Source organism: Ochotona princeps, chromosome 3 (assembly GCF_030435755.1).
Source record: "Ochotona princeps isolate mOchPri1 chromosome 3, mOchPri1.hap1, whole genome shotgun sequence".
NCBI lineage: Eukaryota > Metazoa > Chordata > Mammalia > Lagomorpha > Ochotonidae > Ochotona > Ochotona princeps.
In genome coordinates, this window is record NC_080834.1 from 22245806 (window position 1) to 22317894 (window position 72089).

General features: G+C 45.6%; 1 protein-coding gene, 1 long non-coding RNA gene and 1 pseudogene across 2 annotated transcripts in view; 2 read left to right on the plus strand and 1 right to left on the minus strand.

Moving 5' to 3' along the window:
- The window catches only part of LOC131479790 (uncharacterized), a 1443-nt gene extending 658 nt beyond the window's left edge, over positions 1–785 (plus strand). The window contains exon 3 of the long non-coding RNA XR_009245098.1: positions 701–785. This is a non-coding gene — a long non-coding RNA (uncharacterized LOC131479790). The remainder of the gene's footprint in view (positions 1–700) is intronic.
- A 9970-nt stretch (positions 786–10755) lies between these two features.
- On the minus strand, positions 10756–29654 carry LOC131479789 (glycogenin-1-like). The gene is given in 7 exon segments (XM_058661179.1): positions 10756–10927; positions 23949–24117; positions 24369–24543; positions 26251–26357; positions 26359–26387; positions 28680–28867; positions 29530–29654. Coding segments are annotated over 7 exon segments (924 nt in total). The 3' UTR covers positions 10756–10796.
- Positions 29653–44566, plus strand: LOC131479791 (vomeronasal type-2 receptor 1-like; annotated as a pseudogene).
- Positions 44567–72089: the final 27523 nt, after the last annotated feature.

Below are 72089 nucleotides of genomic sequence, written 5' to 3' on the forward strand. Positions count from 1 at the left end.
TCGCCGGTTCTAATCCCAGCGGCCCTGCTTCCCATCCAGCTCCCTACTTGTGGCCTGGGAACGCAATCAAGGACAGCCTAAATCTTTGGGACCCTGCACCCGCACATGTGTGGGAGACCCGGAAGAGCTCCTGGCTCCTGGCTTTGGATTGGCTCAGCTCCAGCCATTGCGCTCACTTGGGGAGTGAACCATCGGAAGGAAGATCTTCCTGTCTGTTTCTCCTCTCTCTATGTATATCCTCCTTTCCAATAAAAATAAATAAATCTTTTAAAAAATATGCTTTTATTTTCTTTCCAATTCAGATCACATTGTATTGTTAATTAGTTGGGAAATTATGTTAAATTTGAATTGGAACTTGTCATCATCTGACAGTTTTGAAAATTTAGCAAACTTATCATTAGGTATCTAACATTTATTCCCTTGGAAAAAACCTGCCTATGCCTGAGAGTTGAAGCACCTTGCCTGTGACTGGTCGTACTCTGGCTTCTCGGCATCTTGCTGTTAATGGTCACGTCTCTTAGCTAGACAGTGGTGCTCAGTGTCAGAGGAGACATCTGTGATCAACTATTGCTTTTGAAATAACATAAGGTCTTAAGGCAGTACGAAGGTGTTGTTACATTTTCTGTCTTCAGATGGTACCTGTTTATAGGCATATGGAAGGATTAATTTGAAAGTATTTTAACTATGTTTTTTTTCCCAGCAGGGACTTCTAAGGTCAAAGAAGATGCAGCATTCGCATGTGCACTTGGTGTATCTACTCCTGCACCGAAGAGGAAAATGTTGAAGAAAGGTTAGCAACTCTACTGGTTTTCTTCTTTTCTTCCTCAAGATTTACTTATTTACTTAGAAAGTCATTGTTCCAAAGAGGTGGGAGACAGAGGCAGGCAGACCTTGCATCTGTTAGATCTGTCCCCAAATGGCTACAACACCATGCTGGACTAGGCCACAGCCAGGAGCTTCATCGGGACCTCCCCACGCGGGAGAGGCACCTTGTGCTGCTTTTCCGGTCATTAGCAGGGAGCTTAATAAAAGATGGTGGTGGGTCCAGCACAGTAGCCTAGCAGCTAAAGTCCTCCCTTTTCACGCACTGGGATCCCGTATAGGTGCAAGTTCTTTATTTTTTTATTTTTTAAGATTTATTTTATTTTCATTACAAAGTCAGATACACAGAGAGGAGGAGAGACAGAGAGGAAGATCTTCTATCCGATGTTTCACTCCCCAAGTGAGCCGCAACGGCCGGTGCTGCGCCGATCCGATGCCGGGAACCAGGAACCTCTTCCAGGTCTCCCATGTGGGTGCAGGGTCCCAAAGCTTTGGGCCGTCCTTGACTGCCTTCCCAGGCCACAAGCAGGGAGCTGGGAGCTGGATGGGAAGTGGAGCTGCTGGGATTAGAACCGGCGCCCATATGGGATCCCGGCACGTTCAAGGCAAGGACTTTAGCTGCTAGGCCATGCCACCGGGCCCACGCCATAGAGTCTTATGGAAAAACTGCATGGAGTTCAAATTTTTTAAAATCAGAATATGCTTAATTTTTAATTCCATTTTTCTGTGAGCATTTTGAAGTTCCTTGTGGATAGCCTAGAATAGTATCTAGAAATTTAGTCACTAGGTAGTTTTCTTCTTTCTTCAGAAAAGTTGATTTTCCTCGCAGTGTAACCCTTAATCCTTCCGCAGATCCACAAATATGCTTTTTCTTTCAAGACTGCTCACCTATTTAGATTTGTCATTGAATCTCTTTCAGATTTATTTAAAAGGCACACTTAGAAAGAAAGAAGAAAAGACAGTTCCTTCGGCTAGTTCAGTCCCCAAACAGCTGTGACAGTCAAACCTGGGCCGGCCGAGGAGCTCTGTGTGGGCCTCCAGGTGGGGGGCTCGACCCGGAGGCCTGGGCTGTCTTAGGGTGCTCTTGCAGGTGACTGACGGGAAGCTGGATCAGAGCAGAGCAGCCGGGGCGTGAGCCGTCCTCTGAGATGTGACGCTGCAGGTGGCACATGAGCCAGCTGTGCCGCAGACGCCTGCTCCGAATCCTTTGTCCTGGATTCTGTCATCTTTTGTGCAAAATAACTTTCCCCACTGCATTTAGAAAATCTTCCCCTCTCGGTAGCTTTGCTGGTACTATTTCATGTTGAATTCTCTCTGCAGTTCACAGAAATCCGGATGTTTTTCTTTCACTCATTTCAGAAATCTCTGTGGGACCTCCAGTGATTTTATTATTGCTGAGGGTAATTTATTCTTCTGTTTTCCCTTATTTGTAAGCCACTCCAAACCTTTTTGTTGTTGTTGTTAAGAAGAATCAGCATAGATGATAAATTAAAACCAGACTTTTTCTTCATGAAAATGTGATATTCTTTGCTTTCCTACCAGCGTGGACCACTGTTTCTCTGCCTTTGTTCTGGCTCATTTTAACTATACCTTTTCCTTTTGTTTTTCCTAAAATTATGACGTTAAAAAATTACACAGGTTGGAGTTTTGGGGGAATCCCAGCCTATATGAAATTGTACCACATAATTCAAAATTCAGCATAAAAATATATTAAAACAATTACACAAATACTGGTAAGATGTTCATTTCCTCCTGTAGATTCAAGATTTACTAACATCATTCAAATTTACTTTGTCACTAAAATATTGTAAATTATATGCCAGACATAATTTTTCCTAATTAAAGTTCCTTAAATGTTGGTTTTCTAAAGCAGACTCTCTTACCGCTTTCTTTCTCATTCTAACAAGCGCATGCGCTTCGTTAGGAGGGTACGCTCATTCCTTGACTTCACCTGAGCTGTCTGCTCAGTCTTTACACTTCTCACTGTACCTACAAGTTAGTATTTACATTTTCTTCATACACTCTCCAGTCAGAGGTATTCTGTAATGACTAAAAAATGATAAGTGTCTGAAATACTCATTATCTCTTCCTCATCTTTGCTTTCTTCTCCCTTTTTAAACTTTCTATTTTTTTTTTAAGATTCATTTATTTTCTATGCAAAGTCAGATATATAGAGAGGAAGAGAGACAGAGAGGAAGATCTTCCATCCAATGGTTCACTCCCCAAGTGAACACAACTGCTGGAGCTGATCCGAAGCCAGGAGCCTGGAGCCTCTTCCAGGTCTCCCACACGTGTGCGGGTCCTAAGGCTTTGGGCCGTTCTCATCTGCTTTCCCAGGCCACAAGCAGGGAGCTGGATGGGAAGTGGGGCCTCTGGGAGTAGAAACTGCGCCAGTAGGGGATCCCGGTGCATTCAAGGCGAGGACTTTAGCCGCTAGGCCACCGTGCCGGGCCCTAAATTTTCTGTTTAACACAGAGTACTAGGCAATCATTTGAAGTATGAGTACATCCTTGTCTTCTGCTATTTCTTTATATTTCATATTTAATTAGCGTTAGCTTCGCTGACCACCAGGGAAGGAATACATCAGCGAATATAGAAAAGAATTTAGATGGCCTTTGTTGCAGGGGACCTTGGCCACGGGCTTCCTTTCCCTCTGCAGCAGACAGACGGGGAGGAGAGGGCTGCAGAGGAGGAAGAGCCCGGAAGAGACAGGGCAGGGAGCTTTAAACCCCCCTGACCTGCAAGTTGAAGCAGGGGTCACTTCAGCCCTTCTTTGGTGGGGAATACTGGCTGGTGGCCATCATTGGTGCAGCACTGACCCCGCTGCCGGGGGGGTGCCAGAATTCCACTGTCCCTTCAAGGGGATCGCAGTGGGCTCCGCTCTCCTCTGGTAACCCTGGTAATCATCAGTTAGTGTCCTATCAGTCTGTCTTAATGGCTCTTTTTCATACTTACTGTTTCTGTATTTTTTCAACTTGTGCCATTCAGCTTGAGAATGTATTTCCTTGGTATCCTTGTTCTCCAAGCAGTTCAGGCATGATCTGTTTTTACTCAGAGTCGTACAGAATTCGAGCTTTATGCTCAAAAAACTGATCATGTCCTCAGGTCTGATGCCTGGCACCTACAGTAATGAATGAAGCAGTGCTGCACTTCAGTCTGGCCCTACCTCCTTAGAAGTACTGGTCGCTGTCCTTTTCTCTTTTACTCTTTTAGATATATATTAAAATTTAACTATTTGAAAGGAAGAGAGAGAACTCCAGTCCACTGCTTCGTTCGCCAGGTGCAGTGCTCACGGTGGCCAGTGCTGGGGCCCGAGCCAGTCCAGGTCTCCTGCCTGGTGGCCGGGACACAGCTGCCCGACCGTGCTCGAGTGGAGCTGGGCTGAAAGTGAACGGGCCACGTGCCCAGGCTTGATTGTGAGATTATGAAATCTGTTAATTGGGAGTATTGTATTATAGAGCCCTTTGTTACAATACTAAGTTTTTAAAAATAATAATATTTTAGAAAAACTTGGGTTTTCTTTTTGTTTTTGATTTCTTTTCTTCCTAAAGAAATGAAGTAACTGGTTAGGCTAAACACAATTTATATGACTTAAGATTTTGTGTCTGTAATGTTTTTCCTGACAATATAATAATAATGTCATTATTACTTTGATTTAGTTCTCAGAAGCTTGATTTCATATAGTTGTAGTATTTGATGTGTGATACTATTACTAGGACAGTTACTTTGAAAGACACATAAAACTTGGTGTTAATCTGCTTATTTCTAAAAGTGTCTAATTTTCTTTTAGGACCAGTTTGGACAACATATAAAATCAGATGCGCACTCGAATTTCTACGTTTATTATGGCCCTGATCGTATCAGAGATCCAGCCTTGCTTTCAAAACAGGATATTGTTTTGACTACATACAATATCTTAACTCATGACTATGGAGTATGTTGAAACTTAACAAAGGTTGAGGTTAACTATGCTTGGCGTTCCTAATGTGTTCGAAATTTTTCATGTATACTTTTTTTATTTCCAGATACTAAAAATATGTAGAAAATAAATAAAATTTTTAAAAGTAATTTATTTGAAAGGATTACGGAGACAGAGTCCTAGATATTCCTTTCACTGGTTTACTCCCCAAATTGCCGCAATGGTCAGGCTGGGCCGGGAACCTGGAACTCCATCCACAGTCTGCTGTCTGCCCCTGCCTTCACAGGTGTATTTGCATGGAGCTGAACAACCAGCGCGCAGACTGTGGCAATCTGGGGTTGCAGGCAGTAGCTTAACCCACTGAACCACAATTCTCCCAAAAAAGGAAATATTCCTGAAAATGTCTCACTGAAATTTTAGTTTTCTATAAATGTTAGATCTCATGTAAAAGAAAGCAATGTTGTCATGTTTAAGTGACGTTTTGTTTCGCCACTACGTTTTAACCCGTGGCAGAGTACTTCATGGTATCGATCGGTTATTCATCAGTGTTGGAGCAGGATGTGAATGCTGGCGCCGTTTCGTGGATGTGGCATTGTGGAGCAGTGTACCTGAAACCTTGAGCTGCAATTCTCTCACATGTTCATGACCAGTGATGCTCGTAAAGTTTTATTCTGTAACTTAATGTATGCAGAACTTGGAGCAGTGTTTGGCACATACTGTTGATATTAAAGAATAGTAACACCTATTATGTAGCAAGCTATACCCAGTACTGTTTTGTTTTCCAGTGTTTTTTAATTCTTATAAAACATTTATTTCAGACTAAAGGTGATAGTCCATTGCATAGTATAAGGTGGCTGAGAGTGATCTTGGACGAAGGACATGCCATTCGAAATCCAAATGCCCAGCAAACAAAAGCTGTACTTGATTTAGAAGCAGAAAGAAAATGGGTGTTGACAGGTAATCATAGTACTCAACTTTATTTTGTAAATTTTTTTTTAGAGATTGGTTTATTTTTATTGGAAAGGCAAATTTAGATAGAGAGAGAGAAAGATCTTCCTTCCACTGGTTCACTCCCCAGGTGGTCACAACTGCCAGAGCTGAGCTGATCTGAAGCCAGGAGCTCTTCGGGGTCTCCCACATGGGTGCAGGGTCCCAAGGCTTTGGACCGTGCTACGCTTGTTTCCCAAGCCACAAGCAGGGAGCTGGGCGGGAAGTGAGGCATCTGGGAAAGGTACCACATGGGATCCCAGCCTGTGCAAAGTGAGGATTCAGCTATTGAGCCATCAAGCCAGCCCAATATCAAACATTTTAAAAGTTAATTCTTCAGGGCCACGCAAAGCCTGGCAGCTAAAGTCCTCACCTTGAATGCGCTGGGATTCCATATGGGCACTGGTTCTAATCCTGGCAGCTCCACTTCCCATCCAGCTCCCTGCTTGTGGCCTGGGAAAGCAGTCAAGGACGGCCCAAGGATTTGGGACCCTGCACCTGCGTGGGAGACCCGGAAGAGGTTCCTGGTTCCCAGCATTGGATCGGCGCGCATCGGCCTGTTGCGGCTCACTTGGGGAGTGAATCATCGGACGGAAGATCTTCCTCTCTGTCTCTCCTCCTCTCTTTATATCTGACTTTGTAATAAAAATAAATCTTAAAAAAAAAAAAGAATTTCAACACTTGGGGTTTAAAATTGTTAAACAGTAAAAAAAAAATTGGAGATAGCAGAAATAAAACATGCCTAGGAGACAAATTCATGGGGTACTTCAAAAGGCTCACGGGAGAATGTAAATTTCTTTTTTAAGAGAAATATACTTTGTTGCAAAATTTTTTTCAGATCCTTGTATAGTTTTTTCCTTCGTAAGAGGCATGAGCGTTAAGCCCCTCACATATGCTATGCGGCCACGGTTTGAGAGCAGTAAGGAAGGTGTCCACGCTTTTCCCCTCTGTAGGCACGGGACTTCTCGGCTGGACGTCTGCCCATGGGCTCTCCCTCCTTGTGCTCCGCATCGTCTAGCTGGAGTGGCCCCTAAAGGCTGGGGCGGATTTGAGATGGAAGTTTTTCCTTTGTGCTGAAGACAGCTGAATAATAAGATCTGCTAAAGAAATCCTTAGAGGGGCAGATGGCCACACTGCCGGGGTGGACAGGCATCACTCCTGCCCCAGAGAGGAGTGAGGTATCTGCAGACACGCACTTGGTCCTTCTTGAGGATTTGACCCCTAGTGGACCATGACATGGTACAAAAACTCTGCACGCCTAAGCAGCTGCTGGATGGCTCAGACCATCGGGCTCCTGATTCATCCACAGGCCCTTGGTGTACCAGCTGTGTAGCGCACAGCGCACGCCTCCACACTGCCAACCACATGCCAGGGCGAGCAGGTCAACAAATGGCTGGGAGAGGAACGCTGATTCCAGTGCAACAGCCTCAGGGATTCAGATGAAGATGCCGAATGGGGCACAATGAAAACAGAAACAGCACAGCTTTAGTCAGCTGTCTCGAGGAGAGCTGGGGCCCAAGCAGCCTGGAATACTCCAAACCAGGAATCCAGAGAACAAGAGAAATGTAGACACTAAAGAGTCTATTTCTTTTGGGGGAAATACTGATTTCAAATGTTTGATAGTGACTTAGTGAGTTGCATTCGTGAAGTTCATATGCCTGTTCTCAGAGAAGTGTAATACAGTGAAATAAATAGGACTTCTCATGTCATATCTAAACTCAGATAAAAAGGAGAAGTAAAACATTAATATGAAGATTATCTGGCAAATTATCAAGCTTGTAGTCAGTCAGCTGAACAGCTGATTTGTATGGCAACTGAAAGCAATACCAGAGAATTCTGTATCTTTGGTTTGGGTGGGTTTTATGTAACATGGTATGATATAACGAACTTTTAGTTAGTGGGTCCAACAGAAAACTAAAATGGAACTAAGTGACTGACACAAAGAATAATAAATTTTTCTTCTACCCAATACATAAACCAAATTCTATGTGCTTGATAGATGAAATGGGTCCAACAGCTGGAAAAAAAAAAAGCAAACAAAAACCCCAAAAAAGTCTAATGGTCACTAAAGGCCTATTACATCCTAACTTATGCCATGCACTTTCAAAAATACTATGTCATTAAAATGTACTAATAATTTGATTATTGATGCATATATTCCGAGTTAACCTCAAAATCACTAACCCAAACACTTAGGTTCTTAAATTGTGCTGTGTTAAGAGAGAATCTTCTTTTATAATAAAATAGTTTGGAAGCCACAGTTGACATTCAAAGTGGTAAAACCATTGAAGCGTTCCACCTTTTTCTTGTTCTGTCCAAATGATACACAGAAAAGACTCACTGTGCTATCGCAGGGCTCAGTTCACACCAAGTGTGGTTCCTATTGCTGGAGCATCACAGAACAGCCACCATCACATTGTTCAAAGACAGAACCCCTGAGCTTAGTGCCTCGGCTAAGTACTGCCTTGGTGACCTCAGGGCACACGGTCATTTCCAGCTGAGAGGCATTCTTGTTTCCTTCTTCTATAAACCCCAAGTTGCTCTAAGCCACTCCACACTATCCTACCCACCTGCCACCCACCTGCCACCCAGGGAAGGCCAGCATGCTACAGAGTTACTCGGTCCTAGAGGCTACCATGGATGATCCAAACACACAGCTGAGGCTTCAGATCTGTGGGGATGCCCTGAGGAGGAGCTGTGGTGGCCCAGTGTTCACAACCGGCTACTTCGGCTAGAAAAGGACCTGCGACATCTCCCATTACTCCAAACAAAAATGAAATGCAACTCCCTGCAACTTTTCATCCCTTCCCACACATAAGGAAAGGTAAGGAAATACATTTTTGAAAATGGGTTTCTGCAAGACAATTAAAAAGATGAGTTCTTTGATCAGGTTCCAACATTTCCAAATTGGCAACAGTTGATTGAGACAGGGCACAGCTTTGAGAGTCTTATCACAGAGCTGATACCCTCAAGGGCAAGCTGCTAAGCAACAGCAGTAACTCCTGCCATCCCGCGGGCAGGCCGACATCTGGCTAATGGACGGAGTCACTCCCAAATTCCCTGATGCATTGCACACTGTGCGTAAAGGGCAGTAAACCAAGGCGATATCCAAAATTAGCACTTCTTCACTGAGCCCAGAAGAGAAAACTATCTTGACCATTGTAATTTAGATCTCAACTCTTCCTCACCCCTGGGAAATTCATCTAATGGGTCTAAACGCAACTGAGTTTTTAAGGGTAGGTCCAAAGGTTTAGCAAAGAACTATACCCTGGCCCTCCAGCTTTTTGTTCTGCGGTACAATAAACGCAGGCAGTATATGTGTAAACCAGGCTTTCCCTGAGAGACGGTGTGTTCCACAACGGACAGTAAAGGGGAGAATGGGTGAAGGTCAAACCGAACCACTAGATACTGAAAGCTACTTCACACTGTCTGTTAATGGCGAGCAAGTTGGGAACATCAGATTCCAACCTCTGCAAGGTGCTCACCCGACACACTGGTTTACTAGGCAGAAATTTTATCCGAGTGGTCACAGTACTAAAAATTCTTCCTCCTTCATACATTTACCTTCTTGCCCCTAGGCTAAATTTACTCAAATTAAAAGCAACTGCCCTATTGTACACAAATTCAGTTTTAGGGGATTAAGCCACCATGACCAGCAGGACACCATTCAAAATGGAAGGGTGTCCATAGCTCTGCATGAGACAAGAGTCGTGCCCAACAAGGCCAAGAACAGAGAGTTGAGAACAGTGTGTCTCCGGCTCCGCCCTCAGCAATGGATCCGGTTCTGTGTGCTTGGCTCAAAGCATGGGCAGTGAGCTTCAGCTTGCCTGTTTCGCCAGAGTAGGGCAAGACAACAGTGAGGCTGTCAGACACACTTGCCAGGACGACAGCTGGGGAGGAAAGGGACAGGGGGGTTTGTCTTCCTTATCTGGGGATGCTGAGGGAACTGCTGGAAAAGACCAGAGAAGGAAACATTTCTGCTACAGAGAACCCGACACGCCCACCACGGCCAGTGAGAATGTGCAGGAACTCCAGATAATGAAACGCGAAAGTGAAGGGCTCTGTTTCACTTTCCCAGGAATGCCAGGACAGGGCAGAAGGGGCCAGGACAAGAGCTGCCCAGCTCACCACTGTGCCCAAGGCTCAGGCAGCCAGCTAGGCCCTGGGGCCAGAATGCCCAAGTCAGTTTAACATAGAGTCTCAGGAGTTGAAGACTAGGACCCCAGGCTGGGGCTGCAGCAGAGTACACGCCCAACAGACTACCCAAAAATCAGAGCAACCTCCACAGCTGAGGCACGGGATCTTAACTCATGTTACAGAAAAATGACGCAGTGAGAGGGTACTCCGGTCTTAACACAGCACTTCTCTCCAACAGAGCTGACTCATCCCCTATCCTTCTCTGAGCATGAAGTGTAGGCCAGGCTACAGTGCATGCTCCCCTCAAGACAGGCTCACAAGAACCCTACAGAGACACTGAGGCAGAGAAGAGGTCAGGACCTAAGCCAAGGTCCCCTCCAGGTAAGGGGCTATGCTGGGCTGTGAGCTGAGCCAGACTCCTAGCCAGGAAGTCACATAACAATCAGGGCGGAAATGGGATGGGTCACACCTCCCTCTGTACAGGGGGAGAGGGAAGCACAGTGCCAGCAGGGGACAGAGGCTAGGCTTGTGTGCAGTAGTGGACCTCACAGTGTGAGTACGTCCCAATGTTTATTTACTTATTCCTTTGCAAGACAGACAGAAGGAGCTTTTATCCGCTGGCTCACCCCTCCAGACTGATGCAACAGCTGTGCTCTTGGGCCAAAGCAGGGAGCTGGGAACACAACTCAGGCCCCCCAGGTGGGTGGCAGTGCCCCTCCGACCTGTGCCAAGCTCATGCCTTCCGGAGTCTGCATGTCAGCAAGTTGGAGTGAGCAGCAGAGCCAAGGATTAAACCTCTCCCAACTCAGCCAGTCCCTCAATGTCCCACCCTTATTGCCTGAAAATGACAATGAAGCACCCCCCCCCCAGAAGACCTTAACCCTTTCCCTCCGTTTCCCTCACAGTCCCCAATAAGTTAAATCATTGGCACTTACGCTTTGAATGCTGGGAGATAGGAGTATATAGAAATGCTGCTTAGGTTATAAATAAATGGCAGGTGTTTTCTGATATCTGTTGTTGCCCAGCTGCTAAAAAATGTGTTCAGTAATCCCTTGTCCCCACCTGGAAGGAAAAAAATGAATTAGAGTTAACAAACTGCTAGGACTGTTGAATGTTTCCACAGGAATATCTATCTACAATTTAAAAATAGGTACACAATCCACTTAAAAATAATATGTTCCTTTAAAACACTGTGGTGGGTAGTAATTGCTCTAATTTAATTAATTAACTTAACAAATATTTACTAAGAAGGTATTATGTGGTAGACACCATACCAGGCACCCTAGAGTCAACAATGAACAAGACACAGGGTTGTCTTCATCAGCAGGGCCTGGGGTTGGGCGGGAGAGGCTGATACTGCAGACAAGACACAGGGTTGTCTTCATCAGCAGGGCCTGGGGTTGGGGTGGGAGAGGCTGATACTGCAGACTGAGAGCAAACGTACATCCCAAGCAGCGATGAGGGCAGTGAAGAGGCATGGGGCTACAAACGCCTGCAGAAGGGGCTCAGAAAATCTTCCAAGAGGAAGCTGTGTCTAAGCCAACACCTGAGGGATGCCTGGGAGTCTGTGGCAAATGCAGGCGGCGGAAAGGAGGGCAGAACAAGGCCAACACACACCCCAGTCCTGGGCTGGGAAGGGACACGAAGCTTTTAAGCAAGGTGACCGAGACATGCACCACAGGGTAGGGGGAACACTGGGTGAGTTTCAGAGCAGTCAGGAGGACCAGAACACACTAGCACTGGAATTTACAGACAGACTATTCCCTCAAAGAGCCATAAAACAGAAAAAAAGGTAAAAAGCAAAGGAAAACGAACTGGAACCGTGGAACTGTTTTCTAGGACCTCCTCCTGCTGGCTTATGGACAGAGGCCCCGAAGGCCACATTGCCTTTAGTTTGCTCTCCTGTCACCAGCCAAGCCTCTGGGCAGATGTCAGGCCACCATTACCGGAGCCCTGGTCAGTCACAAATACACACTAACGTGCTTGCTCAACACCTGGGGTTCCTGGACTACATGCCTCTTCAGATAATCATGGCTATTCATTCAGAAGAAATGAAAACAACAAATATCTACATTTGATCTTGCCCAAAAGGCCGAGAAGAAATGAAAAATAAACCTCTAAACAGCCAAGTGTCTGATCTGAGTCATGTACATAACCAGGCCACCTCATATCCGTTCCACAGGAGTCCCTGTGCATTCAACTGTGGCACTCTTGGAACCACAGCCCCTCGTGCACAAGGGATGGCAGGCAGGAGAATCCTGCTGGCTCTTCAAGGGGCCACACAGTGCCTGCCCACTTCGGTCAGCCTTGTCCTATGATCCAGATTCCTTTCTCAATGTATAGCGTGTTCAGCTGGCTGTCACTGACACTTTTCTTTTTTGGTTTTGATGTAGGTTTTCTTGTATCTGGAAGTTCATTTAACACAAGAAGTACTGGGCTTAGTGGTTTATGTTCAAGGCCCAAATGCACCTTGCCCATTTTCTGGTACCCCATTAATTTCTTATACCAGTTTCCCAATTCTTAAGGATCGACCGTTCACTGGGCAATGAATTGGGGCAATATCTTCTTTCTGACAGATTCCCAATCACTCAGAAGAAAACCAATTTTCACCCTCTTATAAAGAACAATGAGCATGACAACAGGATGTTTCACTCTTACGAGGAAGTCAGTGACTGAGCAGCTTACATTCCCTCAAATCTACACACTGAAATCCTAATCCCCCAGCAGGATTAAGTGTGGCTGCTAAACTGCTGCCCAGATTCCTAGTGCATACCCCATGTCCAAGTGACTGACCCAAGGCCTGGCTCCCCTGTTTCTGATCCAGCTATCTGCTCATGCAACTCTAAAAGGCAGCAGATAATGAAGTGCCTGTGTCCCTGCTACCCGTGTGCAAGACCTGGACTGAGTTCTGGGTCCCTGGCTTTGGCTTGGTCCAACCCTGGCAGCTATTTGCATTTGAAGACTAAGTCATCGACAGCAGTTGAAACAGCCCTCTCTCCTCTCCCTCCCTTTCAAAGAAAACAAAAATTTGGAAATACAATGATAAATCCTAACCATTAAGGTAATGGTAGCATGAGATAGTGCTTTTGGGGAGTGGTTGACCCATGAGGGTAGAGCGCTCATGGGCAGCATTAGTGTTGTCATCCAAGGGGACCAAGAGAGGCGTCCTGCCGCTCCCATCACGTGAGGTTATAACAAGGACAGGCGGGCGTCTATGAAGGAGCACACAAGTCTTCTCCAGGCACCGTGTATGCTGGGGCCTTTCTCCTGAACTTCCCAGACAGAGATACATCTGTTTAAATGCCACCCAGTTTATGCTATGGTGGCAGAATAGCCCAAAAGGATGATGGGAAAAAACGATGACTTTAGCAACACTAAATCATAAAGTCCAAACACCGTGCCACTCCCAAGTCTTACTTGGGATTGTACAAAGCTATACTAATGTGGGATAGAAGGTACCAAGGTGAGAAGTCTTAATTTCCTTTTATACTGTTAGAGTCTGGGCCAGAGCTTCCCCCAGACGTTAGGGTGCGAGCTAGTCAACCCCCAGAAAATGACAAAGAGCCTCGCTGGTAATGCAAAAAGCAAACAGAGTTTATTGTGCCAGCATGCTGGGGTCAGATCATACTTGGGGCACACAGGCCAGCCAAGAGGATCGGACCCCGACCTAGCATAAGGCTGGAGATTATATACCCCTTTTTGGCTGTAACATATATCAAAATCAACTCAAAAGTAACAAATTTAGACTTATGTGGCTCCTGGGTGCAAGCAGTCTATTCTGTTCTCATACTCATTATTTACATTCCCACACTTATTATTTATGGCTCATCCCATCCTGGCACCCTTATCTTTATGGCTCCTCCAGTCCCTGGGACTGGGACCGGGGAACTGTGCCCCTGCTTTCCTGCACCTGGGTTAGTTGATGGATAAGGTTGCAAAGAAACAAGGGAGACAGATTTATCACTAAAGTGGAGCTTTCCCACAGTTCAGGTACCTCCTGACCTAGCGAAGTAGTGGCTTCTCACCCTAATGTGCCTAATATCGCCTAACGCTAATATTCTTAACATTCTAACATACTAACATTATACCAACACTCCAACAATACGTAATCAGAGTAAGGGCTGAAGACATGGGGCAAACCTGGAGGCAGGTATGTGACCATGGCACATTCACAGAACTGTGTGACAGAAAGGACAAACTATGCAGCCACACAGCTACTGGGATCAAGTTAACGGAACTATGCTTAGTGAGAAACTCTAATCCCATAAGGTCACACAGCGTGTGATTTCATTGACTGTAGATCCTTCAAGGGATTAAAGTGGAGGCAGAATTGACGCGTGGCTGCCAGGGACTGGGCAGGAGGAAGAGAGGTAGCTGTGTGGTTGAAGGATCCCCCCAGGAGGCACTGTGGGGGTCCCTATCACCTACAGGTCATAGAAGCGCAGTTAGACACGATGGTGACACCCGAGTAAGCTGGGTGGTGTCCATCAGGGTCTACGTCCTAGCAGATACTCCTGCTAAGCCACATGTCACCATGGGGGATGCTGAGGGAAGGGCACGTGGGTCTCTTCTGCTTATTAGACTAGCAGGTGAATTTACAGTTCTTTCAAAAAAAAAGTTTTTAAGTCGTAGGATTAAGGTGGTTACAGTGCAAAATACACAGAAGGAAGTACTATTGAAGATTCTAGATTGCACAAGAGCTGGGATTATAGCTCTTCTGCTTACCAGACAATTTTTAGCATGCAGAACCCCTTACACAGGGGTAACTTACGTGTGGAATGTATGCAAGAACCTTGTATTGTGCGACAGCAGGAAAGGTTGACACAACCTGAATGTCCCACCAGAGAGGAAGGGCTGGTTCCCTGGCGTGCCAACCACTCAAAGGCAGTGTCGCCGGGCCACCAACACTAACATTTATGAAGACAACCGGCCATGGGGTAACAGGACAGGGGACAGCTGCCCATGCTATGACAATGAAGAAGACAAACGGGAAGGAACATGTACTTCAGAAGAAAACACATGACAGTAACTGTGTTGGCTCAGATGTTCCTTTCCTACTTTTCCTTAGTATTAGTATAATGTAGCAATATAATACAGTCAGGGCAAAAATCAGCATCGTGCTGTTAGCTTTCTCAACATCACTATTTTTATTCTTCTCCATCAAAAGAAAAGTATGTGTAAACTTTGAAGCATCTTAGTAATAACACTCATCTACCCAGCATCTGAATTGAGCCCGAATAGGACCAGCACTCGTTCTCCCTGAGGGTCAACCGTCCCTTCCCGCCACAGTGGACTATCTACGGACTTAACTGCCTTGCTTTGCTTTACTTGTCCACACGAAATTCCCATCTCCAAACAGATGATTCCTCTTGCATCACACTGTTTTTCTTGTTTTCCTATAGCACATTTTAAGACATTTTAAATAAAGCAACTCTACTTAGAACAAGGGTTGGTTCATGCAATGCTGTGAAGAAATCAAATTGCATGGCATCCAAATACTAGTCACAAAGCAGGGCATCCGAATCCACCCCACGTAAGCCTAGGAAATGGGCAGCAGAGCTGCTGAGCCCAGAGAGCCCCTGGCTGGCTGCCTCTGGCCACACAAGGCTGTTTCCGTTCACCCTCAGGGACCCTGCAAGCCTTGCTGCCCATCAGCTGAGTGCCACGGGAGAGCAGGGAAGCACTAATAAAGCAAGAAACCAGCAAGATGTGACATCAAGGCACACTTGGTGACCCAACAGCGCCTACTAAGCTGGCAAACACCCACCTTGAACCTTGCCTCCAGATGGGACAACCCAAATCCCGATTCCTCAGTGACCACTGACTTCATTATGAGGCTCCGAAAGATCACCTCTGAGCTCAAAAGTGTGGGTTAAAGGCTGAATTAAATACCACTTAGGAGCCTATAGTTTAATTAATTTGAAGATGAAACAGTCTCAAGATCCTAGTCATCTTTTCTGAAAGGCAAAATGTTAAGGTCAGGTCAATGTTTTAACTTCTACGGAAAAATCAGTGGGTGCTGTTCTGGGTGTCCCTTGCCGAGAGGTCTCTGAGAGTCGGAGCCAAGGCAGCATGCAAGCGAAGCACACTGGAGTTAGGAGACACAGAACGACACCCTCGGGAATGCCGAGTTCCCACCACAAAAACCCTAGGCCTTTCCTGAAGCATTTTCCTGGTCTGACTTCCAGGGGCAGCTTTATTTAATCTGACAGGTTGAGACACTTTTAATCTCAATCATCTCAGAACCAACAAACAGGATTATCAGGCATCACTGCGATGTGGCAGGCCAGGGAGCGGCAGCAGAGGTGACACACAGAGGTAGGAAATGGCACTGGGGCACAGGACACCTGCTTTGCAGACAAAAGCCAAGACCTGATGGTGTATCCTCCCTCCACCAGGCTGCTCAGGTGCTAGGAAGAGCCTGCAGCTGTTTGGTGTGTCCCAGTTCTTTGGAGCAGTGTCAGAAGCCTGTCACCCATGACATACCACAGCACTCATCACAACTGGGACCGCCAGCTTTAGAACTAATTAGTTTTATAGAAATGGATTCTCGAGTGCTGTGTTTTAAATCTGTGTGTGTTTGCTCAATGCCCGTGTGGTTTATGGACTCTCCTGCTTTGTGGGCAGCAGGCTGGTCTCAGGCAGAGGGCAGGGTGGGTCAGTCAGTTTCAGATTTAAACATGCACCCCATTATCTATCTCAGTCACAGCCGTGCTCCCCTAGCGCTGTGCGGCTCCAAGTGTGGCCCAGGTCCTGGCAGCCCAGAACCACCCGGGCGCTAGATGGAAACAGACTGTGGAGACCCACCCTAGACCTAATCCAACCCAAACTGCAATTCCTGGATGATTCGTTTACTCTGACCTTGAGCCTGGGAGAGAAAAAAAAAAATTTTTTTTATTACATCAGAGGATGTAAGTCTTAAAAATGCTGTTTCTATTGGAAATGCTGAAAACTATAAGCTTGGTACAGAAATAACAACTATGAAAGTAAATAAGATAAGGTCCAGCTCTCAAATGGCTCTCCACACACAATGGGCCAAAATACCAAAAGACATCGAGCAAGAAACTCAGCGTAAAATAGGTATATCATTGAGCTATAAACAGTGCTGAAATAAATGCACACTCACTCCTTAAGGTGGGCTTTCCATAATTAAACCCCCTCAGATACTCTCAGTACTGCCTAAAATGAGAATGCCAAGGATTATTAAATCATGTTTTGGAATGGCCCTCAGGCAGATCTTTCTATGGGGTTTACTGAGGCTCAGTGGATTAACTCCAGGTGGCTTAAAGAAATCCAGGCACTTGGTCCCGGCATCCTGTAGCTCTCTGGCCTCAACCCATTTAAAGCGAGAACAGTTGACATTTTTTACCACTTCATGTTACAGCTTTTTTTTCCACTGATTTTTTCTTTTTAAGATCCTCCATTTTCATTGTAAAGTCAGATCTACAGAGAGGAGGACAGACAGAGACAAAGATCCTCCATCCTCTGGTTCACTCCCCAAGTGGTAACGATGGCTGGCCAGATCCAAAACCAGGAACCAGGAACCTCCCCCAGGTCTCCCACACAGGTGCAGGGTCCCAAGGCTTTGGGCCATCCTCTACTGCTTTCCCAGGCCACAAACAGGGAGCTGGAAGGGAAGTTGAACAGCTGGGACATGAACCAGTGCCTATATGGGATCCTGGCACAAGGAAGGCAAGGACTTTAGCCACCCCCCAATACCCAATGATTCTGTCAAAAAGAGGTTCTTAATCAAACTATGAAACTGTTATACAAATGCAAACTACACCTGTTTCTACCGTAAATTCCACTCTCAAGGTAGCCCTTACATTTCCTTAGTACTTTGAGCTGCTCAGATTCACAATTACATGCTTAGATGATTGGTTATTAAATGCTTATAAGGTCTCATAGAATATAAGATTTATAAAAGCAGAGATAAAATTTATTCTTTAACAGCCCAGTTTTAAACATGCATGATGGCTCAACTGACTAATCCTCTGTCTTCAGGTATCGGCAACCCAATATGGGCTCTGGTTTGTGTTCCAGCTGCTCTAATTCCCATCCAGCTCCCTATCTATGGCCTGTGAAAGCAGTGGAGGACGGCCCAAAGCCTTGGGACCCTGTACCTGCATGGGAGACCTGTGTGGGTGACCTGGACGGGGCTCCCGGGTCCTGGCCTTGAATGGGTGTACCTGTGGCTGTTGCAGCCATTTGGGGAGTGAACCAGAAGATGGAAGACCTTTCTGTTTCTCCTTTCTATAAATCTTTTTGATTAAAAAAAAAAAAAAAAACTTATTTACCAGCTTATTCTTGATCCTCTTAAAGTTATCATGTTGCCCAAACTGGAAGCTAAAATCATTTCTGAAATACCAAATGAATGGACCCACCACAGAGACACAGGTGAATTAAGACTCCCAGTAATTCCAGACCCTAAATAACATGAAACTGTCACCATGCTTGGTTTAAAATGACAACGACTAAGCAGCATCTGTAGATTCGAGGGGCCGGGGGAGCTGCAGAGACAAAGATGGCAGCCCCGTGTCATCCTGTGTAAAATGAGCGCTACACCAGTGGCTGAGCGCATGGAGAGCCAAGGAGTTTCAGGAATTCATTGGCGAGAAAGCAAGGGTGATAGGGCTCCCCCATCACTCTCTTGACACATCCTACACAATGCTGCAGTGTGGGAGGATTGCCAGAGAGAAAAACACACACTGGTAGCCCACCCACGGTGTTGAGAAAAACTCTAGTCCAGACCTGGCTTTCATACGGCTCATAACCCACCCACAATACTGAAAAAGCTCTAGTTCAGACCTGGCTTAGCTACCAGCAATACCAGGGCCATCGCTGTCATGAGATGGCACAGTGGCAGGTTCGCGCACATGCCACACAGCAGGCCCTCAATGCATCTGTTAGATGAATGCACCTCACAGGAATGCCCAGACATAGACGAAATGCTGGGCAACAGGAGAAGGCGCACAACCCTCAGCCCCTTGCTCCCTGCTTCTCACAGGGTCCGGGCATCTGCTGGTTCTACAGCTGGAGACAAACAGATGGCTACATTTAAAAAAATAACTCCTGGTTAAAATGAGATAAAATTAGCTCAAGGGCCCAAACCTTCCCATGGGCTCATTATTTCACCCCTGCATTTGCACGGCATTTGCTTTTCTTCTGTGCTATTTAAAATGGGAAGCTATGAATTAAATCGCATACAGGAAGGGAACCATTCTTTTCAAAACACCTGCTCCGATCCCGTCAGGGCAACAAGCAGCCAGTGGCTGGGCAGCCAGGGAAAGGCCACCATGGAAGACAGCTTTGAAGGCAGACTTGCTCTTCGAGGGAGCCAAGGAGGCATACCCGAACTGCAGCTCATCCAGTTCGGACAAGTACTATCTTGAAACACCTCAGTCCTTTAGTCCCCTTTCTTTGGGCAGCTCCAGCATGAAGACTAATTATAACGCTGAGAGAAGACAGCTCCAGGGTCAACCTTACGATCCGACATAACTCAGCACGAAGTCACTTCCGGGGAACATCTAAAAACCCTCCTACACTTTACTTATGGGTCTCAATAAGCACAGAGAACCTGAAACCGGCGCAAATGTTGGATTCTGCTAAAGGTAAAACCACATCTGATCATCAATTTACCCTCAAGTTGTTCCTTCTGAAAGATTCAGCTACAGTCCAAAATTCCAGTACACCCAAGACAACATTTAGGTATTTAAGTAGCAATGGAAACAAACAGTAAAAAAAAAAGTTTGTTTCTTAAAAACCGGCCACTCCAAACTGGAAAATACAAATTGCTCTCACTCGGGGTTTTGAGACACATACAGATGACACTTTAAAAGACAGTCATTTTTCAGCACTAAACCTTGCCTTCAACTGTCCAAGCACCGTTAGTTTAGGACAGTGGAGAGTGACAGGGGAAAGCTCAGTGTGCACCAAGACTGACTTGTGCAAATGAAGAGCCAGATGCCATCAGTTCATTTCACACGAGCGTGCGAGCAGAACTGCTCATTAGTACTTAAAATAACACGGCCTCTCTTTTCCCTTCTTACTGATAACAAGTCCCAAAGTTAGCCTCATCTTGTCACATTTATGACACACAGCAGCTATTGTTCAACTTTTCAGGAACCGTCACTTCTGTGATGAAGTGACCATTTGAAAATGCAAACAAAAATTTAAGAACTCAAACGCTTGACGATGAGAGTTAGACAGCAGTTGCGAACAGGTGGTGTGTCTCATTCTCCAGGTATTTGGAAGGGAAAGAGATGGCAGGGTGTCTAAAATGGTTTGCCATATTAGGGGTACTTTCTTGGCCAGAGGCCCCGGGGCATGGTTTGGGGAGGCGATTAGAGGGCTGTGAGAGCAGCTGCGAGAGCTCAGCCATCAGTGGCCTGTGCTACTTGTCAGCGAACACCAGGCCCCACTGGTGTCTACAGACAGGCCGCAGATTAAGCAGGGCTTTCAAGATATTCAGATGGAGCTACAGGCACCTGCAAAAGTGCTCTTGTGTAAAACAAACCTAGTAATGCAGGCACGTAGGCCACTGCTCCCGGGCTCTCAGAACGTGTCTGTGTTGGTCAACGAAAGGCCAGAAAACGGGCATCCCAGTGCCTGCGAGTGGCACCCAAGCACAAGTTTTATAGAATTCTGAATACAGTTATCACTTTAAAAAACTGTATGGCTTTGACAGAATGAAAACACACTGCAAATGAGGCAAAGCAATTGCCCTGGGGCAGGATAACATTGGTACCCAATCCGTGATATGAAGCGCAAAACCACATCTTCACGTCACACGGGCACCAATTCACGCAAGGGTGCACACCCCACCTTCCAGAGCTTTCCCCACTGAGCAAAACTTAGCAATACCCACTTCGAGGCAAAAGAACCTCTCAGACGTACCAGCACATTCTACTGAATTTGGGCATAGCTGACTCTTGAGCTCTTTCCATCAGTTCTACCGACAGAAAATTCAACCCCTCGCCACCAGCTGACCAAGCAGCCAGGCAGCGGAGCCGGCCGCACTGGAAAGCCTGCTGCTGAATAATGTAAAGGGCTGGCAGGCCCAGGGACAATCTCACCAGGGTTCACGTTCAGACTGAAGAGAGAGTCTGCCACACTCAGGCTTCCTGGCCACAGTGGCACCCACTCCCCTCTGTCTCCACATGCTGAAGCCCAGGAGACGTCCCGGGCGGTGTAAGCTTCATACTCTAGAACTGTAACTTGGATTATTTACCATGCCACAACACTGTTCACTATCCACACTCTCACAACAGGCTAACACTGATCGCAGTCAGGAACTGGATTCTTGTGGCGTGACCAAAATCCCACAGATTTCAGGCACTTGGCAGGCCCTGGGAGCTGACCGAAGCTGAGAGCAGTTACCCGGAACAGCTGACAGGATGACCTTCACTTCCCTCAAGCTAGAGAAGAGGCAGTAAAATGGTGACCTCACTGCAATGGAAAGACAAAGACAAACTGGAATTCTGCCAAATGCCCTCCTCTTCCTCTCACAGAAGGCAACAGTGTTAGTGAATAAAGCCCTAGAACTTAAATGCCATTATTGCTTTTACCCCTTACATGAAACACTAGGATGTAATCACATGCCCATGCAGCCTTGGCCATGGCGAGCATCAGCACTCAAAGTTGCCTGAGACGATGAGACCGCCACTCAAGGCAGTCCGCCGTCCTGCTGTCTGCCGTGTGTGCCATCCTACCATGAGGCAGCACCTTGCCCTCGCTGACTGACAGCTGGGGCTGGATCAGCCTTGGTCATGGGCATCTGTCCTGTGTGCCACAGGGCTCAGCAGCCGCCCAAGCTGCTCCCCTGGTGCCCGGAGTGCAGCGGCCCCCTCACCTACGGCAAATACCTCCAGAACATGCTAAAAGTCCTTTGCAGCAACAAACATCTCCCCTGGCGACTTCAGCTTATTCAAGTGCAAACTAGCTAAACAGCAAAAGCAGACAGATTTATGTACCCTTATTATTTCCATGGACATTTTTCCTCAAAGGAATAAACTGAATTTCTATGTATAGCGATAGCAAAAGCCCAATTTGTTTTATATATCAAGTGAACTGTTAAGTTTCGATATATAATGTAGAATCAAATTTTTAATTTGAGAAGTTTAATATTCTGATTTTTTTTTTTTTTTTGAAATTTGTATCTGAAAGCCAGAGTGACAGAATGATGGAGAGATAAGATCTCCCATCTTCTCCACCCCCTGCATGGCCCTGATGGCCGGAGCTGGGCCATGCTAGATTCTTCCGCATCTTCCACGTGGGTAGTGTCCTAAGGACTTGGGCCCTCCTCTGCTGCTTTCCGCATTAGCAGGGAGTGGATCACAGTGGAGCGGCTGGGACTAACTGGTGTCCATGCGGGATGCTGGAGCCAGGGCGGCAGCTTCACCTGCTACACCACAGTGCGTGTCCCTAATGTCATGATTTTTAACTTCATAATTAGGTGAGAAAAATAAACCCTGTCTGTATTCAGGGCTGAATCTGAGAAAGGCATTTCTGTTCACTTCAAAAGATCTACCCCCTGCAGATGTCAGATGTGGTGAGGAAGAGGAAGATGAAAAAGCCCAGGTGTGGGTGTCTGCTGCCTCGGGCCGGCTGGACTCCATGAGGATCAAGAACCTGACACTGAGTCACCCCGGAGGCCCTTCTGGCCTCATCATCTTCCTGTCTGCTAGGGTCTTAGTCAACAGACCCAGCAACAATTTTCACACAGAACTGTCCCTGGGCCTAGCAGAATTGCTTAATGGCTAAATTCTCATCTTGCAACCCCTAGGATCCCATATGGGTGCTGGTTCTAATCCCAGCAGCCCCACTTCCCATCCAGCTCCCTGCCTGTGCCTGGGAAAGCAATAGAGGACTGCCCAAAGCCTTGGGATGCTGCACCCGGGTGGAAGACCTGGCAGAAGCTTTGCATCAACTCAGCTCTGGCCATTGTGGCCATCTGGGGAACGAACCAGCGGATGGAAGATCTCTCTCTGTAGATCTGCCTTTCCAATAGAAATGAATACTCATTTTGTTTGCTTTTAAAAGAACTCCTTTTGTTTCCACTGTTTTTTTCCTTGTGGTTGTCATGCTATTTTTTTAAAATGATTGCTTATTTCGGAGATGGGCCTGAAAGAGAAACATAGCTATGATTTAATTTTAACAAATTCGCCAAAGAGTATTCCGCATTTGGCACAGCAATTAAGATGCTCAAATCTCATGGCACCTGAGTTCCAGTAGTATCCCGCTCCCTGCTAACGTGCACCCTGGGAGGCAGCAGGTGATGGCTCAAGAACTTGTGTTCTTGCCACCCATGGGGGAGATGGACTGAGCTCCTGGCTCCTGGCTCCACTCTGGCCTGGCCCTATGTCAGATGTGTGGAAACTAGACTACTGAATGACACTGTTTCTTTGTGTCCCTCTTCCTTTCCAGTAAAAGAAAGTAAAAACTTTTCCAAGTTTTCCAAAGGCTGTAAAGGGCATCTATCAATCTTTAAACACATAAAGCTACAAATATACTCACACTTGACAGAAAACGGATAATGACTGCTATTGTTATATTTGGACTTGTAGATAATAGATACACAGCCTTAGAGAAATTGAGAGTTTGGAAACAGGGATTACTTACATAAACTTTCCATATTCTTTTCTTAATTTCTCCTTAAGAACAAATGGAAGCCAAATCATTGGGTTCATTCTTCAAGTTCCCATGGAGACAAACTTTCAGTCCCCCTGTGGGCAACGACTGTCAAGCTTTCTGGAGTTCAAGTCCACTAAGGCTTATAGGCAGATTTTAACATTTTCTACATGTTAAACTGTCTTTTCTCACTTCTTGAATAACTGTCAATGCATTTACCGTACTCTACATAAAGCAAGCCCAATTATAAGCAAGCTGATCAAACTGCTTCTCCTCCTGCTTCTACGGGGCAAAAGGTATGTGTACGTGGACAGACACGTACATGCCAATAGCAGCAAGACTTTCAGCAGCAGCTGTGTCTCATGGATCATCTAGGCGCAAGACAGTGCAATGGTCTGCGGAGAGAGGCGCCCCTGCCAGTGAGGACAACCCAGCAGACAGGAAGACTGCAGACACATTCCGTCAAAACTGCCCTGCTCGGCAGCGCAGCGTAACAGCTGATTGTAGGTTTCCACTGAAGGCTGATACACAAAGACCCCCGAGTTGAAGCAGTCAGGCCACCCTGGGTCTGAGGCCGCCGACAGTTCTTCTCTTTCAAAAAGATCATCAATATTTTTGAGGACCTGATTCAAAGGGGGAGGAAAAACATTACAGAAAGGTTTCGGGGGTGGCCTTCCCTTCTGAAGTGCTCCCCGTGTAATCTGACAGTGACAGCTAAGGCAGCCCAGGCCTCCCCGTCTGCCATCAGCGGTCACCTTTCAGAGCGGAGGTTTTATCTGACCCCTCCTCTCCAGCCGTGACGGCATTGCTGAGATGCCAGGAGGTCTCTGCAGCTGTATGCAGGGATCCGTACACCTCCTTGAGCCCCACTCACCAGCGTATCTGCATCCATGAACACGCATTTTGAATACTGGGTGAGGGACCAGCAGTGCAGTTTGGTCAGTGTGATGCCCAACTCAGGCCTCTTCTTCAAGGTGAGATGAGCAGAGTCACCACTGTCCAAGATGTCTACGGTGATGACTTCATCAAAGACTACCTCCAAAGCCTTCCTGTCGAGACAAAACCCAGACGACAGCACTGAGCGGGCACCTTCTCGGAACCCGGGAGCCTCATCTGTCACTCCGAACAAGCTGCAACCCCTGAAATCCAACTGCATTCACTTGAGGGCAGGCTCTGTTCATCTGCATGTGCAGTTACAGTTCCCTGTTTAATGCCTGATCATGGCAAGGCTGAAATGCTTTGATTTCAAAACCATTATGTGGATATTTTCTGAACTTTTCCAAAAAATCCTAGCACTGAACACTAGGTTGATTGCGGAAATAACTTAAAACTGTGACCAACATTTGGTCAGAGCTTATCTTTGCAGCAGCCTCTATATTTCATGATGACACAGTATTGATTGTTGTAGCTGGCTGCATATCTTTATAAAAGATGCTGAGTGGTATGCGCGGGCTATGTGCCATGAGGCTAATAACTGCTGCTCAAGCAACTGACGGGGAATCACCCCGCCCTCCGTGCCAGCCTGCAAAAAAGGCATGGGGCTCGGTTACTAGGTCATCAGCTTTTGGACTCCAACCTAGCCAGCGTTTATGATGTGCCTAGCATTCTACTGGCACACAGGAGTCTCGTTTGGTTTGTGAGGTGCAATTCTTCATGTCCCTAGTTTGAGCAGCTTTACTTTGGAAAGCTCTTCAGGTGGTTAGCGGGACAGGCAGAGGTTAAGAAACTAAACTGAGCACAAGAAAAACATAAGGTAAAATCACCATCCTCACTGGGGTTTATAATTCTGTCAGACATGCAGAACAAACTCCATAGCTATTCCAGAGCACTCTCTAGTTCACACTGGAAACTCAGTCTGAAAAGAAATGTTCTGGGGCAAATCATAAATGGACGGTGGAGGAGGGGAATCCAACCAGATCCATGTCTGCCCACATCCTCACTACGAGCCTACACATCAGGACACACACATTTAGCATCTTCCTAAATTGCCACCTTAGGGACAAGGTTGTTACTGAGAGATCTATATACCTATGTGTGTGTATATATGCACACACATAGATAGATACATAATGCCAACTTTTCAGAAATCCTTGGCTTGTGCTTAAATAAAAAGTCAAAGAGGGCATTTTCAATTTCTAAGAGGGCTAGGAACCCGTGTAAACAAACACCACAAAGCTGCCAGTGTGGCTGGGTGGTTTTTGTTTTTTTTTTTTTTTTTTTTTTTTTTTTAGTATTAGGAAGTAGATATGGCTCATTCTGATATTTCAAAATCAAATTCCAACCAATGAAAGTGAACTACACAATCAACAAGTTGCTTGTGTCCCTCAGGGTGCCTTCCTTAGCAAAACCCCTTATTCAGAAAGCCTCGGAAAGATTTTACTGTGTTAGGTTGAACTACAGATCCTTAGGTTACAATGTCAACTGGCAACAAAGGGCAACTTTTCCAAAACTGCCAGAGGGTTTCCGAAGATTCCAGCAGGCCCAGGCACCCCTGCTGCATTTTGGGAGATAACTACAGGCAGACTAACTGCATAAGAAGACCCTGACAGACAGTCACTCCTGTCACCCACACAGCACTGGGCGAAGGGCGGGGCCAGAAAGGAGCTTGGTTGGCATACCTCCTGAAAGCTGGGTTGCAGACCCAGGAATCCTTCACTCTGCAACTCATTCTGAGTCCTGCAGATGGTGTGACTCCATGCCCACCCAGGCCAGGGACAGGGGAGAAGGACAGACACACAGGCCTAAGGTGTGCTCACCTCATGCTGTCTGAGACCTGTGGGGTGGTGAGCACGGCCAGCCTTCGGGAGGTCCTGTGTTGTTTCAGAGATGAGCCCAGAACCAGGGCACCCTTGGCGTAGGCATTGGTTTGTTGTCAGTGTCACAAAGGCCTGATCTTAATACAAAGAAAAAGATAAACCACACTCATTACAGTTATCTTACCTTCCCCTGAGCTTTGTTCAAACAATAACTCTGAGATCACTCGCTCTACTGATTAAGCAACTCCCCTTTGTGTGTGTGAGGAAACCCCAGGAGCCATTGCCAAGAAGGGCTGAAGACCCTGGTCTCCCAGGAAGGTCCAGCAACCTCCAAGGAGCTCACAGGGTCAAGGACACTGCCAGCCTCTCAGACTAAACCGCAACACCCAGAGAGCATACCTCAGCAATCACTAATGGTGAGCAAGAGAACAAGACAGAAGTTCTCTTTTCTTTGAGGGTCTATAGACGGTCATGTCAGGCAAGCACCGTCCCAACTGGCCACCTCAGCTGGCAGTCAGAGGAAAAGCCACACGCTTCACAGAGGCCACACCACAGGCTTTCTTCCACTTCTTTTAAAAATTCCTTTAATTATCTGATAGGGTGGCACAGATTGGGGGAAAACAGACCTTCCATCCACAACCTCCCCAGATGGCCACAACAGCCACGGCTGGACCACGCACAAGCCATGATGCTGGATCTCCACCCTGGTCTCCCCTGCTCACGGGGCCCAAGCATTCATATGCATCACCGGCCAGGCGCCTCAGCAGGGACTCAAACTAGCACTCCCATATAAGATGCTGTCCCAGGCAGGCAGCTTAACATGCTGGGCCTCCATACCCACCCCATGGCTTTTCACATCGATTTCTTCTTCAACCTGGAGCAAAAGCACCCTGGCCCATGACCTCCAAGGGGTCACTTTGAATTTGTGCCCCATTAGACAGCTGGAAGCAGCTATGTCATTTATGACCAATCACTGCCATGTGGCTTTCCATGCCACGTCACATGTACTAACACAACTGCCTCCACTCTAGAGAGGGGGTACCTGCTCCCATCTTCAATAGCCACTCTGTTGCCAGAACCCTGGATTATGCCTGCCACCAAACACCCCCCACCATCATCCAGTCTAATGCTTCTCAGGTCTTGCCCTGAGGTCCACGCTGGACACTCTCCAATCTGAGATCTTTAACAACCTGCTGGTGGCCATCCAGACAAACAGGATCACTTGGGACCAGGCTCTGGCAGGGATCACTGTTGCCCAACCTGGGAGCTGGGACACGCTGCCACAACGGCTTCCTGTCTGCCTTGCCCATTTACCAACGCAGAGGCTGCAGGTAGAGCCAATTTCAGCGGGAAGTAAGAGGGCGTAGTGTGCTACTGAGCTGGGTCAGCGTATCCCACACACGTGGAACCTCACAGCCATCTTCACACACTCGGGGTGCAGCACAGAGCTCGTCCCACTCCCTGCAGCGCCCCAGGCTTCCCAAGGCAACACTTTCAGGGAGCCTCAGATACCGGTCCCTCCTCACCCCCAGCAATCTTTGCCTATGCTTGCTGAACACTCCCACCCATCCTAAGGCAGTGGCTTGGTCAGCATGCACCCAAAATACTTAATCTGGACGTAACGCATTTTCTGCTGTTAACTTAAGGGTGGTCCAGTGTCCCAGAGATCCTGGAGGAAAAAAGTCTAATCGGAGGATTCACGGACTTGAGGAAGCAAGAATATGGATAAATTCCAGGATTCAATAAGGGGCGGGACAAACGCTCAAACGTTGAGGAACCTAGGCAACAACACCCAGCCCTCCCCCCCTCCCCGCAAACACTGCGGAGAAACGAAAAGCCAGACCCGCAACAGCTAGGTAGGAGTTCAACGTCCCCAAAGACAGCTGAACTCGGTTACACCTGCCATCTTCTGGCAGCACAACTGTTGTAACAGGCCGGCAATTAACCGCAACCACACGGAAGGGCCAGTTTCTTCGGAGTTCCCCGATCCTCAGGGGGTGGTGGCAGATTTGCCAACGACCCGGACGCTCCGCAACAAGTGGGGCCGAGGCCGGCGCCCTTCCACCCGCGGGGCCCGCCCCCGGGGACGCTCGCCCGGCTGCTGGCTCCCCGCAGCCCGGCCCCAAAGGCCTAAAAATAGGCTCGGCGTGGCGGCCAGGGCCGGGGCGAGAAGCCGAACAGCCCAGCCGAGAGGCCGCTGGGGGCCCCCGGCGTCGGCGCCCCCTTCCCCCAGGGCGAGGGAGCGCGCGGACCCCGCGCCCGTTCTGCGCCCCTTGGCGCCAGCCTGGCGCGCCCCCGGGGGAGCCCGGCTCCCCACCCCCACTCAGCCCCGCCGCAGCCGCTCGGCCGGCCGCCCTTCACGGCAAGAGCAGGAGGAAGGGCGAGCAGGAGACGGAAGCAGGAGCAGGGCCCCGGCTCCGGTGCGCCACCCTCGGTCCCGCGCGCGCTGGGGCGCTGGGCGCTGCGGCTAGCGGCAACTTTACAGCGCTCGGGAACTCGCCCGGGGCGGCGGCGGCGGCGGTGTCGAGCCCGCAGCGAGAGGGCAGGGCGGCGCGGCGCGTACCTGTCATGGTGCTGCCGGGGCGCGGGCGGCCGCTGCAGCCGCAGCTTGGTGGCTCTGAGAAGCCGGGTGCCAGAAGGGGAGCGCGGCCCGGGAGGAGGCGCGACGGGAGCCCAGCGTCCGCCCCGAGCGCTCTTATAGCGGCCGTCACGTGGCTGCGCACGCTCCCGGCTGCTGCGGGCATCCTCAGGGCTGCGCGGCCCGTGGGGGCGGGGGCCCACGGCTGTGCGGGGCCGCTGCCCTCGCGCCTCGGGTCGCACGTCGCTCCCTCAGGGCCAGGCTGCGGGTCGAGTGTACCCCTGCTTGTGGTGCTGCCAGCTCAAGGCACCTGCCTGGGATTGAGGGTCTCCCAGTTGCCACTGAGCCGGAGACCTGAGGGAGGCAAGGGGCGGAGTACAGCCTGGGACTCCTGAAGGAGCTTAAGGTAAGGGAACCCTGAGGAACAGTTCTCACAGTTTGTCCCAATCGCTCGATTCATTAAACGTGAGTTCTGATTCCGTTGTTTTTACCTCAAATTGCAAATCATTCCTGAAAACACAACAGTTTTGTGGCCATGAGGGAAAGATAGGAAGAATATTTGGTGGGCGTTATTGGTGGGGGGTGGGTAGATTTCGGAACTGTGTCATGAAGATGCCAAGTGCTTCGTTTATCCTTGTAACAACTGGGTAAGTATTCTGTATTCCTTCACAGAGGAAAGCATGGAGGCACCGAAAAGTTACCTTGCTTTTCTAAGGCTAAATGTCAGTGGAGAAAGTGGGACTTGAATCTTGGCGGTCGGGCTGCAGCCTTCCCGCTGGAAAAGCTGTTCTTGGTGCAAGGGTGCGCCCGAGAGGTTGTAAGTCATGGTAACTGTGGTTAGGTAACGCAGTTCTTTTGGTTCAACTGTTTCACAAACCTTGAAATGGCCCATTTGTCATTCATCTAGGAAGCTGAGAAACCGTTCTCCTAAGGTGATCACACCCTGCCCTGTTCCCCGGCCCAAACACAGCAGAAACATTGCTGAGTGTACAGATACCCAGTAAACGCGGGATGTATTTCACTGTTTCCTCTGGGGGCCTGGGATTCCTACATGACAGTCATTTTGGTGGGACAGCGATTAAAATGCTCATTTCCAGGCCTAAGTCCAGACCTCCTGAATTAGAACCTTAGGGTAGAACCAATAATTGGCATTGTAGGTGTCATCCTTTGGAAGCCTCCCTGGAATCCTCCCCTGACCCCTGCAATCCCAGTACGGCCTAGAGACCACTGCCCTCCCGGTTCCTAATAGGTAGACCTGGAAAAGTGAGGTTTCTAGCTTTCACCCACAAACCTTCCTGCCAATTTATCTCAGCAGTGTGGCAGGCTGGATTCCCCCCAGGAACAAAAGAAGAAAATGAGGAAGAAGAACCAGGGAAAGCTGGAAATTAAAAAAAAAAAAAAATCCTTCCTTTCAGAACATTTCTCTACCACCCCTAATGTTTAAAGGGGTTGCTGCTGCCTTCTTTGTTGGGCTGCATAGGGAATTTAATAGGAGCAGGTTTGTGCTGCAATAGTTAGCACATTACTTGTGACACATACAGCACATACCAGAATGCCCGGGTTGAGGTCCTGCTTCCGGGTGCAGTTCCAGCTTTCTGGCAGATGGGTCCCAACACGCCCTTACAGAATTCCCAAACTGAGCCCCTGACTCTCAGTCTAGCCCTGGCTGCTCCACACATTTAGGGGAGTGAACCAATGAATGGAAAATGTATTTCTCTCTATACTTCAAGAAATTAAATTAAAAAATTTTACAAATAGGTTGACAGCTTTTATCCCGCTGAAGCAAATAAGAACATGTTGAGGCTGCTACCAGCTACTCTTTCATGTTCTTCATCAAGGTTACTCACAAGCACCCACTGGCTGATTCTCCTGGGCCTGCTCTGCATGGAGCCTCAGTTAGACGTAAGAACAACGTCTGTCAAAGTTTAATGTGCACACAGCTTGCCAGGTGATATTATTAAAATACAGATTCTGGGCCCGGCGGCGTGGCCTAGCGGCTAAAGTCCTCGCCTTGAACGCCCCGGGATCCCATGTGGGCGCCGGTTCTAATCCCAGCAGCTCCACTTCCCATCCAGCTCCCTGCTTGTGGCCTGGGAAAGCAGTTGAGGACAGCCCAATGCATTGGGACCCTGCACCCGCGTGGGAGACCCGGAAGAGGTTCCTGGTTCCCGGCTTTGGATCGGCGCGCACCGGCCCGTTGTAGCTCACTTGGGGAGTGAAACATCGGATGGAAGATCTTCCTCTCTGTCTCTCCTCCTCTGTGTATATCTGGCTGTAATAAAATGAATAAATCTTTAAAAAAAAATACAGATTCTAACTCAGTTGTTTGGGGTTGGATCTCCCAGGTAAGAACCAGACTGAATGGTGAGTTGTTTGAGCTTTTTCGATTATAAGACATTTAAGGCAACAGACTTTGGCTTGCTAACTATTTTCTTGTGAAACTTGAGCTTGAAGAATTACTTAATTCTAAAGGGAAAAAAATTGAAGATAGCGAAGTTGTGCCCCACTTAAGCAGCATGTGCCGTAGTATGTGTGATGGTCGACTTTTAAAAGGTATGCTGCATATGTATAACTCGGTTTGGTTGCTGCAAAATTCGTTTTGAATTGCCTTTGGAATGCATTATATAATCTTTTGGCTGGATGCTTACCTTCCTAATTGTGTTTTTGTTTAAGATAATGTTGAGATCGGTTTACCTCCCCTTGAGCACACACACTAATTGATGGTGGGACAAGTGACCTGGAAGTATATTTCAGAACAGAGGGCACCCTGCTGACCTCAGATCCCAGTAGTTGCCACCGAGCGGCCAACAGATAGATGTACTACCTCTGGCTGGACACGGCGCAGGACTGCTTCCCCAAGTGCTTGCGATTTTTGTCCTTGCTGAATGGCGTGTAAAATCTGTATTTGGAATCACCGATAGTGGTCACAACTGGGCTCAGTTCCAATCAAAACTGAATTTCCATAAATAATGTCCTGGGAGACCCAGAGTGTCCTTTTGTCGCTCAAGAACTGGAACCCATATTTCACAAATTGCAACAGTCTGGTGGCTAGTTATATTGCCTTAAACAAACTTTGTTGAAATAATCCACGTAATGTAAAATTCAGCCATTTACGTTACATTAAAGTATGCAGCCAAATGGTTTTTAGCATATTCACAAAGTTGTACAACACTCACCACCAGTCTCATTTGATAGCATTTTCATCAAGGTACTCACAGGCCTCAACAGTCAGTTCTCCATCTCAGGCCCAAGCAACTGTTGCTTTAATGTGTTTGTCTCCACGTCTTTGCTGAAATTTGCCTAAATACGGTCTGTCACGACTGGCTTCTTTTACTTAGCACAGTGTTTTCAAGGTTATGCATGTTTTGGTACTGTATTGTCAGAGAATACTTCATTATGGACATACCTGTATTGTTTATCCATTCATCACAGATAAGCACATGGGTGGACATTTGGGTAGTTGTTGATTTTTGGCTGTTGTAAGTGATGCTGCTGTGAACACTGTGTCCATGTGCTTATGTGCACATATGCTTTTATTTCTCCTACACATAAACTAAGAGTAGAATTGCTGTGTTGTATGGTGACTGCAACATTTCAGTAAGTGCCAGGCTGCTTTCCATGTGTCTGCATCATCTTTCACTCCCACTAGCGATGTATGAGGATTCCAATTTCTTCCCATTTCATAGCCAGTCCTTTTTATGATATGTTAGACCGTGACAATCCTAATAAGTTTGAAGAGACACTGCAATTTTGATTTGCATTTCCTCAATAATATTATCTTTGAACATGTTTTCATAAATATGTATCTTCTTTGGAGAGAGGTCTATTCCAACCCTGCTCATTTTCTAAAAATTGAGTTGCCTTTTTCATTACAGAGTTGGAAGAGTACTTTATATAATCTAGATGCCAGTGCTTTACTAGATATATGATTTCTGAAATATTTTCCCATTCTGTGTGTTGACTTTTTTAAAAAAAGATTTATTTATTTTATTACAGTCAGATATACACAGAGGAGGAGAGACAGAGAGGAAGATCTTCCATCCGATGATTCACTCCCCAAGTGAGCTACAACGGGCCGGTGCGCGCCGATCCAAAGCCGGGAACCAGGAACCTCTTCCGGGTCTCCCACGCGGGTGCAGGGTCCCAATGCCTTGGGCCGTCCTCAACTGCTTTCCCAGGCCACAAGCAGGGAGCTGGATGGGAAGTGGAGCTGCTGGGATTAGAACTGGCGCCCATATGGGATCCCGGGGCGTTCAAGGCGAGGACTTTAGCCGCTAGGCCACGCCGCCGGGTCCTGTGTGTTGACTTTTAACCTTCATGTTCATATAGCTTGTAGCACACAAATTTTAAACTTTGATATAGTCCAGCTCATTTGTAAGAATATTCCAAAAGCTTATCAAAAACTGGAATTAAAAATAAGTTGATTTTGATACAAAGGATCTTGAAATCTCAACATTGTTTTTCCCTTATTTTTTATTATAGTTTCGTCATAACATACATTTCCCTCAAATTTCAGAATAACTGTATTTTTCATTTGCTATTTCTGTATTTGAGGCTATATCTAAGAAACCATTGCCTAGCTGAAAGTCATAGTTTTACTCTTTTGTTTTCTTAGGAGAGATATAACCCTCCAGTTTATCACTGATTTTAAGTTTGGTTCAGTTTTTATGGTATGAAAGTGGCCAACTTGCTTCTTTTGCATATGAGTGTCGATTGAGTTGTTGCAGCACCATTTGTGAAAATGACTACTCCTTCCCCACTGCAATACTTTGGCGTCCTTGTGAAAACCTCAGTTTCCCATAAATGTGACTCAATTTTTAATAGCTGGTTCTACCCTGATTTCTGTACTCCAAGTTGAGTATCTCTGATCTGCAATGCTTGAGACCAGAAGTATTTTAGATATGGGATTTTGGATTTTTTTTCCCCCAGTACATGAGATATCTTGGGGATGAAATCCAAATGCAAACCTCAAATTTATTTCTTTCATATGCAGCTTAAATAGATAGCCTGGAGGGTCTATATACTGGTTTTGTCAACTTTGTACATCAAGAAACATTGAATCATTTGAAAGTAAAGGCAGGGCCCTTTCAGTCACCCATGTGGACCGTCCGTGGTTGTCTGGTGTCAGGGCCCTCCCTGACACTGACTTTATATGCCAATCATTGTCTTATACTCCTTCATACAAAATTACTTCATGGGAAAACTATGTCATATCACTCATATGATGAAAAAAATCATGTGTCAAGATAACTCAGCAGCTGAATGGCGTCACTGAGTCCCGGGGCCAGCTGTAGAACAGGAACAAATAGCAACAGATTTTCACCATTCACCTATAATGGTGGTGGTTTTTTTAATTATTAGTTAATTTTATTTGAAATGCAGAGAGAATAAGAAATGGACTTCCAACCCACTATTTCACTCCCCAAATGGCCACAACAGCGAGGATAGTACCACATTGAGCCAGGAGCTGAGAATTCATTCCAGCTCTCCTATCTAAGCAACAGGGACCCAACCACTTGGGTCATCAACTAGCCTGTTGCATATTATAGTTCCTACAATTTTCAGCTGACAGTGATAGATCTTCACCTTATTTCCTGTCAGGATAGCAAAGTTGTGCTGTGTTCATTGCAAAGCTGACAGATCACCTTGGTTTTTTTTTTTTACATTTTATTATAATTATTATCATTTTATGATACAGTTCCATAGGCTCCTGGTATTTCCCTTATCCAGCCCCAGTTCCCCACCCCTCCCACCTAGTTCCTGTATATTATTACTGAAGTATAGTTCTTCATACACAGTCATATGTCCATCATTGCGGGCATGGACAATGGCAGAGAGTCCAGCATCATATTGTCAAGATACAATAAATAGTTTCATTGTAAGTATTTGGAAGTAGAAATGCATACTGACATATAAAGGAATGCCAATTAAGCTCACAGGAGATCTCTCACACGAAACTCTACAGGCAAGAAGAGAATGGAGTGACATATTCCAGATTCTAAAAAAAAAAATTTGTCAGCTCAGGATAACATATCCAGCAAAGCTTTCTTTTGTCTTTGAAAATGAAATAAAATCCTTCCACAGTCAAGAAAGTTTAAAAGAATTTGCCTCTTCCAAACCTGCCCTACAAATGATACTTCAAAATGTTCTCTTGACAGAGAAGAGGAATAGCACCCACCAAAACCAAAGGCAAATGGGAAGAACATCCCAGTAAAATGGCAACAGAAAACTAAACCAATGAACAACCCATTCCTAAAATGACAGGCCCAAAGTACCACCCATACATAGTAACCCTGAATGTAAATGGCTTAAGCTCAATCAAACGTCATAGATTAGTAGACTGGATCAAAAAACAAACCTCATCTATTTGTTGTCTAGAAGAGACACACTTCACCAACAAAAATCAGCGGATTTGATGTTTTCGGTTAGTTTCATCCCTTCAAAACACTTTCTTCTGATTAAATCATTCAATGACTCAAAGATCATAAAGTAGCATCATTTTCTTCAAGAAGGTTCTTGATTTTTCGTTTCTCCAGCTACACGTTAGTCATTCAGTAGCATGTCATTTAACTTCATGGTGTTGTTAATTTCTTTTTTCTTCCTGATGCAGATCAGCTTGTTGAACACACAACTGAGACCTTTGCTTTTGAGACTACCCATTGTTTTTTTGTTGTTTTTGTTTGTTTTTGCTTTTCATTAGTTCCTGTGTAATGCTTTCAGCCAAGAACTACAACAGTTCATCTTTCAGGGTCTGAAAATCATAGGTGGTGGTCATTCCAAAATTATACTCTTCTATAGAAAGCAGAACCATACCACTTTTGAGTTTTGTCTAACAGAAACGCTAGCTGTACATCACCATAGATGCTTTCTCCTTTTTTAAAAAGTTTATTGTTTATTTAAGAGGCAGAGACAGAGGGAAAGTCCATCTGTTGTCTTATTCTCCTAAAGCTTCACATGGCTGGACTGGGCCGGGCCGAAGCCAGGACCCAGGAACTCAGTTCAGATCTCCCCCAAGGGTGGAAGTAACCCAAGTCCTTGACCATCTGCTGCCTCCCACAGTCTGATGAAATGAGAAGGTACAGTCAGCCAGAGTCAGTGTCACTCTAAGAGGGGACTTGGGGGCATCTTACCACTTAGCTAAAAACTGCTTCCTCCCATTCTCTTAACTCTGTTACCACAGGCTACCTGCAGACATTTTTGGGGAACATTTTCAGTAATATGTTTGGGAGCAGGCATGTAGGCTAGCCGTGAAAATGCCCACATCCCAGAGTAGAATACTTGGGCTTATGGATAGGCTTGTGTGAGGGAAATCTGGGCATATTCAGAAAAGATAGAAAGAGTGAGGGGGCTGGAAACATCTTTTTTTCTATTTAAAGATGCTGGCTATAGAGGCCGACACTATGGCTTGCAGGTTAAACCACAGCCTGCAACATGGACAAGCCATATAAGTGATGTTTTGAGTCTCAGCTGCTCCATTTTTGATCCATCTCCCTGTTGTGTGCCTAGGAAAGCAGCAGAGGATGACGCCAGTCCCCGGGCCCCTGCACCTGCGTGGGAGACCTGAAGGAAGCCCCTGGCTCCTGGCTTCAGCCTGGCCCAGCCATGGTCATTGCACCCAATCGAGGAATGAACCCGTGAATGGAAAATCTGTCTCTCCTCTCTCTTTCTCTGTATCTTTGCTTTTCAAATAAATAATTCTTTTAAAAATAAGAAATGCAGACTGTGTTGTGCTTGTTGCCTCCCCCAGGTGTGTTTTCCACTTGTGGTGTCAGGTTGAGTGAGTTAGGGATGCTCAGCCTGTGCTAAATTTGAAACTTGGCAGGTGGATTCTTTCAGTTGTATGTCCTTTTACAACATTATTTTGGCTATTCTGGGCCCCTTTCATTTCCACCTGAATTTATGGTTAGTTTAGTTTCTACCATAAAGCCAGCTTGGCTCCTGACAAAAATTGTATTGAAATTGTACATTGGTTTGGGGAGTAGTGCCAATATAGCAACTTCTGAAGTGTGAGCAAGGGATATCTTTTCATTTACTGGGGTATTCTTTAATTTCAAATGCTTTGTTTTGCATCGCCTTTTTTTTTTTTAAGATTTATTATTATTGGAAAGCCGGATATACAGAGAGGAGGAGAGACAGAGAGGAAGATCTTCGGTCCGATGATTCACTCCCCAAGTGAGCCACAACGGGCCGGTGCGCGCCGATCCGATGCCGGGAACCAGGATCCTCCTCCGGGTCTCCCACGCGGGTGCAGGGTCCCAAAGCTTTGGGCCGTCCTCGACTGCTTTCCCAGGCCACAAGCAGGGAGCTGGATGGGAAGTGGAGCTGCTGGGATTAGAACCGGCGCCCATATGGGATCCCGGGGCGTTCAAGGCGAGGACTTAAGCCGCTAGGCCACGCCGCTGGGCCCCCCCATAAGCTCTTAACCGGAAATGTCCTATGATCCCAAATTTAAAAAGGTTATTGCGTCACAACTGAAAATGGATTACACAATTGCAATTTATTGCTCTGAAAATTAAAGCAAAAGTTGAGTTCCTTTAAAATAACATTTATAGCCACATTCTAATGTTGTTTCTTGCAGGAGCATAACATTCGGTTATGAATCAGTAATTAGGTTTTGTTTAAGGAAAATCCCCGCAACGGGTATAACCATGCTCATATAACAATGCCAAAAGCTTTCTAATTGTGCTGCTTCCATTCAGGCTAGCTGTGGAACAGACCCTGGGCCAGCTCTGCTGCTGTGAAGCTGACACCTCCAGTGAACATTGCACGGTTCAAGATGAGGTGTTCTCTAATACCATAGGTTTAAAATGGCTCATTATAGATTAACTGAACATTCTTAGTTAATGTCATCATCAGCAACAGCAATAATTTTACTTTTAAAAATTTCGTGTAATTATTCATTTGTTTTAATTTAGAATCAATGTGCCTTTTAAAGGAACATATATAAGAATAGTACACAAGAGCTATGTGTGTTTCTTAATAGAAAATTCAGTAGAATGTTTCAAATACCAAATTTGATTTTAAGAAGGCATAATATGAAGTTTTACTCTAATTATTGGATCTAAAGACAATACCTGTACTATTATATACTTAAAAAAAGATTTATTTATTTTTATTGGAAAGTCAGATTTACAGAGAGAAACAGATACAGAGAGAAAGATCTTGTATCCACTGGCTCACTCCCCAAGTGGCCACAACGGCCGGAGCTGATCTGAAGCCAGGAGCTTCCTCCGGGTCTCCCACGTGGGTGCAGGGTCCCAAGGCTCTCTTCGACTGCTTTCCCAGGCCACAAGCAGGCAGCTGGAAGGAAAGTACAGCATCCGGGATAGAAACGGTGCCCATATGGAATCCTGGGCATGCATGAAGAGGACTTCAGCCACTAGGCTGCCATGCCGGGCTGAGCTGTACTGTTGTGTAGTTATATCAGGCCTACCACTGAAGACTTCTGAGGTGTGGAACTTAGAGGACAAATGTCGCAAGAGATGGTTTAACTAGGAGTATTCCATATGTCAGCATAGTAGAAACCAAGTATTTGACAAAAGTTACTTATTTTATTTGGAAGACAGAGAAAGAGACATCGAGACAGACAGAGAAATCTTACATCTGATAATTTACTCCGCAAATGTCCACACCAGCTAGGTCTGCACAAGCCAAAGGCAGTAGCTTGGCATTCAATCTGGGTCTCTCGTGTGGTGGCAGGGATTTGAGTAATGGAGTCATCACTTGTTGCCTGCCTGCAAGCTGAATTTGAAGTGCAGTAGTAAGAACTCAAACTAAACACTCCAAATTGGGACTTGGTATCCTAAGCAGTGACTAAACTACTGAACCTAACTTCCATCCCACAGCAATCTATCTGTCTTATCTTATGAGTTAAAATTGTGGCTGTATTTGTATAATGATTTCTCCAAAGGCAGTTTGCTACAAACTTACAAAACATTGACTATGAATTCAACTCGGTTAATGTCTTGACAAAAGGAAGTGCTTACAATTTGATGATTGAATCGCAGAGGAACTATTCACTAGCACAGCATTATCTATGCATGCAACCTGGGGATGTGCATCAGTGCACCAGTAACAAACTCTTGCATAGCAGAGCTAAAATTTCAGAGGGATATATCGGGAAGCAAGCAAGACAAATGCACAAATTGCATAGTGTACTGAAAGTGATATAATTGTTAGGAGGAAAAACAAGCTGGACACAGAGAGGGAGTGCTGGGGGAGTGTAGTGGTGGAATTCCACAAAGTGTGGCCAGAGAAGGCCTCACTACAGTGCCAGGTGAACAAAAATTTCAAAGGAAGCGTATGTAAGAATCATGTAGAAGAGAATTCTAGGTAGAAGGAACAGCAGCTTTCAACCCTGATGCGCAAATGTGCTTGGCATTTTTGGGAGGGGGAACAAAGAGATCAGTGTAGTTGGAAAAAGGGAAGATGGAATGTAGGAAGAGAGGCGAGAGAAGGCCACGCAGGCCACTGCTGTCCACTGAGTGACCTTGCCCTTCACCCTGAGTGTAAAAGTAAGGCATGAAGCAGACTTGACAGGAGGCCGTCATGATGCGACCTGAGGTTTGGAATATCATGGTGTCTGACATATAAATAGACTGAGGATGTGGGGGCAGAGGGCAAGAGTAGAATCAGAGAAACTCTTACAAGACCATAAAACTCATTCAGAATAACCAAGGTTGCTGGGATCAGGAGAGATGGGATAGAGTTGGTGAGAAGAATTTTGATTCTGGATGTCTTATAGGTACATGGCAATGGATTTGCTGATGGCTTGGACCTGATTGTGTCTTGATCCCTTAGAAGAGTGTGTAAGGTGTGGTTTAAGTCACAAGTCTGGTGGTAGGTTAGAAGAAGATCCCGGGTGAAGGAGAGAGTACCTCTAGGCAGGCTACAACAGATCAGATTGGTGATAAAAATGTAAGCTATGGAAGGAGGAATAGTGTTCAGGGGATAGTTGAATTTGAGAGGTTGAAGGAATCTCAAAGAAAGAACATGTTAGGGGACCAAAAAAAAAAAAAGGAATTTTGAGTATAGAATGAGAAAAAGGTCCAGTGGGAAAGGTTAGCATTGAAGATTAAGATTTGGCAATTATTTTTTAGAGATGCAAGGTGAAGGTTTACAGAATGAAAGCCTGCCTTTACCTCAAGAGGTGGAAGCAGGGGGTCAAGGACCAAGTGCAAGAAAATGCCCACCATGAGGAGGCAGAGAGAAGAAGTAGCATTAACAAAGTAAACAAAAGGGGGTCTGTGGAACCCAAGAAGTTTGCATTGCAGAGAGGAGTTGATCAAAGGTGTTCTCTCTTCTCCTCCTCTCTCCTTCCCTGCCTTCTCCTCCCCTACCATCCCCTCCTCTCCTCTACCCTTCCCTCTCCTCCCCTTTCCTTTCCATTCCATTTTCCTAAGGAAAAAAAAAAATGTTTAAGGTTATCAAGAGGATTCTTAGGGTCATAGGTTATCCACAAGCGGGAACAGACTTGTCAGTTGTCCATGCTATGGGGCCTGGGCTGGATCTCCAACGTTTGAAAAAGATAGTTTTGGGGCTTGTGTTGTGGGACAGTAGGTTAAGCTTCTACCTGCAACACCAACATCCCATATTTGACTGTTGGTTCAAGTCTTGACTGCTCTCCTTCTGATTCAACACCCTACTAACTCACCTGCGAAATAATCAAGTATTTGTGTTCTTGTCACCTAGGTTGAAGACCTGTATTTCTGTTAGTTGGCTTCAGCCTGGTCTAGCCCCAGCAGTTGCAGCCATCTGGGGAGTGGACCAGCACGTAGAAGATCTCTTTCTCTTTAACTGCATTCCAAATCAATGAATAAATGAATGAATATTTAAAAGCAACAGAAGAGCTAGTTTTACTTTTCTGGAACCAACCACAACATTGTCCTTTGGAAAAAGTTCTCTTTGTGTTGTCATTTCTTTGAGTTTTATTTTTACCCAGATATCCTATGCTCTCAGCCACCCACCAAGTTTCCATGGAGATCTGTAGGGGAACTTTTTCAGTCCTGGGAGTAGCAGACACACAGTGCTTTCTTGTACTCATTGAATTTGTCTTTGCTAGATTCCCCACTCCGTGTGTACTGAACTCTGTCCTCCTGGCACCCGGAAGGGGATTCATCAAGGAGAACCCATCTGCTGCTTTGACTGCATGCCTTGTGCTGAAGGGCATGTGTCACGGACAGCAGGTAGAGACGGTTCATCTTCCCTGGATATAAAACTACCATTTGATTAAGCATGTGTTGGCAAAGAGCAGCCTTCTTTATAAATAGATCTCAACAACTTGTAACAAAAATCTCTATACTCCATCAAACCATTAGATTTTGTTTTGTATATATAGAACAATAGAGTATTGAATTTCAACTTTAAAGCTGCCACAGTTGAGAACAAGTATGAATATACTGTGAAATTATTTGTTTCTGAAATTAAGCATCAAGCATCTTCATAATTGAAAAAAAGGTGACTTAAAATTCAAGATTTTCCTGAATTTTTTCCAATTTCAAATTGTAAGATCTGGAATTTCATTGCTAGGCCAACTGTCTTAACAGTTGAAAGTGCCAGATTTGAAATTTCATGAGTAGTTCAACAGCCTAATATGTATTTCCAAGTTGCCATATTGGCATACTAACCGCTCAGTTGAAGGTTTCATTGGTGTGCTACACCTTAGGACAATGGGACAGGCTGGGTTGAGGCTGTAAATAGGACAGATGAGTTCTGCAAACAGTGCTTACACATTGTCCATGGTTGTGGCTGAACAACTGCTCTTCATGGCCAGCATTGCACAGGGTAGGCCGAGGAAAACACTGCCATTTTAACAAACCTGGTCCCGTCTTAATCCTCTTGACTGCTTCATGGCAATAGCTTTCATTTTATTGTATTTTTTCCCCCTCACATATGGGTTTATTTTTTGTGTGTTTATGGTGGCACATGTTTCCCTTTCCAAAAAGGTAGTTGGGGGCCAGACACGGTAGCCTATCTGCTGAAGTCCTCACCTTGAACATCACAAGATCTCATATGGGCACCGGTTCTATCCTGGCAGCCCCGCTTCCCATCCGGCTCCCTGCTTGTGGCCTGGGAGCGCAGTGGAGGACAGCCCAAAGCCTTGGGACCCTGTACCTGTGTGGGAGACCCTGATGAAGCTCCTGGCTCCTTGCTATGGATCTGCTCAGCTCCAGCAGTTGTACCCACTTGGGGAGTGAATCAATGCATGGAAGATCTTCCTCTGTCTCTTCTCTTCTCGGCATATCTGCCTTTCCAATACAAAGAAATAAATGTTAAAAAAAATCGGAGCAGAAAGATTTGTTGCTGGAAAAGGTGCTGGTGGAAGCAGTGAAATTGACAAGAAAGACTAAGTTTCTGCAGGGCAACCTGATTCTCCCACTGGAGCAATCCCTGTACTTTCAGGCCGTTTTTACTCTCTTGAGACCTTGTATGTATTCTGTGTGAAAGGATTTTCAATGCGTCCTTGTTCTGTAGGTCCTTCCTTGACTGCTCTGGGCTATTCACAATGGAGAGGAACAACTGAGTTACTTACATCACTTCTCTGTTTTGTTTAATAGGCCAAAGGGAATGTGAACGGTGTGGTGAAGACTATTGGTCCAATGCACAGAAGAGTGAGTGTGTTCTCAAAGAGGTGGAGTTCCTTGCTTATGATGAGGCCCTGGGATTCACGCTGGTCATTCTCTCCATCTTTGGGGCACTTGTGGCCTTAGCAGCCATGGTTGTTTATGTGATGTACAGGCACACTCCACTGGTGAAGGCCAACGGCCGGGACCTGAGCTTTCTCATTCAGGCTTCTCTTATCATTATAGTGTTGTCATGCATACTTTTTGTTGGAAAGCCATCCAACTGGTCCTGCATGGCTCGGCAGGTCACTCTGGCACTGGACTCTTCTCTCTGCCTAGCTTGTATTCTTGGGAAGACCATTTCATTATTTTTAGCCTATAGAATTTCCAAGTCCAAAACTCGGCTTATATCCATACGCCCCCTTTTTCTAAAAATCATTGTGCTGATCTCTGTCTTAGCTGAGATTAGCATCTGCACAGCTTACTTGGTGTTGGAACCCCCAAGGGTATACAAGAACATGGAATCTCAAAATATAAAGATCATTCTGGAGTGCAATGAGGGCTCTATAGAATTTTTGTGCTCGATGTTTGGGATTGATGTCTTCCTGGCCTTGCTTTGCTTTCTGACGACCTTTGTGGCTCGCCAGCTGCCAGATAATTACTATGAAGGAAAATGCATCACGTTTGGGATGCTTGTGTTTTTATTGTCTGGATATCTTTTGTCCCTGCTTCTTTGAGCACCAAGGCAGATTCAAAGTGGCTGTGGAAATATTTGCAATCTTGGCATCCAGCTATGTTTTGTTGGGTTGTATATTTGCTCCCAAGCGCTTCATTATTCTGCTGAGGCCAAAGAGGAACACGGACGACACTGTTGGTGGAAAGGTCCCCATCATAGACAGGAGTATACAACTGATGTCAGCCAGGAGGAAGCTTTTATCCCAGCCATGAAGACACCCGGATCCTCACCAAGGACTATCAGTATGAGCACCGAGGACTACATCCCTACTGCTAAGGAGACCACGGGGGAAATGGAGTGCCTTCGGAGACCAAGAACTCTGAGGTCACCCACCCCCATTTGGACCTACCACGTGGGATGGAAGAAGCCCAAATCCTGCCTTGCAGGATCCAAGGTCATCAGAACAACAACCAGGATCCCTGAGCGGTCCGCAGAAACAGAAGAACAGTAAACTTCCTTCGGGACTAAGGAGAGGAGCTTTCTCTGGTCCTTGCCTGCTTCCAATTTTGGGTCCCCACCCCCTCTCGTAATAACCATCAGGAGCGCTCCAGAAACCCCTCAAAACTAACAAACAAACAAACAAAACCAGAATAGATAGAGAACAACAAGGAAAACTTAGAAACAGACAGGAAACGATCAGCGGGGATGCACTTATAACTCACTGGGTGGGACACAAAGATTAGTTACTCCTCACTGGGGTATGGAAGATTTCCCTGCACACCCCTCCTAAACATGCTCACCTGTACTGTTGACATATATCCTGTTAGAATTATAGAGTTAGACCACCTGAAAAACAGCCAGGTTCAGCGAACACATGCTTCAATGCTATAAACTGCTAAATACTAAAATTAAAATAGGCATGAGACAGCTGAATAGCCATCTAAGCCATTTTAAGGTGTATAGAACACAGCTGAATGTAAACCAAAATTGAAATGTCTATGAAGAAGTCACAGGTTGTGGTTGAGAACCTGAATTTTCCTATTAACATATTGGTTAATCAATACCATGTCAAGTAATGCCATAAGGTTGTAAATGGTTGAAAATATTATGTTGGGGCTTTTAATTGATTGGAATGATACTCTGCCGGCTCTACCTTCAGACCAGAGATGGTCTCCCCAAGAAACCATTGAACTTACCAGGACAATAAGATACTGGACTTTATGCTTGGTAAATACCTCCAATGAAAGAATCTCAACTGAATTTGAACTATGGAAATGCAAAAAGGTGGAGCAATCCGCCGTGGGGGGGGAGAGGGCGTGGGGAGGGGCGGGGGAAATCCCAGTGCATAAAAAAAATGTATCACATAATGCAATGTAATTAATTTTAAAAAAATGAAATGCAATAAAAAAAAAGTAAAAAAAAAAAAACCAACAACTGACGTCAGCGTCTGTGAGCAGTGAGCTTAACACCACCACCGAGTCAACTGTTATGGATGACTGAGTTTGTAAGTCACGTGTGTCCTTTCAGGCTGCAATGGTGACATTTCCAACATATTTTTTCAAGTTGTCCCTCCAGCAGCTGCCTGCCACTCTGGGGTCATCTTGATGATAGTATTCTGGTGGTGTAGTCTTAGCATGTTTATGAATACTCATATTATAGGATGCACATGAGTTACAAGATTGTTTACCCTTGAAATTTTAAACTATTTAAACATTTTAAAATACTTTCAAAAGTAGAGGATGTGATAGGCATGAGCTAGAAAATTTTGGACATAAGTTAGAGGAAAATTTTGACTCTAGAATAGGTTTTTGTCTTATAAGCATATGTTCTAGAAATTTATACCCTGGTGGGGACAAGAAAATTTCATCATTCACCCTGCTGATGCTTTCTCTAAAATAGCTCTTCTTAGATTGAGGCAAGAATTGCAGTGAATACACTTGCCTTCGGAACAGCGTGTTTGGGGTAGAGTTTATGTATCACGGGACTCTGGACATAGAGAGACTTCTGAAGGGATTGATAGATTTACTCCACATTCTCCCGGAAGAAAGTAAATAATAAGGTATCTGAGTTTGCAGACACTCCTTTGCTTGAAAAGAAAAACAAATGGGATTTAGATGCCAGCAAAGCAGTTATTAAGTGGATTCATACAGCGAAGACATTGATAGCGAAAAGATAAATGTCTACCTAGAGCAGCAATTAGAGTGTAAGAGTTTTTAGGATCCATCAAATGATGGATATTTGCCTTCTGATTATGTAGAGTTAATTGGCAATTAATCTCCAGGTGGAAAGATTACAAAATATTTTCAATCTTTTTCTAGATATGATACTTGAAAAAGTGAATTTATGTGTATATTTGTATGTGTACATATATATACACATATGCTTCTATGTGTGAAAGAATAATTTATGGAAACGCTGAAAAACTGAAGGGGGTAGAAAGCACTCATTCTTCAAGTCAATTTGATAATGGTTATGAGTCTCAATTAATCAAACCAGCAGCAATTCATGCAGGGGTGAGGAAACAGAAACTGTGATGACTAATGTGGAATGACGGGTATGTCAGGCACTTATTGATTGACTATTGAAGAATGATCTTTCGAGGCCAAAGAGGATGAGCTTTCTGTTGTGGAAATGGGAAGTTCGCATCAAGATTGAGCAAAGCTCCAAGTGAATACATTTTCTGGAGGGTCAGTGGTATCTCAATGCTTGCTGGGCGAGCATCTATTCATCTTTCCACCTCCCTGTGATTCCTCAGAGCTTGCACCATAGCATCCTTTAGAATCATTAGAGAGCCTGCACTGCAATATGAAGAGGAGGAGAAGTGCTATTCTTGGTCCTTCGTTTGACTCTGAGATGCACTTTGGGCAGTTTGTTGAAGTTAGGAAAATAAGAATCTGTGAGTGGGTTTCTTAGTTCAGTTATATATACATCTTGAGTATTTTTAGTGAGTTAGCATGATATATATATGTTTATATATATATTTGGAATATGGCCCATTTTCATTCATTTGCTTTACTTTTTACAATATTATATTTTAATGTAATTCATTTTTGAGATGTTGATTATTGGAATATGGTATCTAAAAAGATAGTTCTGGAATTTCATGTGGACACTAGCAAAGTCTTATTAACTCTTTTCATATTGCATGGCTCAGTAATGCTTTCTAATCAGACTGCGTTATTTGCCATTATTTTTTCTGATTGGTAATGGTTTTGGGAAAGAAGAGAAAATAAATGTTTTAGAAAACAAAAAATCATTTAAACTTGTATCTTTCGTATTGATGCTTACTTCATACTTACAAGTTACAGGTTTTATCGATTCTGAAGCAGTCTCTTGTTTATTTGGTGCACATTCATGGTTACTGAAAACGGCTTAGATATGAAGTTGAAATGATAGATACCTGATTGTTAAAAGATGGTGGGCTCATTTGTAGTACGGCTGTACTCCTTGTAATTAATTACTTCAAATATTAAACTATTTCTCATAACATTGAAAGGCGTCTTCCTCGGGATGAATGTGTCCATTGAAAATGATTTAGCGATGTGAGTGACTGGACTCTCCATCAGGAGGATCTCGTTTACAAGCCACGAGTGACACTCTCTGCCGTGGCTGAGGGCTTGTTGCCAACTATCCTGCTGGACCCTGGGGAGAAGCTCAGAATTAATTTCAGGGTGTTGCATCAAAATTGTGTGGTTGTTGGCTTGAGGAGTGGCATAAAGAATAATTGCTTAATGTAAAAAAATTACAAAACAACACTTTACTCAGTGTTTATTTTTACACATGAAGGATTGAGGTTTTTGGTAAATAGAATGTTTATCCCAACTGCTCAAACCTACATTATATTTCCTTATTTAAAGGCAAATAAAATTCCTAATGTAAAGTGAATATATTATCAGAGAGTGTAAGCTGTCCCAACTTCCATGTTAATATTTTCAAAACAGACTTTATTTATTTGAAAGCCAGAGTTCTGTAAAGAGAAGGAGAGATGAGAGAGTAAGTGATCTTCCATCCATGGTTCACCCCCAAAATGGCTGCAATATCCAGGCTAGAATTCCATCTGGGCGTCTCACATGAATTATAGAGGACCAAACAATGTGCCTTCCTTGGCACATTGGCATGGAGCTGACTCAGAAGCACAGCAGTGGGGGCGTGAACCAACATATGGGATTATGAACCAACAGAATCTACCTCCGTGGTAGATTAACCCAGTGTCCCACAATAACAACCCCAATAGATTAATCTTAAAACACAACTCTGATTTAATCTCTTTCCAGCTCATCAGCTCCAAGTGGCTTTCCACTCTACACATCAAAGGTCTAACTGACTTATTTTGGCATTCAAGTTTCTCCAAATTGTTCAATCTTTTATTTTCAACAAATGCTGCTTGCTACCTTCTTTTCACATCTTTTTGATGAAACCAAATGCATTTCTACAGCTTCTGAAACATACCTCCTGTGTTCCTGATTCCATGTTACCCACACTGCTTTATTTTCCATCGAGTGCTCTAATAGCACTCTTTCCCCACCATTCCTGCATCCACCCATCCACCCACCCGCCCATCCATCTATCTCTGAGGACTTGGAATGCATCAAAATCAGAGTTGGGCAAAAAAGATGTACAAAGACAAGGCATTATCCTCCACTTTTATGCCTTTGTCATCTTCGAGGACAAAGGCATGATTGTGGCAGTGTAGAAGAGAGGCAGAGTAAATTGGGGTTAAGAAAGTCTTCTGAGGAAGTGACATTTGAACAAATTCTCGGAGGGCAGGAATCTTGCCATCCATGTCGATAGTTTTGTCATTGGCCTTCCTTCTTTCCATGTGCTAGTCATTTCTTGCTGGCACTTTGACTCATCCGAGGTTCCATGTTCCTTTTATTTTATGATGCTTCCATCTTCAAGGCAAACCATGCAAGATTCCTGGCAAAGAGGAAGAGGGCTCACGGGGCCAGGAACGTGCATCCAACCTTCAAGGCTCATAACACGGCGCAGAATTATTTTGCTTGCATTTTGCATATTTGCTGTTGTGCTTCACACATTTGACAGTTGAATAACTGAGATTTACATTCAAAAGAAAACTGCCCTTACAAAAGTTACAATTTAAGCCTGACTTAGGAACACACCCACAACAGCCAGCCAGTTATTCACGAATTCCCGTGAGGTCCAACTTTAACACTGCTTCCAGACTGGTCCTTTTCTCTTTAATTTTCCCATCCACCAGCAGCCCTGGGCTCTAACACCTGCTGTCTCCCTTTCTCTGCTTTTTCTCTGTGATACTTGACTTTACCAGACACATGATCGTCTTCAAAACGTTCATGGACAACATGTGTTATGGAAGAACTATGCATTGATTTTAGCATTTTTACACAAGAAAAAACAAAATGCAAATTAATATTTCAATGTCACTTTGCCATGAACATTCTGAAGTATCCTTGTGTGACATTTATGTTTACTGTTTCCCAACTGTATTGATACCTACAATGGTGAGTGATAAATATTATACGCACTCAAATAACAGTTGTGGGATTCATGAATGGTATAGAATGAATCAAATGGTGAGGGAATTAATGCCCAGGCTGCTAGGCTGGTGTCACACAGGTTTGTATTACATAGCTTCTCCCGTGTACAGCCTACCTGTCTGGTTTTCTACCTTTTGTGCTTACACTGCATAGGGTTATCTCTCAAAGATGTGTTTGAGGATACTTTAAGAGTGCACGAAGAAGTAGGAAGGAAAGATAAGCTTATTTTGATTCAAAAAAGTTTAAAATCCATGCATGATTTTTCTATACTATACCTAACCATGACCTTTTGGAGACCCTTCTTATTGAACGCTGCTACTTCCTTGCTAAATTCTGGGGCTTAAGGACCCCTGACAACCCTGTTCTTGGTGCCTATCTGTATCACCTGATGTCCTGTCCAGCAGGACAGTCAACGGGGTCGCAGTCACCTAGGAGAGAATGAAGGGACAAGAGACACGAAGAATGGACAGCAAGACAGTAGGTCTGATCAAGCTGTCAGTTTATTGATTTCAACTGAGGGTTTTTATATTCTTCAGTAACTAAGGCTCAGGGAAAGAGAAACTGGGATGCAAGCCATGGTCTCAAGACCGATTGTTCTTGAGCAGCTACCATATCAACAATAGTAACCAACATATCGACAATAGCGTAGGTAATCAGTAACAAGATGTTGGTAAGTACAGCATCAATCACATTCTGAAACAGTTGCTAGGAACAATTGAAGCTAAGCGTGTGATTAGTTTCATAACTTCTTTCCCAAGCATCTAGCCAACCGGGGGTTTTCCACTGTCCCATAGGTCTATATTCAAAATGGCTTCAGTGTGGCTATAGTGCATGGCTCCTGACAACCTGACACTCCTTTGCGATGCTTTTTGGCTTCCTGTCTCTCCAGCTAGCTTCTTTACAGTTCCCTGAACTCATTGCCTGTGTGAAGGCAGCTCCTCTTCTTGCTGGCATCTTCCTCCCTGCTCTGCCGTCTGTTCTCAGGGATCTCCCTCTAACCCTTGAAAACCAGGCACTGGCTTATTACTTCCCTGTGGAAGTTTCTGACCAGCTGCTCTGACACAACATTCATCCTCTTGGTTCATCATGAACTTGGGAAGAAGGCACCTTGAACTTGAAGTGCTGTCTTGGTCATCTCTCTATTTCTCATTCTTTGGTGAGGGGCTGATATTTGCTAGGTGTCCACCAAGTAATTTCTGTATATCTCTAGGCAGAATTAAGTGACGACTCAAGTGGGAGACTGGTGTTTGGGTTAGCATAGGAAATTACACATACTCAGTTTTGGCTCACTTTAAATGGGTCTAATCAATTTGGATACCAGATTATGTTTTAGTTCATGATTGAGGCTATAATTCATCTTTGCTAATAAATACCACACAAAAAATTTAAATGCCAGTGCAGAATCGGAGATGAATTACTTCTAAAGAAGCACCATTTGATCTGTGGCAAAACCACCATAAGCCACAGTCATCCATCAAGATTTACAGAATGTTGCTGGCCAGGTAAACCTGACTTAAAATAAATCTCTAAAAAGCATCAGCATTAAAATCTCTGCCCTACTTACCATGGTTAAAGGTCATGACCACATTTCCTGACCCAGAGAGCACTTCTTGGCATGAATATTTTACCTTCTCCAAGGTCCATATCGTGTGGTTTTTGATGTTGGAATGTTTAGTTCTTGGCCCACAGGATGTTGTGGTCATCCAAACTATCTCAAACAAGTCTCACTGTTCTGTTCTTTCTGGATGTGAGACAAAACAGGGTAGAAATCACAGCGGTCATGACACTGAGTTGAGGCTGTCCCTTTTGATGAGAGTCAGTGGGTTTCTGAAATCTGGCCAAAGAAATAAGAAGATCACAGGCAATGTGGGACTGGGGCGGGCCTCTTTGTAATGAGGGACTGCCCAGGTAAGACTTCGGATCATAGGAAAGGGAAAACTCTTCCTCTTTGGATAATTCTTTCCCAAGGAAAATTGGGATCACTTGTCTGCACTCAGCTGTGTCACTGTATTTCCCCTTCCCCTCAGAGGGAGTGAAGCAGTAGAAAAACCAAAAGTTGCACACTAATTGTCCTTAGTATAAGAATGACCAGGAGGGGCTGGCACCGTGGTGTATTAGGCTTAAGTTACAGCCTGAGGTGCCAGCATCCCGTATGTGTGCCAGTTTGTGTCCTGGCTCTCCAATTCCCGTCTAATGTGCCTGGGAAAGCGGCAGAGGATGGCTCAAGTCCTTGATCTTCTGCACTCAGGTGGGAGACCCAAAGAAAACTTTTGGCTTCGGATTGCCTCAGTTTTGGCTGTTGCGGCCTTTTGGGGGTGTGGGGGTGATTCCGTGGATAGAAGATATCTCTCTCTTCATCCCTCTTTCTCTCTGTGTAACTTTGTCTTTCAAATAAAAAGTAAAGAAGTCTTTACAAAAAAAAAAAAGAAAAGAAATGATCGGGAATAGGGGAGAAAGTGTATTACCCAGCACTAAGAATATACTAGGGACTCACAGAGCTTTTGCTGCTTCATAGATAAACTACACTTACTGGTTCACCTCGGTGTGTTGTTCCTCCTGAGTTCCTGTGGTTGCCTAGTGTCTTGGAATACATGTGGATACTTATGTGGTCATTTTATCAGACCAAAGAGGCCAGCAGATGAATCATTTGTGGGTGACTTACGATGAACTCTGCCAACAGCCACATGAACTCTCCGAAGTGCTTTTTGCAGGTTTTATTGTACTACCCGTCAAAACACAACCTGAAATGGTTTCCAGACTTCAATACATGGGAAATTAGGAAAACAGTGATCTTCTTCTTAATTTCTTTTTAAAAATTATTTTTTACTTCAAAGAAAGTAAATTAGCCATGCGAGCAAGTTGACTTAAATTTACTTTTAAATTGTAACTTCCTTTCATACCTAAGACTAGTAATGAATCTGTAGCTTCTGTCTGAGCACATTAATGTTACATTTTTAAGGCTGAATATGGGCTCATGTATGTTTATCAGGTTTGGAACCTTGATCACTTAATAATGCCATGGTCCCTATCACTTGGCAGTATTAAATGGCCTGCTGAACTGGAGGCCAGTGTCTGGGGTCAGGGTAACCAAGATACTGAGGGACCTGGTGAGGCTGGCTGACATTTCAGAATGTCTTAAGATCTATGATGTGGCGGTGTGCCAGCCAACAGGCTTATTTACCTACAGGCAGGGGCAGTTAAAAGAAGGAAAGGCTGTGTGTCTCACTTTGCCTGTTTATGGTACAACAGCTCTCTCTGCAGAATATTGGGATATAAATCTGGAGTCAGATCTAGTGACTCAAAGGTCCTCGAATTCTACTGCTCAGTTTGAAAAATCACAAAGTATTTGCTGTTTTCTTGCCTTGCTGCTGGAAGTTCCTCGGGCCTTGCCAGCAGGGGAGCAGTTCTTTTCAAACCTTTGTGTCATCCGTACCCACTGCTGAGGACTCCGGCACTTTTGCCCCCAACCAGCTGGCACGGCAGCAGAGGTGGCTCTGCGCTGGCGGCCTGGGTGTCAATGGCACACAGTGCAACCCTCAGGCTGTCTGGTGGCACACTCTGAGAACTTGGGGTTGAGGATTTGCAGGGACATTGGGGATCACACAGGTGAGGAAGAGCAATGAACGACCTGTTGGTTCATGCCCAAGTGAGGAATTACTGCTGAGGGAAATCCCTGGAAAAAACCACCACAAATGTAGGTGAGGAATGACTCCAAAAGGACTCCAAACAATAAGTCCTCAGTACTTGCAGGTAAGTGAGGGGACTGAGACCTGGCCATTTGAAGGGGAGAGACCAGAAGACATTTATGAATCAGACCTATGTTTCAGGCCACATGGGAGTTTGGAGCTGGGTTTGGTAGCATGGATCATTGTTGATCACCACATGCCAGCCCGCATGAAAGCTAAGGCTAGGGCCTGTCTGGCAGAGTTAAATCCCAGTACCTGACAGTGAGTGTCATAACAGTAGATGGGTCACATTATGCTGGGTTATGACATCAATCAGCATGCAAGAGAACCAGGTCTAGGGGTAAATTCTTTAGGGGATATGTGGGCCTAACTCTGTGGAATTACAAGTCTCACTGGTTAGCTTAAGAGTTGGGGTGGTGAGGGATTGATCTAGGTGAGACCATGGAATCTGCCAACATTCACGGGTGCTGGGGCTGGGAACAGGCTGGGCAGGTCCAGGCTATTGCACCCGCATACATGTCCTAAAACAGAGAGTTGAGCGGGCTGGGTCACATCATCCACTAGGTCATAAAAAGGCTGGGATGGAGGGGGCAGGCTGTGTTGGGTGGGGTCTGGCACCTGCTGGCATGTCTGAGATCTGGGTCTTGGAGTGAGCCAAGTGGGGGAACCAGGGCATTTTTCTTGGGGACTTACCTGTAAGAGGAAGAAGGGAGAAAGCTACTCCTGAGACCCTTTCTGGATCTATTAGTTTATGATTTTAGAGCTAGAGAGGGGAAATTTTCATGGTCTAGAGCTGTCTGGCTAAGTAGGGAAGGGCTGTCACAAAGAGAGCTGTTATGAGTAAGGAGCCTTTGAAGCAGCAAAGGCTCAGAGATCGCCATAACGGAATGGCTCACACGGCTGTGCCTGGACCCCCATCCATCCACAGGCCTGTGGTGCAGGCTCCCTATGGTTGGCTTTGTGGTTCCGAAAGGTCAGTCTCTCTGGTGATTCTGAGGCCTCACCAGACTTTGTAGAAGTAAGAAGAGTGTTTAAATCTGATGCAGGTTGTTTGCTGATTGGCTTTGTGGCATTTGTCCTGGGAACAACAGAACAGGAGCCAGTTGTCCTAGGAGGAGAGGTACTATTTGTTGAAGTAGTTACATTTAATAATACACGAACTCCCAGGTCACAGCCTGATCCAAAATGTTCTTTATCCTCCCTATACAATCCAGAGTGTTACATTCTTCCAGGTCGAAGCTGTGCTTTCCTTTTCTGCTTGATTTTAATGCAGATAATTTCTATTTTAGTAACCCCCAAGAATCTAATCTATTAAAGAGCAAGAGAGAAAGAAAAAGAACAGAGGACTATACTCAAAACTCTGTGAGGCACATATTTTCAAATGATGTTTTTTTATGGAAGTGTGGATGCAGTCAAAGTGTCTAGAAAGCGGTGGCATGCATTGTGGACCTGCCAGAGGGCAGGGAAGTGATTGGTATTGAGGAGCCCTCGGCCTCAGGGGGCCCTCGGAGGCTGCCCTATCCCTAGTATGCTGAGAAACTGGCAAGCAAGGATTTAGATTTGCAGCATCTGCTGATTGCTGGGTGTAAGCACTCTTCTATGGCTAATTTCAGGATGTCACTGTAACTACTGGTTGTGGAGGTGGGATAGTTACAGAGTGGGCCCTGGGGTTCGGTAGGAACTGATTAAGTAGTGGTGCCACACATTCTTGGTTAACAGATATCAGCCGTTGAGGAAAATGGGAAATGATGACCCCTGAAGGAGTGTTTGGGCGGCTTCTAGGGAGAGCACTGCAGGAGAATAATGGGATCTGAACACAAAAGCTGCAAAGCTGAGTAAGTGTGGATGTCAAACCATCTTAGGCCTAGGGATGAATGGTAATTAACTGTCAAGAAACAGATGTGGAGCCCCCTCCTGCCTTTGCCAAGGGCCCCTGGGGTCAGGGCTCCAGCCCTGTTTATGTAACAGCTGGGTACAAAATGGCATGTAAGTGGCTCACCATGGGATGATCACCATGGATGAGGAGAGCCAAGGGCTGGTCCCTCACTTCGGGGGGTCAGGGCAAAGGCTTTCCACAGCCTGGTTTGGGACAACTTGAGCAGGCCTGTTGGCTCACTTCCTGCCAAAGGCTGACCTTTTGAGACTTCCCTCCAGTCTGGAAAATGTCATAGACAAATAGAAAACCCATCCTCCAATTCATATGAAATCCCAAGGGACCCCAAATAGCCAAAGTCATCTTGAAAGTGAAAAGTAAAGTTGAAGGAGTCACATTTCCTGATTTCAAAACTTGCTGCCAGGCCACAGTTCTGGCTTCAAGGCATCAATGGACTAATGCAGAAAAGAGAGCCCAGAGCCCTAACATACATGGAAAACTGGACATCTGCGAAAGAAAAGTTGGGCCCTTATCAAACACCTATATGCAAATGAACTTGAAATGGAACAAAGACCTACACGTCAGACCCATAACTATCAAACTCCGAGAGGAAAACACAGGTCAAAGCTTCACGACGCTGGACTTGGCTGTAACTTCTCAGATGAACCTCAGGATGTCGTGCTCACGGAAAGGGTCGGTGCTACTTGCTGCCGTTCATTCGAAGTGTCTGCCTAGTCTTGGAACAGGGCAGCAGGCAGAGAGCTGAGAAGAAAGACAGACGGAGGGGCTGTTTCTAGGGACTGACAAGAGAAACAAGGAAGCATTCTGGGTTTCTGCTAATGTTTGATTTTTATTATTATTATTACTTTATTTGAGAGACAGGGAAGAGATAGTTCCTGTCTGTTGTATCTACCTCTTCCTTCCCAAATGCACATAATTGCTGGGTGGGGCCAGGACTCTGCCAGAGCCAGGGTCAGGAGCTAGGGACTCAGTTGACGGTTTCTGATGGAGGTGCTGAGGACAAAACCACTTGAGCCATTAGCTGCTGCCTCCCAGGGCCTGTATTAGTGGGGATTGAGCCCAGGCACATGGATATGGGAAATGGGTGTCTGAACTGGCCAAATGCCCATGTTAGTCATGTTCCATATCTTGATTGTAATTTAAACCACATGGGTAGATGCATCTGTTAAAACTCAAAGATAGTTGGGGCCAGCTCAATGACTCAACTAGTTAATTCTCTGCCTACAAGTATCAGCATCACATATGGGCACTGACTTGTGTCCCGGCTGTTCCACTTCTCATCCAGCTCCCTGCTCTCTGGCCTGGGAAAGCAGTGAAGGATGGCCCAAAGCCTTGGACTTCTAGACCTGAAAGAAGCACCTGGTTCCTGGTTCTTCAGATTAGCTCAGCTCTGGCAATTGCAGCCATTTGGGGAAAGAACCAGCAGATGAAAGATCTTTCTTTTTGTCCATCCTTCTTTCTGTAGATCTGCCTTTCCAGTAAAAATAAACAAATACACATATTCTTAAAAACCCTCAGAGTAGTTACCATATAGATTTCAGGCCTTGGGATAACATTATGGTACAGTGGTTAAGACAACAACTGCTAGCACATGCAAGAGTCAGGTCTGGAGTTAGCTCAAACAAGGTTTTTTTGAGGATCCCCCAAACTAAACCACTGGACTCCAACCACAGGGGTAATCACAGGATCTGATTTTGGAGTGCATGTGTCAGAACTGGGCCGCCTCAGTTTTCTATAATGTAGCGGTGAACGGCACGTCTAAATGCACAGGAGAGATATATAGTACATAGGGGCCTGTAGAGGACATCTAATACCATAGCAGAGGTTGGAGGGCAGAACAAATTGGACAACTACCCCAGCCAGGCATTGACAGCAAGTATCTGAGCGAATGCAGACTTTCAAGTGAACTCTGTCAGTCAATGGACCTCGACAGGATTTCCTCATCCTTGGATAGGCATTATCAACAGCATCTCAGAACTACTGAGACCACTTGAGCAGAACCCTTGGAGCATGTTCCACACTGGGGACCCTGGGATGCCATCGAGTGGCTGTTCCCCATCCGTGGGTACTGAGGCAGTTGGGATGTAGGGTATGGCTTCTCCTCTTTTCTTTTCCCTATTCCAGATACTGGAAGAAGAAGAAGAAACTTGGAAAAAGTGGTCTCATCCACTTTCCACAATTCTTTGACCCATCTCCCCCGCTCCCTACAATCGGTGGTCCACATGGGCAAGCATCCTTCGCAACTATGCAAACATCATTAAAAATACAATTTTAAAAATTTATTTATATCGGGCCCGGCGGTGTGGCCTAGCGGCTTAAGTCCTCGCCTTGAAAGCCCCGGGATCCCATATGGGGGCCGGTTCGAATCCCAGCAGCTCCACTTCCCATCCAGCTCCCGGCTTGTGGCCTGGGAAAGCAGTCGAGGATGGCCCAAAGCTTTGGGATCCTGCACCCGCGTGGGAGACCCAGAAGAGGTTCCTGGTTCCCGGCTTCGGATCGGCGTGTACCGGCCCTTTGCAGCTCACTTGGGGAGTGAAACATTGGATGGAAGATCTTCCTCTCTGTCTCTCCTCCTCTCTGTATATCCGGCTTTCCAATAACAATAAAATCTTTAAAAACACTATTTATATTGTCATTTAAAAGATAGATTTACAAAGAAAAAGGAGAGTCAGAGAGATTTTCCATTCGCTGGTTCACTCCCCAAAAGGCCACAACAGTCAGAGCTGGACCAGTGTGAAGCCAGCAGCCTGGAGCTTCTTCCAGGTCTCCCATTGAACTTGGGACATTTTCATCTACTTTCCAAGAACATTAGCAAAGATTTGGATTGGAAGTGGAGCAGCCAGGACTCAAAAACTGGTGCCCATGTGGGATGCTGGAATCGTAGGAGGCTTAATGTATTATGCCATGGTGCTGGCCCCCAGGGCTTTTCTTTCCTGCCCTCTATCTTCTCATCAGGCCCATCTAGTTCCTCAGAAAACTCAGTCATGACCATAGCTTGGGGACAGGGTCTCAGGTCCAAGTTCGGTGTCTGCCCTGTCTGCTTTACCAAGATGCAGCTTGCACAGCTGAATCTCTTCTGCCTATAGCCTCTATCCTTATGTTCCTGGCTGAGTCAACTACTGAGTCCACTCAGCCACCGGAACTCTGCCATGGTTGAAGTGCTCTGTCTCTTGACTTCATTCAGTGTCCCTGCTGGTGGGTGCTGTCCAGGCTTAGGCTCTGCTCCAGGCCTCCTTTGCCCCAGCCACAGTGAGGATCTGGCAGCTATGCTCTGGTCGCCAATGACTTTGTGTGTGTCTCTTGGAAGTCAATGGAAAGTGTCCAACTTTTTCATTTCTCCATGAGGAACTGCTCTGAAGCTCACAATCCTGCTTTTTCTTCTCCTTGGTGATCATTTCAAATGTGGCTCAAATCTAGATCTTGTGGAAGAGCCCAAAGTTCCTCCACTGCACCACCAGTTTTCAAGAAACCCAGGACAGTCCTTATAATGAAACAAAAATAGTAAAATGTCAGCAACGCCCTCGTCGCCGCGTACCCCGAGCCGAGCGGAGGGGCTAGGGTTACAAACAGACAACACAAGACAACACGCAGTGGGTCACTCTTGTACACAGAATGCCAACTTTATTCCAAGTATCCTGCATCTTTTATAGTCTGCTTAGTCCCTCCCAGTATTATCCCAGTGTTCAAGCAACACCTAAGCTCCCCTGGGGGCATCTTAACAAAAGGAAAGTAAGGAAGAGAGAACTTGCAGTCAAGCCAGGGGCTAAATGCATTAGGCCAAGATTGCCCATTTTGTTACCTCTTAGAAACAAGCTAAGCTGTGGAGTTAACCCTTGGGAGACCGGGGCCTACAGTAAAAATAAGTTTTGTGTTTTTCTGTACAACTTGTCAAAGCTGAAGATCTATTTTAATATTTAAAAGATGTGATGCCTTCTGGATGTGGTATCCCATTTTAAAGCTGAGACAGTGAGTCAAGGTTTCCAATTCAAAATACACTGTTTACTAGGTTTATTCTTCCTCCTGTCTGAGATGCTTTCTGTCAGACTAGAGACAGATGGCTGAAATGTTGCAACACTCAGGGCTGTTTCATTGTACAACCCCAAGAGCTTCGTTCATATCACAGTCTGTGAATCATACCTTCTAACATTGTGCAGTGCCCAGCCTACGCCACTTGACATAGCCCTTGACACCGGCGGGAACTTTGCCTCTCACTGTGGTTCTCAGCCCTGGCAGTGTTACTCCTGAGGCTAGGGGACCAGGGAAGTATATGAATTCTTTTTTTTTTTTTAAAGATTTTATTATTATTGGAAAGCCGGATATACAGAGAGGAGGAGAGACAGACAGGAAGATCTTCCATCCAATGTTTCACTCCCCAAGTGAGCTGCAACGGGCCGGTGCACGCCAATCCGATGCCGGAAACCAGGAACCTCTTCCAGGTCTCCCACACGGGTGCAGGGTCCCAAAGCCTTGGGCCATCCTCGACTGCTTTCCCAGGCCACAAGCAGGGAGCTGGATGGGAAGTGGAGCTGCTGGGATTAGAACCGGCGCCCATATGGGATCCTGGGGCGTTCAAGGCGAGGACTTTAGCAGCTGGGCCAAGCCACCGGGCCCTATGAATTCTTATTTCCTGAGTTTTGCTCCGTCTACCATGGCCATTGCTGTCTGTGAGTCTCAGCTGATGCATGTGACACAGAAGACACTCAAAGGAAGCCAGTGTTTGATTCCTGGCAAAACTTCAGTTCCTTTCTTCAGTGGCTCTCAGCCTTAGGCAAAATGCAAAATCCCATACAGATGAATTGAGTATCCAATGCTGGTGGCTAGTGGGTAGAGTCCAGGGATGCTGCAGGCCTAGGTTAGCTCCCTCCACAACAAAAAATAACAGACTTAATCCAATGTTAATGCTAAACTTACATAATAGGCTGTGTCCATTTGTGACCCTGAGGTTGTCTTAGCTCTCCCAGTCAGCCTGGATGGTTGCAGCCCAGGAGGCTCCTCTCCACCACATCTACATCCTGGAGTTTGTTCTTGAGAATCTCCCATTTCCCTCATGACAAGTCCTTCATGGAGCACTTTTCTCCTGTGAGTTTTGGTGCAGCACAGGTGTGAAGCAGCTCCTGGAACGGGAGGGAGTACATAGCTGGACAGCTCTGTAACAGAGTAGAAAGCATCGCTCTGGCATCCTCTCATCTGCTGAGAATTCTTCTCGCTATTTTCATCCTCAAAGGTGGACAAGAAAGACTGTGGATGCCTTCCAGACAGAAGAGACAGACTGTATTCTTGTAAAGGGGTGGAGAGCTTAGTATGAAGTGGATCATTGATGTAGCTGTTGCTTCTTTATCTTAGAAATCATGTAAAATTCTCTAGTCTGTAAACATGTAAATACTATTTTTTTATAAACTTCTTTTGAATTATTAGTGTTTTCCTCACTTTTTTTCTCTGAGTATGAATCAAATGAGAATTCTATGAAAATGCATATGTTTACCCTGCTGGTTTGCTTATGCAGAAAAAGAGTTTTTCTTCTATAAGCCCTACTGTCTTTTCTGGATGATTTGAAGCCAATGACTAGGTTGGTAGATACTACAGCATAGTTCCTGTCACCTAGAAGAGATAGAATGAAAAATTCTTTAATTAATAATGAGATTAGGGGTTGTCTTTGTTAGGCAATTCAATGACTCAGCCACTACTGCTAGTGATGCCACTGTAGCCAGATGCTCTTAATCTGCCTTCCAGCCAGAGGACTGGCCCAAGGCTCTCAACAATTATCTTTTCCATCACATATAAGGTTAGGGAGTAAGGCAGTAGGGGAACGCTGAGGATTACTGGGGTGAATGTGATAGGAATATATCACTTTAGCGTAAGAGCTGCTTTCAGCTGAAGACAGTTGTGAGTCAATAGACACCCTAAAATATGATTACTACTTCTACTGTGCAACCTCTGCCTTTACCTAAAAGCTGCCTTGGCTCGGTCAGAGTGCATTAACAAAGGCAGCGCACACAAGCATCAGTACTTACAACATTCTTGGAAGAACAGGAAATAGTGAGCACCCAGAGATGAGCAATAGTGGAAGCTACCGGTCTTGGGCTGAAGTGACAAATGGGCAAAATCCTAGAGCCCAGGGGGAAGGATCATCCAGCGTGAGACTGAGGGGGTCTTTGTGTGGCTAGCCAGGATGAGGGAGGTGAGGCAACTACTGTGGGAGTCATAGCACAAAGCAGAGCTATTTGGAGGAATATTCAGCTTCTCTCAGCCTTCTGTTCCAACATCTTCCTCCTACCTCACTTCAGCTCCAGGCTCTCATTGCAAAGGAAGCAGAGAAGTATAGCTTGCAGGCAGTCTCTCAACATGGAGCAGAGGAGTGGAGATCCAAACGCAAAGGAAGGACTGATCGGCACGGGAGGGATGAAGTCAGAACTGACATAACAGGGTGTGCTGCTAGACTTCCAAGACCCTCTCCCCCTTCTTTTAAGCTTATGCGTGGGCCTTCCAACAACCTCTCAGTTTCCTTTGTCTCTATATAGACCGTTATAAGTCCCTACAAGATTAACTTTTACAGTTTGCACATCCATGAACAGCAAATCTCCAAGGCAGTTGTAGGAAGTGAAGGCATCTTAGAGTTGCCCGAGGAATGAGCACCAAACCAGACGTTCAGGCTCGAGGTGGGACCCATCTCAGCGTCTGCACTCTGCCCTCAGGGGCTCTGAATGGGAGTGGGTACTCTTCAGAAGGCAAGAGGCTCAGAGACACCATTCCAAAAGACTGGCTGAGAGATTCATGGAACAACCAGCCTGAGAAATGAACTGACCGCAGTGATCCACCCGCTGCTTGAGGAGCAGACAACCTGAAGCAGAAGTTCCTAAGCCACGGTGAGGACTGCGGTTCTAGGAAAATGGACGCAGTCTGTGACAAGCACAGTGGTGCTGGGATGAGTCATACAGGACTCTGGTTTTCTGAGGTTTCTGAAAAGAGAAATTGATAACAAGAAATTCTACTTTTAAAGATCAGTGAGGATCTAAAATACCTGATGGGATAAACCAACAGCATCCAGTCCTGGAGCAACAGCTCCAGTTCTAGTGTTTGCGTTTCCGCCAGTTTCCTAATAATGGACCAGGGAAAGCCGTGAGCAATGATTCAATTACTGAAACCCCTCCTACTTGTGGGAAGCTGCATTTGGAGCGTGAATCAGTAGATGAAATTCATTCTCTCTCTCTCTCCATCTCTCTCTCTCTCCATCTCTCTCTCCATTTCTCTTTACAGCTCTCTCTCTCCATCTCTCTCCATCTCTCCTGTGTGTGCAACCTTGCCTTTCAAATATATACATTGTAAAAAGAAAAGAGAAAGCAATTCTGCTGGGTTCCCGCCTCCTCTCCAGCCGATAGGAACTGACTGAGCACAAGCAACCACCTGCTCTGCTTCCCCATCCATCCACACACACATGCATTCATTGTATTCAGCAATACTACAAAAAGCTGTGCAAATGAAACTCAAATCTAAGTTTATTTGGGTGCAGAAGTATTTTTAAAACCCTGGCATACAAGAATCTTCAAAATGTTCATGAAAATGTGTATTATTAAACAGCTATGTATAGATTTTGAAACATTCGCACCAACAAAATTCTAACAGTAAGTTTTTCAAGTGCCTCCTCTATGTATTTGGCCTTCTGTATCTTCTGAGATAAAGGAAAAAAAAAACAGCTGTATATTTCAGAAGGTACAGGAGATATTATTAGCAAGATAAAGCCATAAGGCAATAGAGACATTATGAAGAACAAAACAGAACATGGGTCCAGTGCTGTAGCCTAGCGGCTGAAGGCCTCGCCTTGTACACGCCAGGATCCCAGATGGATGCTGGTTCTAATCCCAGCAGCCCCGCTTCCCATCCAACTCCCTGACTGTGGTCTGGGAAAGCAGTGGAGGACGGCCCAAAGCCTTGGACCCTGCACCTGTGTGGGAGACCCAGAAGAGGCTCCCGTCTCTTGGCTTTGGATGTGCTCAGTTCTGGCCATTGCAGTCACTTGGGAAGTAAATCATTGGATGGAAGATTGTCCTATCTCTCCTCTCTGTGTGTCTGGCTTTCCAATAAAAATCAATAAATCTTTAAAAAAAAATCAGAACATATGCAGAGAAAAAAAGGAAAAGTAGAATTAGAAATACCCGTTCTCCTAGAGTGTTACCATTAATTAAAGCACAATTATGAGGAAATTTTTAAAGTGTTTTGTGTAAGCAGTTAACATGCTTAGATTAAATACTTTCTATATTATTATTAGAAAACTTACGACCTGGTGAAGTAAATATGGCAGTATTCTGAGCAAACAAATATTGACACGCGGCTCAAAAGTATGGGTGCGTTTGACACTGTGAACTCAGTTGGCTAGCATGATAGCTTTCACTATTTTGTTCACTTCCCACTCAAAGTTATGACAGTTTGTGTTAAAATTGTTCATCAACATGCACGTAGGACTTCCTGCAATGAGATTCATAAAACGTGTGTTAGACACTTGGAGAAAGTCAAAAGCATGATGAGTGTAGCAAAAATCAAGTTCACAAATTCTACCTACTGTTCATCATGTCACATGTAATGAATACATTTCTGCTGTTTTGAGGGTTGTTTTACTCAGACTGAATCATCAGTCCCGTGTCCATTATAAAATCCCCAGCACGATGTCTGCTAAGGAACTGAAATCCATTTGCTGCCTCCACTCTGCTACAGTTTAAGGCTTTTCTTCTGTTAATCAACAGTTAGAACACGCAGTCATTCAGTATTCTAAAGGGAAGTGCTGAGAAGTTCCTAAGAAAGGACATTAATTAGGATCAACTTTTCCCTGTGGTCCTGCTCAGAAGAGAATATACAACAAGAATTTAGTAATATTCTATTTTCTGACCTGATATCAGTTATGCATATGTGATTTAAATTGTGAAATTTCATTAACTTTAAATTCAGATGTACATGTGTATCTTTTTAAAAGATTTAATTTTTATTGCAAAGGTAGATTTAAAGAGAGAAGAAGAGACAGAAAAATCTTCCATCTGCTGGTTCACTGCCTAAGTAGCTGCCAGTGGAGCTGAGCTGATCCAAAGCCAGGAGCCAGGAGCATCCTCCGGGTCTCCCACGTGGGTGCAGGGTCCCAAGGCCTTTTTTCCCAAGGCCATCCTCTAATGCTTTCCCAGACCACAAGCGAAGAGCACAACAGGAAGTGAAGCAGCCAGGACATGAAACAGTGCCCACAGGGGAGCTTGCAACTTGAAGAGGCGGAATGCACCAACTGAGCCATTGTGCCAGGCTCTCAGATGTAAATATATTTTTCTGTGTTTATATTATACTTAGGTTTTCAAAATCAAATTATGCAATTTTATTTTCAGGTAGGATATTTAAATAAAAATTTGTTGGGGGCTAGTCTTATGATTTGTGCACATATTCTTAAAAATCTTTATTCATCTTTACCCCGCAAAATTATTACCTAGGTCATTGGTGCCAGGGCCAAGGCCTGTTCTGCCAGAGCCTTCTAATTCCAAGTTCCTTTACTAGTGGCCTTCTTCCATGGATGAGTGGATAGATATAGAGATGAACAGACAACATTCATGGATTGATAGATGGATAGATAGTAGCTGGATAGAAGATAGATGTTGAGATAGTTTTGATTAAAAAGGGTTATAGGTTGAGAGTTGTCAAAGACTGCACCCGATCATTGGGAAAATAATCGATTTGGTATTGGGAAAAGGTCAGATTACACAGTGGTTTTGACATAATTAAGCGTATGTGAGTATGAGTGTTACTGTATCTTGTTATTTGTAAAAAAGCAGGAACAAAATATTCTCTGCTCAGGCTACACCACCTGTTGGCCTCATGTGAGCTGCATCAGGGAAAACCAGGCTGGGTTGACTATTCCTTCTGGTGCATGCATAAGCCAGAGCGGATGTGGTTGGGCTCTGAAACAGCATCAGCTGGTAGACGCTGGCACAAGGGACAAATTCTGTCAAGCCAAACTGCAGAACTTTTGCCACCCTGCAGCGACATTAAAATGATGAGGAATATTCTTGGAGGGCCGGGAAAAACTGGCAAAAGTGGCTGCATTTTTTTTTTAAGATTTATTCATTTTATTACAGCCAGATATACAGAGAGGAGGAGAGACAGAGAGGAGGATCTTCCATCCGATGTTTCACTCCCCAAGTGAGCAGCAATGGGCCGGTGCGCGCCGATCCGAAGCCGGGAACCTGGAACCTCTTCCGGGTCTCCCACGTGGGTGCAGGGTCCCAAGGCTTTGGGCCATCCTCGACTACTTTCCCAGGCCACAAGCAGGGAGCTGGATGGGAAGTGGAGCTGCCGGGATTAGAACTGGTGCCCATATGGGATCCTGGGGCGTTCACGGTGAGGACTTTAGCCGCTAGGCCACACTGTCGGGCCCAAAAGTGGCTGCGTTTTAAAACCTTTGCTCCGCTGCTCCTGTCCCCGTCTGTCCAAGCTTTCCTACCCGCTTCTTCGCCACCTTTCCTCCCATTTTCCACCACCCACCTTCCCAATTCTTCCCGTTTCTGTATTTCCCCGTTCCCCCCAAGAGAATGTCACGAGCCAAAAGAGAGACCGAACCAAAAGGAAGACTTTATTGCCAAAACCGGACTGCTTATGCCTAGTTCTTCCACCAATCACTTCTGCCCGTGGTCCACGGGGCGCTATCTGATAGGCCAGCAATCGCAGCGAGGGAGAATTAGCCTATCCTTGTGACTTCCTGCCTGCCCACTGGCGGGGGACTAGTCCCGACTCCTGGCACTTGGCCAGGCGCCATCTTGAAGTCCCTCATCCATGTGGGGTCAGCCGCTCCCCACATCTCCCCCCCTTTTTATTTAAGTGAGGCCGTGCCTGTCTGGGGTAGCCCGCAGCAGGACTACCTCCTTACCCGTCATTGGGTGGCAGAGCTTCCAGCTCTACACCCTGTCTTAGGTTGGTAGGTGTCTCCCGCAGGTCTTACCCGTCTTTGACTACCGGTCTAGCATGCTTAACTATACCTGGGGGGAGGCCCCTGCTCCCAGGGCCATCAGGGCCTGTCACATAATGGTGTGATCTTGCCCATGTCTCAGGCAAATAAACCAGACAAGCAGGAAGATCACAAGGCACAATAACCCTCCAAGGGATAAAAACCCAAGCCAATGTCTAGCCCTGCGGACCACAGATTGTACCCATACAAAACCACTGTTTCACAGTAGCCACCTCAACCCGGGTGGCATAGATGGTTACAATTTTTCCACACAGCCAGCATGTAAATTATCAAACTGAACATCCAAATCCCATACAAATAAACTGAAAAGCTTCTCCAGCATATAAATTATCAAACGAAACATCTCAAGTCACATTTAAATAAACCGAAAAACTTCTCCAACGTGTAAATTATCAAACTAAACATCTCAAGTCCCATTCAAATAAACTGAAAGGCTTCAAAATAGATTAGCTGCAAATAGGAAACTGAGAGGACCTCAGATAACATGTCCACCTGTTCTGAAATCAAGTCCACTCATCAGTTCATGGTTAGCAAGCCAGTCCAAACATGTTGGTTAAACTGGTCCTGTGTCCTGGCCCACAGGAGTGGGCCTAAGAGAAAAGCAATGCAATTAACCACTGCTACCGAGCTCTCAAAAGTATCATTCCCTGAATACAAATAGAAGCAATTCTGCAACTGGCCTTCAAGAATCATGGACATTGCTGCTCCCCCAGCACAAACGGAGGCCTCACCTCAAAAGAATTTGTGGTTATACTCTGAATAGGATTTTTGTAAGAATACTTATGTCTCTACATGTACTGTTTTTATCTGTGGGAAAATATTAGTCAATACAATACAGGGTGATGGCACAGCAGAATTACCAATATTAATACTCACCTGAAAAACATAATAACTAGCTTGTTCTTTGGGGACCTATATTGATCCCCTATTCCCCCTTTTCTGTGTGTATAGCATAGTTTTAATTTTTTCTACGCTTCCACAGCTTTATTGCCTCTTGGCACCATTTATTAGCCTGTCCATACGCTAACTGCTTTGCCAAAGGCATTGCTGACTCCACCTCCCCCAAAATTCTCGAGGCAGTTTGAATGAGTCTAGCTACAAAATCAGCGTAAGGCTCATTGGCTCCTTGAATAACCTTGGAGAGGCTTCCCTGTAGACCCCAGTGCCTGTAAGCATTTCCGTGCCTTAGTGGCAGTGGCACTTATTTGAAGATACTTATTTGCAGCAGCATTACGCCACGCAGAGTCTGAACACAACTCTTGGTATGCCACCTTCCAATTTAAATACTGACCACCAGAAAGGGTGGCATGAGCCAAATTCATCCAATCATCAGGGGTTAAAGTTTGGGCGGCAAGGGTCTCCAATAATGCTTTCGTAAAAGCTGCTTGGGGTCCATAGGGCATGACCGCCTCCTTTAACTCCTTTATCATCTTAAAATCTACAGGCTGATAATATCTCTGTTGATTTTGGTCCTCTAGGACCGGAAACACAGAGGAGGAAGACATAGTTTCCTTCCATCCCCACGGGGCATTGGCACCGCAGGCACATGCCCCGTGGCAGCATGACCCAATGGGGTTAGAAGCGGGTGGAGGGGCGGACGGCACTATTCCTGGCTTCGAAGAGTGCCGTACCAGCTCCTCTCCTGTAAATTCCCTTTTTCACTATCATTTCCCTCCTCGGAGTCAGAATCTACTTGGGAGGCTCGACGTCCTCTTTCCGATAGATAATCCTCCCTAACACTAGAAGTTTCAACCACGTTCCGTGGAGCAGATACAACTTGCTCATCTTCTACAGCCAAAGCATCAGATAATTTAAAATCTCACTTTTGTTCTTTCTTCTGTTTTGCAAGAACTTCCTCACATAGTGTCTCTTTCATAAAAAGCCAGAAAAAGAGGAAAGTTACTGTAATAACAACTGAAGGAATAAAAACAATAAAATACATTGACTCATAAAACTCCATGGTGCTTTCATCCTATAAACCCTGAGCGGCTGAGGAAGGAGACTCAGAAGAAGCAGTGGTGCTGGCTCTGCAGGCCGAGATGCCTGCTGGAGGCGGGGTCACCACTGCAGTCGCTCAGGTGCCTTGAGCCGCCCGGCCACTGTGGGCAATCCCGCCCCTTTGGGCAAATTCTGCCTCTCTGGGCTGTATTCCCGCCTCTCTGGGCAATATTCCGCCCCTCTGGGCTATATTCCCGCCTCTCTGGGCTGTATTTAACTGCCTAGGCAAAAATAAAACACACTTACGCTGGCGCAGGCTGGGGATACCTTGTACGTAGGTACCCTCTGCTGCTTTTCCTATGTCAGCGCAGGCCAAAAACTTCCCTCTCTGCCGCTTTTCCTATGCCAGCGCAGGCCAAAAAATTTCTGTCTCTCTTTGCCACTTTTCTTATGCTGGCGTAGGCCGAAAAATTTCTGTCTCAGCCGCTTGTTGGCGCAGGCCGAAAAATTTCTGCCCCAGCCGCTTGTCCTATGCTAGCGCAGGCTGAAAATTTTTTTCTGTACGCTTTTCTATGCTAGCTGAAAGTTTTTCTTTCCCCGTACGGGCCACCAGAATGTCGCCGCCCTGCAGCGACATTAAAATGACGAGGAATATTCTTGGAGGGCCGGGAAAAACTGGCAAAAGCGGCTGCGTTTTAAAACCTTTGCTCCGCTGCTCCTGTCCCTGTCTGTCTAAGCTTTCCTACCCGCTTCCTCGCCACCTTTCCTCCCATTTTCCACCACCCTTCTTCCCAATTCTTCCCGTTTCTGTATTCCCCCGCTCCCCCCAAGAGAATGTCACGAGCCAAAAGAGAGACCAAACCAAAAGGAAGGCTTTATTGCTGAAAACGGACTGCTAGTTCTTCCACCAATCACTTCTGCCCGTGGTCCTCGGGGCGCGATCTGATAGGCCAGCAATCGCAGCGAGGGAGAATTAGCCTATCCTTGTGACTTCCTGCCTGCCCGCTGGCGGGGACTAGTCCCGCCCCCTGACACTCGGCCAGGCGCCATTTTGAAGCCGCTCGTCCATGCGAGGCCGGCCGCTCTCCACACAGAACCACCTCAGAGTGTAAGATGTGGGAATGAGAGTGGGCCCAGAAGGAAACACTGGGCATATCCTTCCTGGATTGATACTCCAAATGATGAGTATGAGAAGCAGAACTGGGACAGGCATGGCTAGAAGGAGTGGCACCAGCCAGCACCTGTGTGGGCTGGATAGCTGGGTTAGTTGGGTTGAACGAGGCTTCAGTGCCCGCTGACAGCACTTAATGGGACATGGGACAGGCTGGTCTAGTCTGCTGTACATACTGGCAAGCTCGACAACCAGGGTCGGGGAATGGCCTGCTGGGGGTTATTGGGGGTCGTTCAGACTAGGCTTCAGCTCCCACTGGTTTGTGTGAGGGTCCAATGTGTGGTGGGCAGGATTGGGCTGGCCTGCAACACCCATTGGTTTGTGTAGAAGACAGGACTGGAGACAGGACTGACCCAACAATTACAACCACCAGCAAGTGCATGAGCTGATCGAGGTGACAGACTGTGCTGGACCCTGTATTGGCAAGCACGTTCAAAAATCAGGTCTGGGGTCACCTCAGATGAAGTTTCTTTGGGGATCCTCTGAACTGAATTGCTGGACTTAGAACCCCAACCATGGAGAATTTAAGTTCCATGGTCTGACCGTGGAATGCATGTGTCAAAGTTGGGCCTCCTCAGTGGCCTAGATGGAGCAGTGGACAGCATATCCAGGTGCACATGGGGATGTGGCAGTCTATTGGCGTCTGCAGAGGACACCTGGTACCGTGACAGAGGACAGAACAAATTGATCAACTAGCCCAGCCAAGTGTTGGCAGTGAATATCTGGGTAAATAGACTCTAACGTGAACTATGTGAACCAGTGGATTCTGGAGAGATCTCATCGTGCTTGGAGTGGCGAGATCAGTAATTCAGAACTGTTTAACTCCTGAGACCTCTGGAGCAGTAGCCTCAGAGACTGTCCCACACCTGGGACCCTGGAGTGGTGTCAGGTGGCTGTTCTCCATCCCAGGGTGCACAGGTGTTTGGGAGGCTGGGTGTGGCTTCTCTCCTTACCTCTCCCCTTCCCCCAGATAGGGAAGGGAAAAAAACAAAATGAAAATAATGAGCAGAAAAAAAAATTCCCTGCTCACCACCTCAAACGTGGGTAGTAGGAGATATGAAAATGTTCTAAGCTAACGTGTGTTCAATGGACCTTAAGTAGCAGCAGCTCTCTGCTCTAAGTCCTTTAAGATAGGAGGCACCCGACCACCAGCCTCTTGTTTGGCCCTCAACACACTCCAGGTGGAGTGAGTTACCTACTGTATGAATGTGAAATAAGGAACAGGCGGCTTTATTAGCTTCTCCATTCCCTCCCTTTTAAAAGCGGTCACACAGGAAAAACGCGAAGAACACTTCCGCTCCGAGTGTGGAGAGCATCCTCTGCGCGCCGAGGTCAGCTGAGCGTTTCTGCGACTGGCGATTCCTCCCGAGTGTCGTGGAAATTCAGCTGGAAAAAGGTAAGGAACAAGAGAGACCCTAATTCCTGTTGGTGTGTTTTCCCAGCGTCTAATCCCCTTTCAACCGCAATGAAGTTGCCATCTTCCTAAGGGCTTTGTTTCTCAATTTTTTAACGTAGGCAAAAACAAAGATGGCCCTTTATCCTTCTTTAACAAGAGCTAAGATTGTTTTCTTACTGTTTTTCACCTACTACAGTTATAGTGCCCATAATAATGTTTAATTCTAGAAGTGTTTTTCCCTGGTCGCTTGGAGCCCGTGATCCACTCTGACTTTTCAGATTCCAGGATTTTTGTATAGTATGTAAATTTGATTTGACAAATACTTTCATGTGGTTTCTGTGTGCCAAATGCTGTGTTTGACTTGAGAGGTTAAGAGTAATGTCCTTTAAGTGGTGTTTATATTCTGACGGGTTGCACTTTATTTTAATTAAAACTCTTGTGGAAACATGTCAGGGTCTAACGTCAGCAATGTTCGTGGAAAAACAGTATCAAAAGCTTAGCGGTCAGGATTGTTGAAGTATTGGAACTAGACAACAATTCTCTCACTTTCTATTCCAGTCTATACTCAAAGGTTGAGACTTCTCATTTCAATTGGCCTGTAACCTTATGTTTCTCCTATGTCTTGGCTATGGATTGAGACGTGTTAAAGCCATCATAATGTTATTAGGCAAGGGGGAATTAAAAGCGAAACAAAGCAAAAAGCAAACAAATAATACAGGGCACCAGCATTTTTATGCTTTTAATTAGTAAGTAAATGTATCAAAGGCATGGCGTAGGCCTGCGTGAGCTCTGTGCTGTTGGTAATCCCAGAAGACAGCTCTCAGAAATAACTCAGTATGCAGGCACAACATGCATTGTTCAGTGATGCTGTCTCAGGAATCTTGGATTAGGCAGGTGCTGCTGGAGACCTACCCTAGATGTGACCTTTGACAGCTGTGGTGGGTTCCATAGGCTTCTGTCTCTACCAAGTCGTGGGCCTGGGAGTAATGAGGAGTCTCCGACCCAGAGAGCAGGGGAAGGCACCAGAAAGCTCTCAGCTGTGCTGATTTCAACTACCTTGGCCTGGTTAAACCATGACGGGGAATGGAGCTTGCATGTCTGTAATTACTGAGCCACTGTGGGTAATCTTAGGGAAACCTCGGAAAATTAGCATTTCCAGGAGCGTTTCCAAGAGGCTGAAGAATGGAAAATGTTGTTCCAATTTCCAGAAGGAGAAATGTTGTGAAAGCCTTTACACACCTAGAAAAGGAGGCAGTAATGACCAGAATTAGAAGATAGATTCAATGCAGCATCTTTTTGTGTTTATAAAGCAAAATGTCTATACAGGAATGATACAAGCCATGTTTAGCACATTGCAAGTATACTAAGCTCAGCCGTCCGTTAATCAAGTTACTCTTTAAGGAGAAGCAAACTGTAAAAAGGGGCAGGTGTGGTAGCATAACCAGCTGATCCTCAGTCTGCAGCACTGGCCGCCCCTATGGGTGCTGCTGGTTCCAGGGGGTAGCCGCTCCACTTCGGATTCAACTTGCCACGGATAGCCAGAGCAAGCAGCACGAAAGTTAACCCAAGTCCCTGGGTCCCTGGGTCCCTGAGTTCAGGTGGGCTCAACCCTGGCTATCACAGCCGTTTGGGGAATAAACCAGTTGATGGAAAATCTGTCCTTCTCTGGGAGTCTGCCTTTCAAATAAAGAATTTTTTTTTAAAGGAAGGAAGTAGTGTGCTTGTATTAGGCACCAAACTGCTTATTTCGGAACCTCAACTGGTATATCCTCCAAAATATTCTCATTTTATATCTCTCTAATAAAACACCTGTTTAATATCCGAACTGCGTAAAATCTCAATACAAGAAAAGGACTCATGCTTGTAAGAGAAAGTACTTAATGTTGATGCTCAAAAGCTGAGCACATCATTTGAAACAAGAAAACCTGCAGGTAGAGCCCCCTTTGTGATTTGTAGGAAATGGATTCCTGTATGTTTTTCAAAATACCTTCTATGTGCTCAAAGCCAATGTTTTAAAGCACCTCTTGGTGGCAACTGCACTGCTTGCCTAGGGATGAGGAAGTAATGCTTTCAATATATTCCTCATCTAACAGTCATTACTTACAAATAAGTGCTTTTATATACTGCTTTGGCAACATGAAGATTCAGGATTGGCATTTTAAAATGCTGTCATTTTTATTTAAAGTAACTGAAAATAGTTTTCCAGTGAATGTTTTCAAAAAGAACATCTGATTTTCATGAGGAAATTACTGGCATTAAACAAACGTGCAGAGATGTACTCCGGAGAAACCTCAGACTACCTCTGCTCCTATTCTTTCTGGAAGTCCTAGAACTCTGATTAAACAGGTTGGGATTCACTTCCAACTGTCATGTCAGGAGTTCTGTTTGTTTGACAAGTTTTGCACCTCCATGCTCTGTAACATCTTTGATCTCTA